This window comes from Malaclemys terrapin, chromosome 8 (assembly GCF_027887155.1).
Source record: "Malaclemys terrapin pileata isolate rMalTer1 chromosome 8, rMalTer1.hap1, whole genome shotgun sequence".
In the NCBI taxonomy this organism is placed as follows: Eukaryota; Metazoa; Chordata; order Testudines; family Emydidae; genus Malaclemys; species Malaclemys terrapin.
In genome coordinates, this window is record NC_071512.1 from 80,395,514 (window position 1) to 80,456,136 (window position 60,623).

The 60,623-nt window shown below is 44.5% G+C and overlaps 1 protein-coding gene across 3 annotated transcripts; it reads right to left on the minus strand.

Annotated features, from left to right (window-relative positions):
* Nucleotides 1-486: 486 nt before the first annotated feature.
* Nucleotides 487-38,259, minus strand: SH3GLB1 (SH3 domain containing GRB2 like, endophilin B1). 3 transcript variants are annotated; one of them, XM_054037579.1, is made up of 11 exons: nt 38,098-38,259; nt 29,322-29,463; nt 22,801-22,929; nt 20,092-20,225; nt 19,548-19,640; nt 17,498-17,536; nt 15,268-15,291; nt 10,405-10,494; nt 9,575-9,675; nt 4,880-5,111; nt 487-967 (listed from the first exon to the last, which is right to left on the minus strand). In XM_054037579.1, the coding sequence occupies exons 1-11, from the start codon at nt 38,167-38,169 to the stop codon at nt 860-862; spliced, it is 1,164 nt and encodes a 387-aa protein (XP_053893554.1). In that variant the 5' UTR covers nt 38,170-38,259; the 3' UTR covers nt 487-859. The 3 variants fall into 3 exon arrangements, with proteins under 3 accessions (XP_053893554.1, XP_053893553.1, XP_053893555.1); XM_054037578.1 differs by having other exon boundaries at nt 17,450-17,536; XM_054037580.1 differs by lacking the exons at nt 15,268-15,291; nt 17,498-17,536.
* Nucleotides 38,260-60,623: the final 22,364 nt, after the last annotated feature.

Consider the following 60,623-nt stretch of genomic DNA (forward strand, 5'->3'; position numbering starts at 1 on the left):
CTTACGTATAGTGAATGCAAACAGATGAATGCAAGTAAATTTGCAAACATTTATGATGCTTTCTGTGACATTTATATTTAATGGAATGAATATCTAGAATTTTCCTGGTGTTTAGCTGTTTATTTGAGTAGACTGCAGTAAGCCAGTTTGAAATTTTGGGTTGGTTCATGTGTTTGCTTTATTAAAGCTCTGGCACGAGGGGAAAAACAAAAACACCAAGCAGGGTTCTCTAGAAGTGTTACTTTAAAACAAAAACATAAATATACATAAAAAAATCAAAAATTGGGTTTTCAACTAGGAACTCAATTTATTTGAAAAGGATTAAAATGCATGCATCATTCAATTGTTAACCACAAATGTCAACAAGTTCATATTTGATATACCATATTGGAGAACCAGAGACAAATATAGTTTAATTTTTAAAGTGTTAACACCGGTTTTTTGGCTATTCACTATGCTGAGCAAATAACTGGAGTCAGACTGATATCAATTCACAATAATTTTATTTTATGTGAGGAAAGAAGCTTGCCATTAATGAAAAATTCAGTAGAAAACAGTGCCCTCCTGCTTTCGGTCTAGATTACTCAAAAGTAGAAGCTTGGTATTAGTGAAAACTTCAGTAGAAACAATTCTGTAGGAAACATTCTTGGCACATGAAATAAAAGCTTTAAACTCAAATTAAATCTGAACAGAGTATTTACCATGCAACAATACTGGCAGAAGAGCCGGTTTCTGATGACTGGTATTCTTCTCCCTTAAGACAATAAACATGGAAGACACTTAAACCTGCTTTATATAAACTTAATTGTATATAAATATGGTGTCGCCGTAAGTGGCAGTCTTTATTCAGGCCAGCCATTTAGTTTAGCAGTTCTAAGTAAGTAATAGGCACTTTGCCCTTCTGATTTCCCCTTTCACCCATCAACCAGTCTGAATCCATACCAGGGACACTGTACACTGTGATGACCTAAAAACAAAAATACACCATTAACATTTGATCCTAGAATAAATATTCCTGGCAATAAACAACCTATTTCCAAAGGCTCGGATTTCTGATATTAGCTACATGCATATTTTTAAAGGGCATATTTGACATGAACTTCCATAGAGCAGCAAGCAAATGTTTGCAGAAACTATTACTCATGATCAGTAGGAGAGAGCTTGACAAAGTAGAAAGTATTTAAAAGGACTGAGTTAGAAAGAGTCCCTTTTCGTATTTAGATGAAACCTTTACCTTGTTATTGCTTTTATACATGTTGACTTTACATATAAATCCTCCATACAGCAGTTTCCCTTAATACTGATAGTTCCTTGGCAACTTAAACTTCTGCAATTTAAAGTTCCTTCAATCATAGAAATGTAGGACTGAAAGGGTCCTCGATATGTTATCTAGTCCAGTCCCATGCATTGAGGTAGGACTAAATATTACCTAGACCATCCCTGACAGGTGTTCTTAAAACCCTCTAATGACAGAGATGCCACAACCTCCCTAGTAATTTGTTCCAGTGTTTAACTACCTTTTCAGTTAGAAAGCTTTTCCTAATGTCTAGCTTAAATCTTCCTTGCTGCAATTTAAGACCATTGCTTCTTGTCTTATCCTCAGAGGTTAAGAATAATCTCTCTCCCTCCTCCTTGTAACAGCCTTTTATGCACTTGAAAACTTATGTCCCGTCTTCTCTTTTCCAGACTAAACCAACCCAATTTTTTTCCTCCAATCTTTCCTCATAGGTCATGTTTTCTAAACCTTTAATCATTTTTGTTATTCTTGGGACTTCCTACAATTTGTCCATATCCTTCCTTAAAATGTGACACCCAGAACTGAACAATATTCCAGTTGAGGCCTTATCAGTGCTAAGTAGAGTGGTAGAATTATTTATCATGCATCCTTACAACAATTCTGCTAATACATCCCGGAATGATGTTTGCTTTTTTTTTTTGCGCTTTGAATTAGTCCTTACTGAATTTCATCCTATACACTTCAGACCATTCCTCCAGTTTGTCCAGATCATTTTGAATTCTAATCTGGTCATCCAAGGTGCTTGCAACCCCTCTCTGCTTCAAATTTATACGTGTACGCTCTCTGTCATTATCCAAATATTTTATGAAGATATTCCACAGAACTGGACCCAAAACAGATTCCTGTGGGAATCCTCTCGATAGGCCCTTCCAGCTCGACTCTGAGCCATTGATAACTACTCTGAGTATGGTTTTCCAGCCAGTTGTGCACCTACTTATAGCACAGAGGAGGGCAAACTACACCCTGCAGGCTGGATCTCGCCCATCAGGGCTTTCAATCTGTCCCAAGGGATTGCCAGCTCCGTGGCGCAGTAGGGATAAGGCAGGCCCCCTGCCTGCCCTGGCCCCATGCCACTCCCAGAAGCGGCCGGCACCATGTCCCTGTGGCCCCTAGGGGGGAGAGGGAAGGGCGGGCAGAGGGCTTTGTGCCGGGAAACTGTGTCCAATGGGAGCTTCGGGGGTCATGCCCACAGGTGAGGACAGCGCACAGCAGAGCCGCCTGCCCCACCCCACCCCCAGGAGCCACTGCCAGATATGCTGGCCACTTCTGGGAGTGGTGCGGGGCCAGGGCAGGTAGGGAGCCTGCCTTAGCCCCGCTGCACACCGCTGCCTCCCGGGAGCCGCTCGAGGTAAGTGGTGCCGGGCTGGAGTCCACACCCCACATCCCTCCTGCACCCCAACCCCCTACCCTGAGCCCCCTCCCGCATTCCCTCCTGTACCCCAACCCCTTTCAATCTGACCCACAGGATTGCCAGCCCCGAGATGCAGTGGGGATAAGGCAGGCTCCCTTCCCTACCCTGGCCCTGCTCCCAGAAGCGGCCGGCACCATGTCCCTGCGGCCCCTGGGGGGAGGGGAGGGCAGAGGGCTCCTGCACCCCAACCCCTTGCCCTGAGCTCCTTCCTGCACACCGCACCCCCTCTGACACCCCAACCTCCGGTCCCAGCCCTATATTCATGGCCCTGCATACAATTTCCCCACCCAGCTGTGACTCTCAGGCCAAAAAGTTTGCCCACCCCTGTTATAGCAGTTTCATGTAGGCTATATTTCTCTAGCTTATGAGATGATTATGTGAGACAGTATCAAAAGATTTACTAAAGTAGATACGACATCTACCATCTCCCCCATCCACAAAGCTTATTACCCTGTCAAAAGGAGGATATTAGGTTGATTTGACATTATTTGTTCTTGACAAATCCATGTTGACTGTTTATTACCTTATTTTATTATAGGTGCTTGCAAATTGTTTGATTATTTGCTCCATTATCTTTCTGTGTACTGAAGTTAAACTGACTGGTCTGTAATCCCCTGGGTTGTCCTTATTCCCCTTTTAATACATAGGTACTATATTTGCCCTTATCCAGTCCTCTGGATCTCTCCCATCCTTCACAAGTTCTCAAAGATAATAGCTAATGGCTCAGAGATCTCTTCAGCTAGTTCCTTAAGTATTCTAGGTTGTATTTCATCAGGCCCTGCTGACTTGAAGACTTAACTTGTCTAATGGCACATCTACACTTAAAATGCTGCATCGGTGCAGCTACATCAACCCTGCTACACTGCTCTAGCACTTTAATGAAGTCACTACGCCAATGGGAGAGAGCTCTCCCATCAGCATAGTTAGTCCACTTCCCCGAGAGCAGCTCTCCTGCCTCTCCGCAGACTTGTTTCCCCCCTTTGAATTTTACCTACCAATTCTGAGTTTGATAAAGTCCATTGTCTTTATTCTGCTGTTCCCCTCCCCCCTTTACCATTCCCTAGAATCATGAATTATCGTTTCATGACCACTTTCACCCAAGTGGTCTTCCGCCTTCAGATTCTCAATTAATTACTCCGTTTGTCAGAATCGAATCCATAATAGCCTCCCCTAGTTCCATTCTCCACCTTCTGTAATAAAACGTTATCTCCAATGCCTTCCAAGAAGTTGTTGGATAATCTGTGCCCTACTGTATTTTCCCAGTCTATAATGCTAATTAGCACTTTCAGCACTTTCTAATAGATTTTAATGTCAAATAAAAGCCCAATTGTGCCACTTCCTTCCAAGTTCTCTGTTGAAATCAAGTTTCTGTGCTTATGCACTCATCCCTGAGTGTAACCTAAGCAGAATTTAACGACTCAGTCATTATAATGGTAACATCAATGGGTTCTACTGGAGGGAGGTACTATAACATGAAAAAGGGTGGCAGAATTGAACCCCAACAGCTTAACTCATAAGATAACACTTACTGTGCCTGCCTCACAGAAGTTATCCCCATTTTATGATATTAGGATAAGCAAGTACTGGGCACTTCAGTGACTCGCAAACAGTGGCAGTAAAATTCTGATACATTAGGTCAGTGGTTCTCAACCAGGGGTACATATTACAACTCATCTAGATATTTGCCTAGTTTTACAACAGGCTACAGAAAAAGCACTAGTGAAGTCAGTACAAGCTAAAATTTCACACATAATGACTTGTTTATACTGCTCTATATACTATACACGGGAATATAAATATTGTACTTTCATTTCAACCGATTTATTTTATAATTGTATGGTAAAAATGAGACAATAAGCATTTTTCAGTAATAGTGTACCGTGACACTTTTATAGTTGTGTGTCTGATTTTGTAAGCAAGTAGATTTTAAGTGAGGTGAAACCTGGGATATGCAAGACAAATCAGACTCCTGAGAGGATACAGTAGTCTAGAAAGGTGGTGAGCTACTGCATTATGTTACACAGAGGTTTCTAGCCTCCACTCCAGAATACTTAAGTCACTATTTCTATGTTGAACACAAGTTTCCTAAAATAGTATTTAAGACATTTAAACTTGTTAGTCATGAGTATGCTGGTTTTAAATTACAATGCTATTTAGAAAAAGCCTCTTACCTCATCTGCAAGAAGTGATAGTTCACTGCTGTTTGCAGCATCATAATCATAGAGAACTCTGGCTTTTCTGCTGCCACTTGATGCTTTCAGTTCACTGAAGCCTGAAGTAACTACTGAATTGCTTACTGAAGGCAATGAAGCAGAGGCAGAAGCCAAGACTGAGGAAGCAGAAACACTTGGCACTGGGGTCGAGGAAGACTGATTATTGTTAGAGCGGAAGGTAGATGGAAAGCTGTGGAAAAACAAGATGACCACTGACTGAATTATTTCAACACACATGGAAACAAGCCTTCATCACTATAGTAAGAGTTTCAATTATATGACCCTGTGACCTTTCCTACCAACTGTGTAACAGGCACTACACGTTGTGACAGCAAAGTGTATTACCTTCCTTGAAGTCTGAAGTGTAGTTCTCTTCATGCCAGTTGCATCTGTCAACACCCCAAATGGGAATCACCTTTGATTCATGGATTTCACAAGCAGAACCATTATAGCTGACAGAGCTAGCTACTAAGCATTATTAATGAATGATAGTATTTGTGAAACTGATAAAACCTATCGAACATGAATAGGAATACAATACTTACAACTCAGGCGATTTCCCTGACAAGAGAATATATTGCCCATTAAAATTCACACTCCCCACCCACCCACGGAAGCCATTGTTGCAAATTCCATTTCACTCTGCCCCACACCCTCTCATACCCTCCATCTAACCACCATCCTGTACAGTCTATATACAAAAAGTGTTCTGGCCACTCTAGCTCAGACATCATCTTGCTGCAGATCTCCAGTTTCTCCCATCAGCCCTCCTACACAGGCTGGAAACCCCACAGGTGCTACCCCTTTCACACTCTTGATGTGGGGAAGAGACTTCACCCTTACTCTGCCTACTTTATGTTACCACTGAAAGCATTCATGGGATTTCAAACAAAATTAAGAGCTGGAGTCTTACCCTGAGCATCTCAGAATCCAAGTTGGAACTTGCATATACTGGCTGCAAACCCCAGAGTAACTACATACCCTAACAACAACATAATTTCATCTCCTCAATCAGACAGAAAACTAAGCTAGGATGTCTGCCCTCCTTGCTTGGCAGCCTGCTTCTAGTCTGGCTGTTGTCTATATCGGACAGCACCAGCGGTCAGTCAGCTAGTACACAAGCCCAGTGGTCTACATAGCCTCTTCATCCTCCTATTCTGAGCAATCAGCAGCTATGCCCCATCTATTTACAAATTTAGGACCCTATCCAGTGTGAAAAGTGGAACTCAAGAAACTGTCCTGTCACGCTCCATGACTAATACAGTGGAGACTTCCTTGTCCAAGATATATGGCAGGAAGGACAGGAATTGGTTTAACCACCACTATAGTTTTAAGCTAAGTAGATTACTCCTGAGGGAATTCTGTGCCAAAAAATTAAAAATTCTACAATTTTTATTTATCAATAAATAAATGTGGTTCCAGCATGGTAGTGAGGAGCACAGACCACTGGCTGCACTGAGGTGAGAGATCACCCTGAAGCCCCCACCTCCCCTGGTACTGGGACTCAGCAGTGAGGCTGCACCTGACCCTGACACAGTGCAAAGGCTAGGCCTGCCTCAGAAACACCCCGGGACCCTGCCCCTCTGCACCAGGTGTGGGTGGGCAGGTTTAGCCCACCAGGATCCAAGTGTGGAGGGCTTAGTGCGGAGGGATCCAGGTGTGGGGTGAGAGGTTTCTGTGTGGGACAATCTGGGTGCAGGTGACTCAGTGGGAAATCTGGATGTACAGGGGCTCAGGCGGGGGGGAAGGGGGGGATTCTGGTTGAAGGAGCAAAGGGATTCTGCAGGGGACCCAGGTGAAGGTGGTTGGGGATCAGCAGGGGGGTTTGGGTGAGGGGAAATGGGGCTCAATGGGGTGGGAGTCCAGGTGTAGGGGGAAGGACTTGTCAGGGTGAGGGTTCAATGGGCCTGCTTAACGGGGGAGTCCCAGCTGCTGCTGAGGGGATGCCGCATGCCAGCCTCCCGTTTCCCCCTGAGATTCCCCTATCCCCTTTTTTCCTCCCTCTCTTTCCCTTCACTCCCACATTCCTCTCCCCCTGCCCTATTCCATCCCCTCTTCCTTCCCCACTGCTTCTTCACCTCACCCCCCGTTCCCTCATTTCCCCCACCCTCCCCTTACCCAGCCCCACCATGGGCATTCATTGTTGCACAGAAAACAGGAAGGCTCCTAGCACACAGAAGGGAATCACAACTGACACTAGGACCCAGGAAGCGGCATTCAGCCCCAAAAAACTGCACCCATGGTAGTCCATTCCCCCTTCTCGGTGGCATCCCTTTGCTTCACTGCCATTTTCTGCAGGGAAGCACAGGAATTCTGCAGAGGGGGGCAGTTTTCTGTGGGCGCGCAGTCCCACAGAATCCCCCTTGGAGTAATAGATGCAAGTTTCATATGGCAGTTTGAGACTTTCCAGCCCATAGACTGAGCATCAGCAAGATTATGGAGATAGGGTTAAGACCAGATTGACATATTTCCATGAACATTGGCAGTTTGTATGAGCATGCTAAAATAAAAGCACTGTACATGCCTAGGCAAAGAAAATTAGTTAAGAGGAACAATCTTCTTTAGGTTAAAACTATTATGCTTAAAGCAAATCCTATTTGCTTTCTATAGATTATCAACCTAGTTCTTGAAGTCTGTACTCTTGCCATTTGCTGTTACTCAGAACAGTCTTCCAAAAACACTTCATTTGACTCATCATAAAAATTTAAGTGATCCAAAAATCTGCCCTTATTCTCACGTAGCTTCTCTTCAACTTTTGATTCTGCGGTATGTGTTGTATACAAGTTACTTAATTTATAGTGTGCCATCGTTCATGGAGGCTCTCAATGTGTTTTTACAGATATTAAACCTCTTTAACTTGTTCATAGCTAGCACAAGCACTTTTTTAGTGGAAGAAATGAGGCATAGGGCTTAAGTGACAAGTCAAGAAAAGACACAGGTGTATTAGCTTTTTCCTGCTATAGCTATTACACTCTCCCTCTCATTAAGGCAAAGTTTATGCATTCCTTATCTATGTAGAGAAATAGAAAGCCTCATAGTAGAACCTCAGAGTTATGAATACCTCAGGAATGTCGGCTGTTCGTAACTCTGAACAAACGTTATGGTTGTTCTTTCAAAAGTTTACAACTGTACATTGACTTAAAACAGTTTTGAAACTTTACTATGCAGAAAAAAAATGCTGCTTTTAACATCTTAATTTAACTGAAACAAGCACAGAAAGTTTCCTTACCTTGTCAAATCTTTAACTTTCACTTAAAAAAAGTTTACATTTAACACAGTACTGTACTGTATTTGCTTTTTTGTGTCTGCTGCTGCTGCCTGATTGCATACTTCCAATTCCAAATGAGATGTGTGGTTGACCAGTCAGTTCGTAACTCTGAGATTCTACTGTATGTATGTTTTGGGCTTGTCGTTTTAGCAGCCCCCATACAACATAACAAAAGTTGTAAATGAGTTAGTGCAAATTATAATACAGCATCAAATTTTAAACATACTCGTTTCAAATGCCAGTTATTTCTAAGTTTGTTTTGAGAAGGCAAGTTAGTGGTAAAATTCAGTTACCACCATCACAAAAAGAAAGAGTCCAGCCACTGAGTATGTGTTAGAATGTGTTTCATCAGGTCTGCTAGAGTTCTAGTTAAAGCAGCTTGCCATTTACAAGTGGCTGCAAAAGAGAACCTTTTCTTCTAGTAAAGAAAAGGTTGTTAACAGGGAACTTATCCAATTAGGGCTTGTCTACACCTTGAAATATACCAAAATAGCTATTCCTGGATAATTATTTGGGAATAGCTATTTTGGAATAAACCCCCATGTGGACACTGATTCCAGAAAGCTTGCTCTCCGTTGAATAAAGTGGTCTGGCATACACCATAGTTTCAGAAAAATTCTGATTGGGACAAAGGGTTTGAAATAGGGAGCTGTATGAAATGTGTAGACTACAATTTGTATAGAATACAAATGTATCAGCATACAATTCTTTAAAGCATTTTAGAATTTAGGCAATAGATGGTTTCTTTCACTTGCTTTAAAAAAAAAAAAAAACTTAAGCTATCCAGACACTAGGCAAGTAGTTTACCTACTCAGTTGCTACCATTAATTTCCCCACCAACCTTCTCATATTATGAAATGTATTTCTCCCCATAGTAATTTGCTTTACTGGTAGCCTGCTCTAAATTCTGGAGAACACACCTGTGTTCTCAAATCAGTTTAAGGTCTTGCATGTCAACATTTAACTTGCTAATGGATCTACAAGTAGTACAATGGCCTCCACTGCATTTGACAGCCGTTTGCTAGAATGGATCACCACCAACACAGTACAATAATTAGAAGTATTCTGCTAGGAATCCTCTAGATCTCTACCAGAAGTGGTCATACATGCTCCCCATCCCTCATTATAGACTCCGCAAAGTCTCCGTCTCACTTTATGCTTCACAGCACTGGCTCTATCTACAGGTTTGGGATTTTTTGCTCCATGGGTGTAACTATAACAATGTAGTTACATTGTACAAACCCTGTTTTGCACAAGTGCAGCACATGTGCATTAGAGGTTTGTAGAACTATATTAATGTAGTTACAACAGTGCAAGTTTTCCTACCTCAAACAAGTCCTTACACAAAGCTGTAACTATAAAAAAAGCTTTTGCAGTTTTATTACCTTCCAAGTTGTTTTTGGAGGTCCAACATATATTGGTAACATTGTGCATAATAGGTCATCTGAGCTTCAACAAAATCAGTCAGACAGCGAAGATGATGTGCCTATAATATAGTGAAGAGTTCAAGTTTTTAGTGCATATGAAGAATACTATACCTGCATTAAAAAGGCTGGCTTGGTAGATTAGCATCAGTGGCAACCCTGAATTGGGGGGGGTGGAAAAAGAGAAAGAGGAGACGGATGGGGGAAAACAAATTCATGACCCAGACTCAAAAGGTAATTGGGATGTTAGTGCTATAGAAAATATTTTCAGGCCTGAGAGATATGATGCTTGCATGATGCCCACCATTCTTAATTCTCTGCCCAATTGAAGAGTTACTGTAGTATGCAGTAATTTTGTAATTTGTAGCCTCAACACAGAGTGGGTCTGGTGGGGATCTCAGAAGCTTAGAAGAAAGGCACCCAAAGGGTCTTCTTACTAGGGCCCTGAGGAGACCAGAGTTAAATTAGCTGGACAGTAACTACAGCTTAGAAGGTTTCAGGATAGCAGCCGTGTTAGTCTGTATCCTCAAAAAGAACAGGAGTACTTGTGGCACCTTAGAGACTAACAAATTTATTAGAGCATAAGCTTTCGTGGGCTACAACGTACTGAAGCCACAAGTACTCCTGTTCTTTTTACAGCTTAGAAGTTGAGATTCAAATGGGTATGTATTGTGTAACACATTTTAAGGTGTTAAGGAAAAATTAGCATTTTAAAAGTATTTCCAAGCAACTTCCTGTAGTTATTTTAGAGAGTCTCAATTTTATTCATTTTCTTCAATTTAGATACTCACATGTGTACTGCTGATGCCTTCCAGCAGCAGTCTGGTAATCTCTGCTTGACGGTCAAATTCACTCTGAGTTATTCGTACTTCCTGTTCAGACTGAAGAGTATAAACTTATTAGAAGTTTGTACAACACAGCTTAAAACACTGCTTACTAACACCGTTACAGTTCCTACTTGAAGGCCTTGATCCTACAGACAGGTGCTTAACTTTATGCATCTAAAGTGGTTCCACGGACTTCAATGGGACCATTCACATGCATGCAGTAAAGCATATGTTTAGGTGTTTGCAGGATTAGGGCCCAATTTTGTTTTCATGCTCTACAATACTGAATAGATTACAGCTATTTAGTGTTTTCAGACAGTTTCAAATAGCCATATATGAGCCTTTTTGCCAAAAATTTAACAGAATGTTTTATTAGTCACCAGGTTTTATGTCTGATAGATCTGCATAGGCAGATCAATGGGTGCCTCAAAATTAAGATCTCTAAGGAGAAAATGAAATTTAGATTTAGTCCCAGTCTGATGTTTTAACTTCTCTGCTACACTAGAAAATGAATTAGGTCACCAACAGTAGAACTTCAAGACTTCATATATAACATTAATATTTATTTTTAAAACTCTTTCAAATTCATGGATTACTCTAATGCTGCTAGTTAGCCTACAGTTCTTAGCAATTTTAGAACAAGTCTAAAATGATCTAGTAACATTAGAGGGTCTCATTTAAACACAAGAGCAAGTCATTCTGAATTCCACACTGTTCTGAGCAACCAATGCCACCCAAATTGCACATGACTATATAATCAGAGTTGCAGTATCCAAGATTCACTGTTCTGAGGTCTCCGGTGGGAAGTATGCAGTCCTGGTATCTAGATTCCTCTCTCAGTGCTTTTAAAATTGACCATTTAGTGTCTGGTTTCTGTATGGGATAATTCAGCAGGCAGAAGTCTGTCTTTGTCTGAGGTGCAGCAGTTAACTACTCTTACAATAAGGGAAATGAATTTACAAGACCTATTGAAGTGGCACAACTTTTTTTCTTGCATGTCATTTTACCTGAGACTATATTTCTGCTTATCCTACTATGAATAGTTCCATGGGAACACAGAAGTGACTCAAAGGAATATGCACAGAAGAATTATGGAACTAAAATATTTCAGGGTTAAGATTTTACAGCCACTTTTGAAATTGCTTAAAAGACAGTGAAGAAGCTGTGGAGAATGAAGTATACAGTTGGTATTTAGTAGTGAGATGACCTATAAATTTAACACAAGTTAATTCATATTAACTTTCCAAACTTTGTGCAGTGTCCCAAATGGACAGCATGGGTCCATTAGAACTTGTTCTGTCAGAAGTCTTTCAGGACAAGCTAGCTTACTCCTCCCTCTCCCCCCAGAAAAGCAGTCGTACTTTTAGAGAAAACAGCAGAGACATTTACTATAAATGTTTATGCCTGAAGCGTTGACGCGTATTGCTTCAGAAGTCAGGATTTCACCAGCACAATGAACTCATGGCTGGCCATTCGGAAAGAGCTTTGTAAGAACAGGAAGGAAAATAGGAGGGTTTGTGTGTGTTTTGTTTTGGTGTTTGTTGTTTTGCAGGGGAGAAGTGGGAAGCTTGAAAAAAAGGAAGAGTTGAATTTCCTGCTTTTGCACTCCACACAGCTTCCCAATGGATGGGAAAACTAGTTAATTGTCTTGAGTTTTACAAAAGTAAATCTTTTTTGGTACTTCCCCTGAAATGTACTGCAATTTGATTGTTTTTAAACACATGCAGATATGAAGTTGTAACAAGGCTGATACTTTAATGAAAACAGGGCAGAGGGCATATTATCCACTTTAATGATAGAGAAAATAAAGCAGATTCCTTCCCTTATCAAGTTCATAATGACAAAAGAAGTTATACAACTGTGTGTTAAACAGGCGCACACTGAATTAGTTTACCAGACAGAAGGGCCTTTGGAAGCATCACTGCTCAAGCTTAATCGCTATATGCGGAGCATTACTTGAACTGGAGGTTGCGATGGCATGCTCCAAGATCTCTAGTTTCTTCATCTTCCCATGCATTGCCTCATCCCCTTTTTCACTGCTGCTGATTGAAGTGAAGTGTATACCTTATGGTATACCGATTTATATCATTGGGGTAAAATAGTATACATGCACAACTGACATTCTGAGCTCATGGAACTTGTAACCTTATCACCCCTGAGAAGGGTTAAGGATAGAGCCTTGAACTGTAAATCTAGGCTACCCTGCCCTCAGTGTATAACTGCAACCACAGTCCGTGAAACCTCCTGTTTTAATAGGAAGTAGCAGATGACTGTCACTGTCTTGCCATGAAGGGCCCTTGACGTGATACCCGCTCTCCACCTCAGTTCAGACCAGGGATTTGTAAGCCTTCTGAGCTGAAAAGCTTATTGATAGATAACCAGTTGACCCGGAGTATAGTGCGTCCAGTTCAGACAGCCCTTCAAAAAGTTAATTGGAAAGGGTGCAGAAGAGATGCAAGACTAATTCAAGGTCTGGAAATCATGCCTTGCAGTAAGAGACTGAAGAAGCTCAGTCTATTTAAAGTTCACTGAAGAGAAAGTTAAGGGGTGACAATCATCTACAGGTGCCTACCTATATGGGAAAGATTTGATAGACTAAGCTAGCAGAAGCAGGCGTTACTAAAGCTAGAACAATTCAAACTAAAAAAAAAAACAAAAAAACAAAAAACTCTGCTTTATTTCAACAGTGAAGGCAATTACATCCATAAGATTAGTTGTTCTAGTGGTTAAGTGATTCTTCATCACCTAGTCTCTTAAAAGCAACACTGGAGATATATTTCTAGTGATAAGCTATTTCAAACAGAAGTTACGGTTTGATTCAGAGAGTAGTTTATGAATCAGACTCCCTTCTCTCCCTGGGCTTTCAATAAAGGGGAAGGCAGATCAACATAAATGCATTTACATCAGTTACTGGGCCTTTGGAAGGAGGCGTGAGCTATAGGTTGGAGGATTTGACTGGGTGGTCTCTGGTTTTATTACTTTTTCATTTTTTAAACTCTACAGCACTTACAGCAACAGAGAGGTACTTTATAAAGTACTAAGAAATTCAGAGTGTCTAGCCTCTCTTCGTTAAGATTTGAAAACAAATAAGCCAATAGCTAGCATTGAAAAGTTGCCACTGGATTTTTTCCTTAGATGCACATAACTCAGTCCCCCAGAATTGGCTTTTGGGATACGAGACAGCTCTCCAGACCACTTCTCTGCTAGTTGGGTGATGGAATGCCATTCAGGCTGCTGCCAACTGCACCATGACTAGTCTCCAGCTCCCCCCAGCAATCTGTTTGTGGCAGTCTGTGTAACCTCGTCACAGAATGGTAGCTCAATAGTATGGAACAGCATGATTCGGCAATGAGCTCTGATGTTTTACTCCCAGCTCTCAGACTCCTTAAGGCTTTTCTTCTTAGCCCTGGTCTACACTTGGGGGGTGGGATATCGATTTAAGTTATGCAACTTCAGCGACGTGAAAAATGTAGCTGGAGTTGATGTACTTAGATCGACTTACTGTGGTGTCTTCACTGTGGTGAGTTGACTGCTGCTGCTCCCCCTGTGCCTCTCGTGGCGCTGGAGTACAGGAGTTGACAGGAGAGGGTTCGGGGATCAATTCATTGCGTCTAGACTAGACACGAGAAATCGATCCCTGCTGGATCGATCGCTGCCCGCTGATCCGGCGGGTAGTGTAGACATACCCCTAGTTTTGCCATATGGAAAGAAAGGGGAACCAGTTTGATAGTGTTTATTAAAGCACTGTATGTGTGCTAAAATCCAACAGAAGGCACACAGAAGCCTCTAGTAAGTCAAGTGAAGTCTCAAAGTATCATCTTGCCAACCTATGGTTTGTGTCTTGCACTCCATTACATTGCAGGCAATTAGTTGTTTTGCAGGCCAACTCAAGAGTGCTAAGGCTAGCACTGCTTCTCCTTTTTTCATCCTCCTTCAGATGAGTTTGCTACTTCCACAGTATCAGTTCCCCATTTGAGTACTAGGAGGCCAACAGCTGAATGTCTGTTTCTTAATTGGCAGTTCAGAGAACTACCACACAATCCTTCAGGAAAAAAAAATACATAATCTACAAAGAAATGTATTACTGTGATTTGTTTGTAATAAGATACTGTCCTAAGAAATTAACTTTTGTAAGAGAAGCCCTACTGTCTTGTTACTTGCAGGCTTACCGGTTTTTCATATTATATTTTGCTACAAGAATGTCACATAGTGGCAGTAGTTACCCAGAAACAGTATTTCTTCAAATTCCAAGTTTATTCCTAAGCACGATGTACATCACTTAGGGTGACCAGACGTCCTGATAAAATCGGGACTGTCCCGATGTTTGGATATTTCGCAGTACTCATTTTTTTTTTCCCCTCTCCTTTATGCTCCACCGGCGGTAGTCCACTTTTTTTTTTGGGCACTCCGCCGGTGACCCCTCCTCCCCCCCATGTGTTCCGATATTTTCTTCCTCTCATCTGGTCACCCTAACCTCACTTCACTACTGGAATCTGAAATTCTCTGTAAGGGGCTAAATAGTTGATGCAATACAGCAGAATAGCTGCCAGCAATGTATTAACTACACCTCTATCCCAATAGAACGCTGTCGGGAGCAAAAAAAAAAAAAAAAAATTCTTACTACATTATAGGTGAAACCCCGTTATATCGAACTTGCTTTGATCCGCCAGAGTGCACAGCGCCCCCCCCACCCCAGAGCATTGCTTTACCGCATCATGTCACGTTATATCGGGGTAGAGGTGTGCAAGAACATGGAACACCCTTTATTACACGGTACCAAACAAGTAATTGTTTCATAATGCTGCAGTTTCTGAACTGTTTACTTACTTTTGTCACTTCCTCTGCCCAAATCTTGTCAGCATTAAGAGTTAAGACAGACATTTAGAATAGCAGAGTGGTTTTAACATAGTAAGCCATACTTGTGTGTTCTTTAATAATACCTCCTTCCCCCTCGCCCGAAGATGTAAAGAGTGGACAACTGTGACTCACTGCACCCATATGAAGGCCTTTGCTATGAACTATGTTCAGTCAAGAAAACGTAATGCATTCTTTAAACACAAAGAATTCCAGCTTAAACTGCACATCTATAGCACTATATTACGTTCATTATGTGATGTTATGGAGCTATTATAAAAAAACTTAAGTGGATACTCTACAGAGCAAAAAAGTGATAAAAACAAAATTCTGTAAAATGGGATACTTGTCCGTAAAACATGAAGCTCTTACAATGTAAAATATGTAACTACTTGGAAAATGGATACAAACTGGACAGTCTAAATTACTTATTGCAAGTTATAAATAAATGATTTTTAATTTAGTTATGGATACTTTAAGGTTTGTAAGTTTGAAATATTGATCAACTGAAAGATATGCTCACCCTTCACAAGAGCCCACTAGACAAAACTATGTTAAATATAAAACAAATTGAGAGAAGCGATTTCTCTTGCCATCTTAATTCCATTATTGGTTGCTGCCTCCACAAGGACTTGCAATAAATTGGATAAATTTCAGTGAACTGAAACAATTGATTAAAAATTCTATTGTGACATCTCAATAATAACTTAATACAGCTAAAACAGGAGTCTTCCTAACAATGCAGCTTTCCTTTAGTTTATTATGTTGAAATTAGAAGTTTTTTGTCAAAGTTGTGGTTAAAATATGCAATTATGACCCAAGACTTCATTAGTTTTATAACTAGAGGCAAGATTCTTTGGTTTAATGATTCACTGTCCATCAACAATGGAACCTTTAACACTTCAGTGTTTATTTGTATTACAGGCCACACTGAAAATCAATGCTGTATTGTACCAGGTGCTGTACAGACCAAGGACAACACCAGATTGAGGAACCATCAAAATATCGTGTATGTTCTACAGAAGTAATTTTGACTAGTGTGCCAACACTCTGGTCTAAAAACAGTGTGTAAATATTTTCCAGGCTGAGAAAGAATCAGCAAATCTTTGCAACAAGTATCTTACAATTGTTATTTCTAGATTAGCCCAATAATCATATTGCAATATTCATAGTTTCAATTGTTTGTACAATTAGTTTGATATCAAAGACAAGAAAGAGTCCCTAATATATTTAGATCCACAGTTTATTCCAACTGTGATAGATATGAGACCCTGATAGCATGGAAACTACAAAGATTATGATGTTGAGATTATTTATTAATACAATAATTCAAACAACATTTTGAGTCTAGTCAAATGCTATGGGCACATAGATATAACCATTTATGAGCAACCTATCTATCTATGTGTGTGTTCCTGGCTCATCGGGTGGGTTTACTGTGAAATCTGGAATCATTAGAAGGTAATTAATGCAAATCCATAGAAATACGACACAGACAATTATATATACTGGCTTGGACTGGGTTTAAGAGGTGAGCAAACAAATATCCCTTACCCCACAAAAAACTGCATGAAAGGTCAACCTACACTGACTGCGGATGAAACTCTGAACCAACACATGTACAGACCCACCAGATGATGGGTAATCCCTGGTAAATTTAACTTGTGTTTATGACACTATTTTATGACATGTTCTCTGTAATGCTTTTGACTGGTTTTGGGGTGCCCTCAAGGACACCATAAAGCAGTGTGGGGTGCAGTTCCCCTGAAATGGTCCTGTACAAAATACTATGGGGAAAGTCAAATAATGCATTTCAGTTGTTTTCCCAGAATTGCACTTACTATTGAAAAATTATTTTTTTTTTTAAATTGGCACATTAAGCTTTCTGACATCAATAAAGTTGTGGAAACAAGGCTATAGTATTGCACACTTTAGATTATTGGATGCAGTCTGACAGGGACAATTTAACAATATAGAGCCATGAGTCATTTATCTAGTACTTTTTTTGTATTATTAAAGTAAGGACTCCAAGAAATTGGAATATCGATTCAGTTCTCCATTCCAAATATTGGATATGACAATTAAGGCCACTAGAGTTGGATAGCAAGAGGAAACACTTTGTAAAGGAATGTATGAACACAGGAGGCCAACAAACCTTTAGCCATTTTACATGCAGCAAGTTGAGCATGTAAGAGACATTTACCATAATGTTATTTTCTTCAGGCTGAGACGTGTTTAGTTGCTTTAGTGCATAGACAGAGACAAAACCAGGTTACACTGTTATTACTGCAGGTGAACAATATGTTACAGAACACAGAATAGTTAAACACTGCAAGATTGAACTGAGCAAGTGGTGAAGCATACCTAGAAATCCAAACAGTTGCTGGTTTAGTTCAAGTAGTTTTATTCAGCCATTTTAAATACGGCTCTGGACTACTTAATTTAGCTATTGAACATAACGGTGCATGACTTATGAAGAGATTAAAGTTACATGTTACTCCATCTGCATTTGTTTCATTTTCTTTTATAGAACAGAGAAAACATTTGAAACAAGACCTGAGGCTATCACAAAGACGAGCGTTAAAACCCTCAATGAAAGTGTGTGTTACTGACTCAGACATTCACTACAGCTAGCAAGCCAGGCAAACCTCCTTTAGAAATCAAGAAAGATCCATGGCAACCTGAACCAATCCCTCCACACTTCTTCACCCCCTCTTGATCTTCTGACTTCTACTCTGAACATTCACTACCAACTGCAAGGTAAGGCTTTATAGGCCCTTTTGAGTATACCCTCTGGAAGCTTGAAACCCAGGGTTCAAGAGGCAGAAAAGCATTAAAATATTGTTAGTTTGAGTTATCAACTACTAAAGGGGTTTGGGATTGAAGTATAGGCAAGCAAGATGGTAATGTAGATGTACTTTTAATTACGTCACAAATGGAGGTGTACTTTATAAAACGCAGGTAGGCATACCCGTACTAGCTTTAGCATGGAAGACGTGATGGCATGAGTTTCAGTGCAAACTAGCTACCCCAGTTTAAGTACACCTCCCAGTGGAAGTGGATATGTATTCTGGTTGCTAGCCCACACCAGGGTCTGTGCACCACATCTTCACTGCTATTGTTACCCATGCTAGCTAAATTAAAGCTAATTACAGGTATTACACCTTAATTTGCAATGTAGATGTACCCTGAGAGGTAGAAAGTCTCATGATCTACCACCAGTGAAACACTGACATAAATGTTTACAGGACAAGTATTTTTCTTATTACTAGTCCTGTAGTAATGATCAGCAAGTAATTTGTTCCTCTGAATGAAGTCAGCAGATTAATTCCCTCCCGCAACTAACAAAAATCTAATAACGCATGTAAGCAAATCACAACATAACTTGAGAGAAAACTAAGATTAATGAGGCCACTTAAATGTTTTGGAAATGGTTGTTCCTGGGATTTTTATGTTGAGTAAAATGGTTATCTGCTATACTGGACCTTGCAAGCTAATATCTAAGGTAACAGGACTTGGAGCTGCTGATATGTAAAAAGGTATAAAGATGTGATAAATTCCTTGAAATTACGTAAAATGTGTGACAAACCATTCCAAAGAAAGAGACAAGAATATTGAAGCAAAAAGTAATTTAGCATAGGACAAGGTTAAGCCTTCAGAAGACTCCCAACTGTTCCACTTATGCTCCCACATGTCTAGTAAAAACAAACAAACAAACAAACAAGAGCAACTCTTACTTAATGTTTGGCACACCCCACTTTAAAAATTACTATGTGAAAAAGTTCCTCCACATTTTGAAGTATTAGTGATTAGAAGTTAACACAAACTGTGTGACTTATTACGGCTCAAGAATTGTCATTATGACAAAGGTTCATGTAGGATAGAAGAGGAGCAGCATAAAAATTTGCTATGCCTACATTTAAAAATAGTATTAATTTAAAGAAGTCAAGAAACCCAACACAAAGTAAGCAATGTGCCATTTTCTCTTAGATTCCACCTAGGCATTTCTTATTCAGTTTGACATAGAAATATTTGCTGAAGTAATAGATTCATAGATTATAGGACTGGAAGGGACCTCGAGAGGTCATCGAGTCCAGTCCCCTGCCCGCATGGGGGACAATAATATTAATGTCTGGCTTCTAGTATAAGTAATTACAATTTGCATAGGGCCAGAACTGTCTACATTTGAGACCCAAATGGGGAGAGTTATAGTGAACTTCTTGTTTTTTTAAAGAAAAGATTATTCTACTTACTGCAGCTCTAGCTTCTGCAACTTTTGCCTTCTTCAGTCTAGTTTTTGCTGCATCCAAATCTAGTCTTTTATTTTGCAATAGTTTGCGTTCTTTCTGGAAGTTTAGGAAAATCAATTAGTTTAAAAGGATCATGAAATAAAATGTGGGCTTGTACTACATAAAGATAATCTACAGTAATAAGTGAGTGATATTTGTAACATACTGTATACAAGCTGCCTCCTAAAACTGAAACTGCAGGCATAATTAGATGCAGAATTAGATCCAGATCATTATTTTAACTCCTATCCAAGATAGGACACTTACTAAAAAGTGGCAGATTCAAGAACATTTTCTTGAACCAGACTCCTCCCTTCCCCCCCCCCCCCCCCCCCATCTCTCCTCTCTAAAAACACGACAGGCATTACTTAAGACAAAAGTCAAAGTCTCAACTGCTTTTTCCTTCTTGGGAGTTTTCTTTAAACTCCATGTGATTTATCTATCCCTTTACTTAAATGTTTATATTTAGAACTATTTACAAGTGTTTACAATACATTTGTCAACTTACAGTAATTGTTTTATAATCTCCTTCTATAAAATTTCTTAGAGGAGTGAGGAAGTTTATAGCAGATGTTTGAATTAGTTCTCTATCTGCTGTTCCAATTCGCTTTTGTGTTTCTCCACATTTAATTAGTGCATTTCCTGTAAAGGAGAAGAGATGGTTGTTAAACAGTGATCCCTGTAGGTGGTTATGCAAATTTCTACAAGCACAAGAATTTAGGCCAACATTTTGAAGAATTACCAAATGCTAAACAAATAGCTTTTAAAGAAAAAGTTAGAACCAAGGCTGTTTTAATGAGAGTCACTAACTGGAAGTTATGAAGTAACGAACATTCAGTGTTAGATCTTAATCTATCTGAATAGTTACAGCATTGTGGTAGTGGTACTACCTATGACAATTCCATTTCGCATTTGCTAATGAAAGTTCCAATTGTTAGTATTAATCCAGAAACAATTTCCCCCTTTTGACAGTTTGAATCACTCATCTGAGGTTTTTGCTAAATAGAAAAATTTTAACTGTTGAGAATGCTTTTTGCATTTAATGTAAACTCTGAAAGTCTACTTTTGAACACACAGGTAGGATTTGTACTTTAATACAAAATGTTAGTAAATTTGATTCTGAAGAAAAGTGTTATGAAAACAACTTCAGATAGACACCATCACACATTTCACTGTTCTTGGAATTTTTATTTAATTAAAAAAAGAGGAAAGGGACTGGGGACCTTATCATTCAAAGTTTGTTTTGTATGCCCTTGAGGTATGGAACTTTTCAGTGCAAGTGCTGATCAATACCAATTTCCTACCAAAATTCATCCTTGCTCAACATATTAAGCATCATTCAAATGGTGTCATTGCAAGCTAATAGTGTAACGTTTATTTTTGCATCCTAGAATGAATTAAACAAGTTGCAATGGCTGTATACTTATAAGAAGTTACACACATATTGGTCTGAATAAGCTGAGTTTCATTTAGCTTGTTTTAAATAAAGACGAGCAAGCTTCAGGCCTGGTTAATACTTGGACAGCAAGCCACTGATGTTTTCAAGTATCTTGTCGCTTCTCTGATTGTAAAGGTTGCCACTACTAAAGTTATATCCATACACTTTCTTTCTGTGAAAATCTATACTTTGGATGCTTCCAACAAAAAGAGTAGGTTATCTTCTACTTCAACAGAAAATCCTATTACTTCTAGATGCAAAGATCTTTGATTAAATTCCTTGTGGAAGTTAATCTCACAAAACAACTTTTTTTTATTTACTTGCGGAGCTACCTTGTGTTCTGAAATGAAAACTATCAGGCTTTGTAATATGTATTTTGACAACAATATACCTACACATTAACGGTTGGTTAATTTTAACTGTTACCTATATTAAACTGATGGGTAGGTTTAAGAGAATATGAGAACTGGACTTCATGTTAAGACCCAGTCTCTAAAATTTTCCTGGAAAATGCCAGAGATGCCATTATAGAGGAGTAGGTTTTTGAGGGAGTAAGAGAAAGAAAGGTATCCATGAATAAGTCTACTATAACTCTAATAATCCCTTGTAGAAAGTACCGTATATACTTGATCATAAGACAGTTCGTTTATAAGCCAATCCCCCCTCCCGCCAAGATGGATAAGTAAAAATGGAAATTCAGGGGTCAGCAAACTTTGGCTCCCGGGCCATCAGGATAAGCTGCTGGTGGGCCGAGATGATTTGTTTACCTTGAGCATCCGCAGGCACGGAGGTGAACCTAAGTAAACTAAGTGTCCTGGTGCACCAGCTGCTAATCCTGATGGGCCGGCACAGCAATTGGTGGGGAAATTTTTTTTTTTGGGGGGGGGGGGGGGGGGAGGAGAAGGGGGAGAGAGAAGAAGCTGGGAGTCAGGCGAGTAACCCTGACCACCCCCCACATGACCCCACACCTAGCCTGGGACCCCCACACTCTCCCCATCCCATTCCTTCCCACCGTATCTGGGGAGGCCCAGGGGAGGATGTCTCTGACCTGGCTGCAGCCTGCTCTGGGGGTGGGGCCGAGCAGCAGGGCTGCAGCCTGCCAACCCCAGAGCTGCAGCTGCTTCGAAGGCTGGGGGGGGGGGGGGGGGGGGAGAGGAGGAGGAGGAGGAGGAAGAGAGAAGAGCAGCATGGCCAGAAGCGGAGAGACTCTGGCCCCACCTCTTCCCTTCTGGCTCTGCTGCCTCTCCTTGCTCCCTCTGTTGGGAGGGGCTGTGTCCCACCTCTCCCTCTCTATACCTGTTCATAAACCGACCCCCTTCTCTGGTGCTTCCCTTTTTTACTAAAAAAATCTGGCTTATGAACAAGTATATACGGTAGTTAAAAAGGGAGTCAGGACTATGAAACTGCACTGAGATTTTAAACAAGAATTTAGTTGTTTCCAACAGCAATTTCTACTCTGCACACAGTACATATGTATTTCTTATTTTTTTTTTCAAAAAAATAACCGTATTCAAAAGACAGGAACTGCATTTTTCCCTTGTGACTAGACATTCATAGGGAAACAAAATGTGAGCTATCTATTCAGGTAGTAAAGTTATGCATTCACTGGGGGGGGGGGGGTAGAGTTAGGGTTCCAACCGCAGCTATAACTAATGCTACCCTCATCTTCATTTTGGATTAAGGCTTCAGAGCTTTAATATTCTCAAAGATGTACACTGAATACATAAATTTGTGCAGTCATTTTTTGAAATTCGAGTCATCTTCTTAGCTCAAACTTACCGTATGCTGTTCCTGGGCCAAACTCATTCCCTGCATCAATCATATACTGGCCTAGTAGTTCTGGATTATTCATACGACTTGGTGCTTTGCGGTCCAGCTTCTCGTAGACAAATTCTTCTATTCTAGCATCTAAAAAAAGTGTTGTTTGCTAATTTGAAGTGCAATTACTGTAAATCAAAGCAGTATTTAAAAAAAAAAAATGTTCACTCATAGAAAAGCAACTTACTAATTCATTCACAGAATATCAAAGTATTAGGTAATTGAGGAAATCGGATAAAGTGATTGTCACCAACGTGATAGGTTAGTCTAAATATCCATCTGCTCTGTTTACAAGTATTTCTACTATTTTCCATAAAAATTCAATATAGGCTCGTGTAATAAAGCTAATTCATACCTTCTTACACAGCACCAGTATTAGAGGTTGTGCAGGCCACATTATCCCTCAGTAACACTTGAGCCACAGTGTCATTGAATTGTCATTAAATGCAGTTGCAGTTTCGACTAATTTCATCTGTAAACTAGCGTAGACATAGCCTAGCACTTTATAACTTATGTTGCTCAGGGGTGTGAAAAAACACCCTTAAGTGACAAATTACACCAACAGAAGCACTGGTGTGGATAGCACTATGTTGGTGGGAGATGCTCTCCTTCAGACATAGCTATTACCACTCGTTGGGGGTGGTTTAATTATATCGATGGGAGAGCTCTCTCCCATCAGCACAGAGCTACTACATGGGAGATCTTACAGCGGCGCATCTGCATAAGTACAGCTGTGCTGGTGTAAGCTCTCTAAGGTAGACATGGCCTCAGTAAGCAGTTCTGAATTCACCAGGAACAGAACACAGCCTTCTTCTCTATAGCCACACTGATGTCTGTTTCCAAGAATACTTAGTAAAAACTCTGCCTCTAGAGTCAGTAGTAGATATGACTACAGGCAGGGAGTATATATGTTGAGTATGAAGGACTTTTTTTTTTTTTTATTAAGAGACACGAAGTCTAGAAGCCACACAAGTTATGCTCTCTTCAGCTTTCATTTCTTTAATATTTCAATCTCTTTAATGTTCTAGAGATCAGTTTGACACTGAGCCTTGGATGTGAATACACCTCAAACTTTGACTTGGCTAGCGTCACGATCTGAGTTTTGTAACTTTGGCCCATCTCTAATTTCATAAAAGAGCACTTATGCTTACCACTGAAATGGTCAGGCACTTGTCATACATCTGCCACAAGTTTCTGGTGAGCTAGATTAGCATTTTGGGGTAAGGACTACTGTATAGCACCAAGTACACTTTCCCCACGTTAGTGGTTGCTTGTACCCTTTAACTGTAGCATAAACAAATCCGTTCACCCTGTTTACATATCTATTAATACTACTTAGAATCCAGCATTCTTCTATAGCAGAGCTTTTAGTTCCATTACTCACAAGAAAAAATGGCTGTGCTTGGATGGTGGAGAGAGGATATAAATGTCTTAAAGGTACCAAATAAAGCATTTATGCAGAAAGCATTAAAAGAACTTAATCTACTGTTTTAGAGAAAGGCAGATTAAGCTGAAGAGGGATAGCTAATATGAACGGAGTATTTTCAGATTAGATCAAAACTGAATACAATTCAGAGAGCTGAAAATAAGGTTTTGCCAGCATAATTGAGATATTGCCATCCATTCATTATTTACACCCAGCCTGTAGTTAATGACTCAGATTTCTCTTTAAATGTTTAGTGAGACATTTTATGGGCTGTTTACTTTACTTTTCTCTCTTTTAAAACCAGAAACCCAAATTATGTAAGTGTTTAACTTTATTTCCTGTATTGTTTCAGGACAGAGGCTCAAAGCACTGTAATTGTATTATTTACAGTCTGAGTGAATCAGAGAGTTTAGATTTTAAGTGGTTAGACACATGTTTCAGGCCTTAAGTTTGCTGATCAAGAGAGATCAGATACTGCATTGGAACCTAGACTTGAAATCCTAGACTTAAAGTCAAGCCAGTCTCCCATAGCACTCCTGCCAAATAGATGGCCCATCTGAGCTCAGAAGGGGAACCTGAAGCTATTGCCTCCAGCATTACTGCTTCTCTGCTCCTAGCAGCAGTTCCAAGGACAAGGGAAAGAGACCAGCCTGTGGAATAAGGGCCCCACCTTCCGTCCGTCCGCATTAGAGTGAGGTTAACCACTGGTAAAGGATTTATGTGAGACCTGTCTCATTTCCAAGCATTGTGAATGCACAGCAACTCAATAGAAGGGGAAGTAAGGAAGTGTTGCTTACTTTTAGAGTAGGGGAACATTAGTTCCAGCTACCAACTGTGATAAATGTGACTTGTTGCCAAATACACTCAAACCCTCCCCTACATATCTGAATCCCTATCATTTCAAAGGGGGGAGGGAGGGAAAGAGGAAAAAAAGAGGGGAGAGAAGAGGGCGAAAGGGGAGGGAAAGTTACTCAGCTTGGGCAGTCACATCTTTTCCAATACCATTAGTTTATCAGCTGTTCATCTACAGGGGTCAAATTCCCTGCAACCATCCTATAGCTTTAGGAAGCAAAGAACTTAACCCTCTGCAGCATCTACTCCGCCTCTTCCCCAAAGAAGAGAATGCAGCTAGCATTTTTGTTATAGGCCATTCTATTCATGTGGTTTCATAGAATTTGGCTTTTAATTATATTTTTATTCAAGGCCTGTGTGGCCAGCTGCTGCAGAATTTACTCTGGAATCCACCTCTTGCAACAAGTATGCTCCATTTCAGCACCATTCACTTAAGAGAATTGTATCTATTTTTCGGGACTCGGGAAAACTTTGAAGATGTGAAGCAAGCTTAAGTTGGAGGTCTGAGCATATAAACAGCTTGAAACAATAGCTCCGAGAGGCATGAACTGATCACCTGTTGAGGTGAGTGTAAGACCGAAACCCGAAGATGACAGTTTGCATCAATATTGTCAACTATTTCACTGCTGCTCATTTTAGTATACTTATGCACTAATGTGCTTGTTCCACAAACCTAAACTGCCTTACTCCCTCCTGGATACCATGAGTCCCACTCACCTCTTTATGCAGCTGCCAAAACACTCAGCTTTACCTTTGATTTGTATTAAAGCATAGTTGCTTTCTAGAACCTAACTGGCATATCAAACTAAGTGTGGAACACCATAAAATTGATTTTTTTATCTGAACAGTACCAGTTGTAACACTTAATTTCATGCTGAATTAATCAAAAACACCCATCTTTTAAATTGAAGAGAATCTAACAGGATTTCCAGTTTGCCACACCAGAATGTCACAGAATCCAGGCATCTTGCAACAGTTTAGGTCCAGCTTCCCATGGAATACTGTGAAGATGTGGACAGCCTACAATTTAGGATTTCTATTAGGTACTATGAAGTTGTGAAAACTGCTGTATCACTGAATACCTCTGTGTAAAAATGGAATCCACCATGGGCGGACAGTTCTTGTGTACCCACCAAGCTAGGGAAAATGGAAAGCAGTTACCCTTAGTAACTGCATTTTGACCACACAACGGATATGTTGAGGTTGGCTGAAGTTGGGGAAAACCAGTTCTCCGAACTCCTCAACAGCGAGCTGGGATTTGGAACAGCTGAACAGAAACCAACATAGTGACGCTAACCTTTGAACCCTCTGAGGCTTTGTGGGTTGGGGAAGACTCTCAGCCACACAGGAAAAGATTGGGATGTTTTTGTAGCAGTGAGCCCTGGTACAGCTGCAGGACCAACCAAGGTTAAAGTGCTCCACCACTAGGAAAACAAGCCATGCACTGCAGGAAGAACATGGAAACCCACAGAGAACTCTGACCCTAGCCCAAAGAATGCTCTGGAGTGGTGAGCCAGGGAAATGCATGCAAGCTGTATTTTTGGACAGATCTGGGTACTTCCAATGCAATTAAAGAGAGTAAAGTCTGTGTTATGCCTATCACACTGAAGAGTTAACCCAAGCGTATAGAACAGTTTCCAGATGAACAGAGACTTTGACACAGCTTTTCTATTACTTTAAGATCAGCAGTTGCAGACTAAATCAAAGTTGAAAAAAATCAAGGGGTTCTTGCTATAATTATACGTGGTACTGTGCATTAAGATGGAACCTTAAGCAGGGTGGATAAAAATCAACTGTTTAAATAAAAAGAAATTTGATTTGTTCAATGCACTCCTTTAAAAAAAAAAAGTGTAGGTTGCCATAATTTCAAATATATTAAGGCCTAAACTCAGTATAATCTATTGCAATTATTTAAAGTAAGTAAAAATATTGAAGCAGTATACCACTTCTGCTGTGAAATTTTTGGAGTCACTGAACTGGTGGAAGTCACTGGCTGAGCACCTGGAACCAGAGTCTGTTAAAGTGCTAAGCCAGCTTTTGATGGCAGTAGCCACTTTTGTAGGTGCAGAGAGAATATTTTCTTTTCAATTTATTCAATTCAATGACTAGTTAATTCAGAGTTGAGAAGCCAACTGAAAATTGGGAAAAAAAAAAAAAAAAAAAAAAAGGCAGGAAAGTTTGCTTTCTATCCAATCTCTAAATAAAAATGAGGTGTGTGCAGATGAGATCTAGTAGTACTGAAGTTTGAAGAACAGTGACCATACACAACCAGTTCAATTCAGTAACTACGGATAATACTTACTTTGTTTGTTAGGCCAGTGTCAAATGAAAACAGGTTTGATAAACTTTGTCCAGCACATTTAAGATGTTTTTTGTTACATAAAACAGTTTTAAAATTGGTTTGTGCATTTTTAATCGAATTCCAATTTCTATCCAAATATAGCTCAATGTAAATGAGTAAAAGTTAATCTAGCAAATTAAGGCATTAGTCAATTGTAACTTAAAAATGTAAATGCTAAGATTATGAATAAATGTATGCAAAGCTATATAGTTGCTTAAATGTTTATAGATATTGTTTTCTCTGGTTAGGAAAGAGCATCAAATTTAGTATAAAGGCTATATTTAATTGAAAAAAAAAAAAATCAATGTTTTAATGGTTACCAACCAATGAGAATCAACCTGTCTTTAGGAAAATAACTGAAGAGTACAAATGTAAAGTAAGATAAAGATTAAGTATTTAAATCAAGGTTTCCTGCTTGATGATTAAATGATGATTTAACGAAAAAAAAAAAAAAAAAAAAAAAAAAAAAAACCACACACACACAGGTTTACATCAACCCACCCCAAAAGACATTAAAAACAGTTTATACATTTTAATACATGTTAGTTAATGAGAATCATATGACCCACTAATAAAAAAAATATCTAGAAGAGGAAATGAAGATTATAATCAATTGAAACTATAGGGGGAATTCAGATAGAATATAACTCAAGAAAATCATTCAAGTAGAAATTGGCCAGGATATTAGGTTTACAACTTGGAGTAAAGCCAGTAGTTTGCAATGAAAAGCTTAGTTGATGAATTTAGCCTTATTCTGTGAGCAGATTTGAATTTATTCACTTTAAGGATTTACTGCCAATATTTGACGTTTGAGCTCTGTTGCTTGTGTGTGACCAATCAGCTAAGGATCATGATCTTGTTTATTTTCCAACTGAATAAGAACACAAGCTCTTTTGGTTTCCACAAATACATATGAAAACTTGAAGTTTTGTGAACATTTCCCCAGTAAACCACCACTCAAATATTTGTGAAAAACAAACCAGAAGGGCAATTAGCATGGCCAGAACAGATGTGTTACAAAACTCAGAAGTATGCTGGCATTGTTCACCAAGGTCTAATCAAAACTCTTTTACAAAAAAGAGTCACTAAAGGGAACATGACAAGTGATCAGAACCTCAGTTCCTATTCTCAAAAAAAAAAAAAAAAAAATCAAGCAGCATCATGCCCCTAATACAATGATGGAGAAGCAACACAATACAAACTGAGGGAAAAGTGACACCTATTAAAACAATCAACATATCTTCCCTAGCATTTTGTTTTCCTTTGGGCTAGGAGAAATTCTCTCATCTTACCCTGTTTCCCCGAAAATAAGACAGTGTCTTATATTAATTTTGCTCCCAAAGATGCGCTAGGTCTTATTTTCAGGGGATGTCTTATTTTTCAGAAATGAAAAATGCCTTATTATCGGTGGATGCCTTATTATCGGGGAGGTCTTATTATCGGGGGGATGCCTTATATTACAACGAGAGGCAAAACTGTAAGTAGGCCTTATTTTCGGAGGATGTCTTATTTTCGGGGAAACAGGGTAGTACTGATGAAGACAGACCCTGCATAGCTTAAATAGGCTCTGATCCTGTCAGATCTCAAGATGTTTTGAGACAACCCACACGCAATCATTCTGTTATAGATTCCAGTTGCCATCTTATGCAGTCAAGTCTTTGCACTGGAATTAAGAGTTAATTTGTTTCATTGTATCAAAAAAGCATTGTACATCTTGTACATGTAAGAGAAGTTTTAAACAGGAACAACGAACAGCAGTGTGTATAAACATGCAGCAGTGACTCTGCCAAATACACACACACACACAAATAGACAAGCTTGTTGGCACTAAAGTATACATGAAAAACCAAACATGTTTCTTACTTGGGTTTGGCTGCAATAAAACTTCTGTCTGTTTCATAATTTTTTCTGTCCACAGTTTTGTACATTCTGCTTTGCTGAGGAGGTTCTCCAAGTGAGCATCCAGTTCAGTCTTCTCTGCTTGACCAAGTTTTTCTTCGGTAAACTATAGGTTAAAGAGAGCTAGATTAGCAATACTAGTCTGGTCAGCACAAACAGCCGCGTGTAATGTTAGCCTTTAACTAATTAGGTTTTATTTTATGTATAAGCTTTTTGACGACTGACACTTTACTCAGTCTTCAGCAACTAAGCCCTACTAATATCACCGAAAAATAGTTTTAAATGAAATGAAGATACCTTTGAAAGCTAGCAAATGTGCATTTGAATTTGTAAGTTCATAGTTTGAGATTTCAAATTCTTACTGAAATAAATTAAAACATACTATTCATTTCAACTGGTGTTTAAGTCACCATAATAAGATTTTAGTTTTAACATGGGGAAATTTCGTGCTCATAAAAGAGCACATAGCATCTTTGTCTGGATCTAGACAGAGGTACGCTTTCCCAAACAGCTTTATTATTACACCTCAGTCCTCACTTGCAAACCCGGTGCCCATCACAAGCAGATATTTAAGTCTAGGCAACCAGCAGCCATTTTAAGTTGAGTTTTAGTCTTCCAGTCAAAGAAAATTGCATACTAGTGGGTCTGGGTCTTGTTCTAACCCCTGAACTAATTTAGTGTTTTCACCTCCATCTCCAATGTTAGATTATGTACTCCTCTGACAACCCCGTTCAGGTTGGCCATTTTCAGGGAAGGAAACCTGGCTAGGCAATTAAATCCCTAGCAAGTTTACAAATTTAACATAACCAGACTAAAAGTACAGTAACTCCTCACTTAAAGTGGTCCCGGTTAACGTTGTTTTGTTGCTGATCAATTAGGGAACATGCTCGTTTAAATAGGGTTACCATATTCAAACATTTAAAAAAGAGGACACTCCCCGGGGCCCCGGGCCCGCCCCAACTCCGCCTCTTCCCCACCCCTGGTCCCACCCCAACCCCATCCCTTCTCCGCCCCCATTCCAACCCCTTCCCCAAAGTCCCTGCCCCGACTCTGCCCCCTCCTCTGAGCACCCTGCATTCCCCTCCTCCCTCCCGTTCTGATCTTGGTTGGGGGTTGCTAAGTGCTTCCCTGCTCCCCACTCGCCCCGCAGCCCCTATGCCCTTGCCTGCCCTGCTCCTCCTCACCCTGCAGCCTCTGCACCCCCCCGCCGCCTCTGTGCCCCCTGCTCCCCACTCGCCCTGCCGCCTCTGCACCCCCCCGCCCCTGCAGCCTCTGTGCCCCCTCCTCCCTACTCGCCCTGCCGCCTCTGCACCCCCCCGCCCCTGCAGCCTCTGTGCCCCCTGCTCCCCACTCGCCCTGCAGCCTCTGCACACACACACACACACCCCGCCGCCTGCCCTGCTCACCCAGCAGAGGGTGAAATGCAGGCTCCACGTGGAATCAAACACAGCCCCGCTGCTCTGTGGGGAAGGAGGCAGCGGGGGAGGGACTCTGGCTACTAGAGGCCCTAGTGGCTGCGAGCGGCTTTCAATCAGGCCAGGCGTCCAATCAGCCGCGCCGCACGAGGGGAAGGGGGAAATCCCAGACATTTCTACTTGATTAGAAATCCCTCCCACCCCCCGGACGGCCATTTAACACTGAAAAAGCCGGACATGTCCGGGGAAAGCCAGACGGATGGTAACCCTAGTTTAAAGTTGTGCAATGCTCCTTCTAATGTCGTTTGGCAGCCACCTGCTTTGTCCACTGCTTGCAGGAAGAACAGCCCGTTGCAGCTAGCTGGTGGGGGCTTGGAACCAGGGCGGACCGGCAGCCCCCCGCTCTCCTAAGTTCCCTGTGCTGCAATCACCCAGCAGGCTATCAACGGGTTATCAATCGGCAGTTCAGCTGTCCCTCCCCCCACTGCCATGTGCTGCTCCTGCCTTCTGCCTTGGAGCTGCTCCCAGAGACTCCTGCTTGCTGTGCAAGAGGGAGGGCCCACGGGGGGGGCTAATGTCAGGGTGTCCCCCTCCCCCTTGCTCCTGCACCCCACTTACCCCTTCTCCATATAGAGCAGGGAGGGGACACGGAGGGAGAGAGACAGAGAGCTTGGGGCAGCAGCTGCTGCCTCAACTTCCTGATCCACGTAAAAAGACAATGCACTTAAGAGTGGGTCATCTTACTTAAAGGGGCAGTGTGCATCTCTCTCCCCCACACACAAGGTGTGGGTCTGTCTTTGTCTGCTATGCTGTCTCTCCTCCCTCCAGTTTGTGCTGCCTTGATTAGAGGCTACATTAACAATGTGTTAACCCTTGAGGGCTCAGCCCAGTGCTAGTTCATCATTTAGCAGCAAGACATTCCCTGGGAAATATCCCTCCCTCTTCCACCCTCTAACTTCACCATCTCAACCAATCATCATAGCTGTGAACAGTATTAAATTGTTTGTTTAAAATGTATACTATGTGTATATCTATATAATATATAGCTTTTTTGTCTGGTGAAAAAAATTTCCCTGGAACCTAATCCTCCTCCACCCCCCATTTACATTAATTCTTATGGGGAAATTGGATTCGCTTAAAGTCGCATTTTTCAGGAACGTAACTACAATGTTAAGCGAGGAGTTACTGTATTCTGACTGCAAAGCTTCATTTGTAGTAACCTCAACATTCTCTGCAGTAAGCTGTACATGATAACCAAAAGCAAAACTAACTGGAAAAGGAATCGGATTGAACAATCTTGTTTCTCTTTCCATTATGCAGAGTGAAAAAAGGTAACTTGGTAGTGCCTCCTTTTCAAGACTGGACATATGTTCAGCTTCCCTGGGGTTCCACATCAATGCAAGGAGCTGCACAAACATTGTCTGTGGTCTTATTTTATAGGCATATTAATATTGTTCTGCTTTCTAATGTTCATAAAAATAATTTCAAAACTGTTACATTGTTTTATGTTTGCTAAAATTAATGTTTGATTAAATGAAGTTTGATTAAACCATGTTTTCCACAACAGAAATAAAGTAAGGCGGATAGCAAAAGAATAAGGAGTTACTCTTCCTATTAACAGCATGCACTGTTCCTTTTAATGGTGAAAACTGGAATATAGATGGAGACCCCAAATTTGCCAATCAACACAGTTCCTTATTGAATCAGTTCAAAAAGCAGATCCTCATCCATCAAGCAGATGGAAGTTTATAAAAACATTAAGGTTTGGCTTATAAAACATGTAGCTCTTGGTTATGAACTAAGGCCAAATCTACCCTACAAACTGTTGCCAGCATAGCTATGTAGGTCAGAAGTGTGATTTGTGATCAACATACCTGTGCTGGCAAAGCAGTCCTAGTATGGAAACTGCTTTTGCTGGTAGAGTTTATTAGCCTAGATTAGCTATACCATCAAAAGTACAGTTTATACTGACCGTAGTATCTGGGTGAGACTGGTGCAGAGCTAACTGGCTAAAACTAATCCAAATAAGGTTGAGGTGAAATTACCTGGCTGGAAGAAGCAACCCAAAGGACTGCAAGAATATTGGCTTGTTTAACTGAGTGTGCATCTCCACCATTTGTTTGTCAGATTCACAACACAGGGGTCCGTTTAGACTTCCAGCTGATACCAGAAGATGTGGCTTGCTCAGCTTTTATTATTTACATAAAGCTAGGAGGCTGCAACCATTCATTTTGTATGCAAACCTCACAACTATCATCCCTGCCTTTGTCACCTCAAGATAAAACTACTCCAATGCATTCTGTGGGGCAACATTTTAGAAGTTTCCAGAAACTGAGGCTAGTGAAGAATGCAGCTGCCCGTTTGGTAGTTGGGATGTCTTGCCACGATTCTCAGTGGTTGTCTGTGGGTTTCCAATTTACAATATTGGTTTTGACCAACAAAGTCCAGAATGGCAGAGAACCAACGGGAGAGAGTGCCATACCACAGAGCATTAAAACTGCTCAAGATTAAGTGCCCACTAGCATAAGAAAGAAGACATTGCTGGCTAGGCATTCTCCATGAGGGACACTTCCCTCTCCCTGATCTGTAAGAACCCAAATATCTGAAGGGCATCCTGCCAAGTCAACCTGCCACCATCACAGCAGCATCTGAGAGGGGAACTTAAAAAGTGTGGAACTGCTGGAGCAAGGATATTTGAGTTTCTAATTGCTGCATGGTGGGTGCTGTACATTAATTATGTTTAGCTATCCATTTTGCTGTATTTTTAAGTATGGTCAAGGGTGCATAGAACATATGGATATATTAGTGTTTTAAACAAATGCAATACTTCCATATTTTAAATAATTAAACTCAGTTTCTTTTTCATCATTTGTGTTTACTTTTTCATCATACTCAAACTGGAATAAGATTGGTTAGTTTCTCTTTCTAGTTCATAACCTTTAGTGTAAAGAACGTTAGGGTACAGAAACTGAAGTTTTATAGACATTAAGACATTTCTAGTTCTGTTGCGTTCTTAGATTGAAAGCTCCTGAGGTAGGGAAAGTGCCTTTACAAGCACCATAACTTGTGTGATGACTAAGTGACATTCACCACAGTTTACTTTTTAGGGTTAACTAATTTCAATAAGTTACACTGTCATTTTTGATACAGCATCCTCTAAGTCATTCGTCTTATGAATGAAGAACTTTTCTGTTGTCCTAATGATGTCTGTATGAGCCTTCCAAGTAACAGAGAAGCTGATTGGACAATTTTACTATTCACCATTTTGTGTAAATGCAGGGTATCAAGTACAGTTTCAATTGAGAGAAAAGACTTAAGCACATTAATTTTGAACGTTATTTGCAATGTAGTAACAACATTTTTAGACAGAAATGATTGTTGTATTGATGTTCCCCAAAGTAAATGCCATACTACTGCCACTCTAGTTCTCCCCAAAGTGGCGAAAGCTACCTTAAACTCTAAATTGGAAATGGCTTTGTTTCACACCCTCTTCATGATTTATGTATTTAATATTCAAAACTGAAAAGGTAAAGGAGGCAGTGTCCTGCACCCTGAAGATTTGCCTTAAAATTTTAAGGGACAGCTAGCACATGGCTGCTCCAAAAAAGGCAGATGCTGTTACATTTTAATAAAAAGATAGATAAGATTTTTGTAGAGCTCTGTTCAGAGTAGAAAATTAGACTGCTTTCTAGGACACAGTAACATAGGCATTGCCATATTGAATCATACCAGTGCGGGATCTAGTCCAGTAGCCTATTAAACCAAACAACAAAAGCAGCTTGTTTTTAATATGGACAATTTATTTAAGGGAAAAATTGGCTTTTTCCACATGGGAACAAATCAGTCTACCCTTCTGCATACCTTGGTGTTATAGAGCTGTTCAGAGGCAAAAGGCCATGTTAGTGAGGTCCTGAAACACAGCCACTACTACCTCCCCCAACTCCAACAGAGGCCACGCAACAAGAGGTACAGCTTCTGCTGTATGGCCCCAGGAGGAGGGGAAGACTGATCCATTCTTGCCTGGCTTTTGATAGAGAGCATATTAAATTGTGGGAGCTGGTTGGGAGAAAGGTCTCCGGAATCTTCCCCACCGTTGCTGTTCAGGTTAGTTTGAGATTCCATTTTCCCCCGAAGACCAGGGACATCTAGACACCTTCCTTCTTGCTACATGAAGGACAATCAAGATGAGGATCAGAAAACTCTTCCACTCCACAAAACTTCCTTTTGTTCCCAGAAAGGAAAACAAGGGTGATAACTAGGAAGCTTCACTTTTATGAAGTTGTCCTTTTAAGGGTCCTCCCCACCCAGAGAGAGACAACCTCCTTCTAAGCTTCTATGGAGGCAACAGCTTCCCTCTAAGTCATTCCATAGAATAATAGCAGGGAAGTGGAGTGGGCAGTGATGGGCAAGATGAGCACTGGGCCACTACATCTGCTGAAGATGAAGCAGCCTCCACTGAATGTAAATGCAAGGTACAAATTTTCAAAAGCACCCAATTGAATAGGGCTTGGTCCTCTTGAAAATGTTATGCACCTCCAGCAACTTCCTCAGAAACACTAAGCTAGAGCAAGCACTTAGAAGTTATTTTCCTACAACTATATTATATTGCTTCACATTGTGTTTTGAAAATCTTGTTTTGAAATAAAGATGTTTTACATTTAGAGACAATTTCTACGGCTTCTTATACTCCAAACTACCAAGCTGTCTGAACATTAGAGCACAAGAAGAGTTTAACACAAATCACAGAGCAGTGCTAGTTATTTGCTGCCAGACACAGGAGTATAGCACTGTATTTGCAGTTCCTACGTAGATTCATAGATTCTAGGACTGGAAGGGACCTCGAGAGGTCATCGAATCCAGTTCCCTGCCTGCAAAGCAGGACCAAATACTGTCTAGACCATCCCTGATAGACATTTATCTAACCTACTCTTAAATATCTCCAGAGACGGAGATTCCACAAACTCCCTAGGCAATTTATTCCAGTGTTTAACCACCCTGACAGTTAGGAACTTTTTCCTAATGTCCAACCTAGACCTCCCTTGCTGTAGTTTAAGCCCATTGCTTCTTGTTCTATCCTTAGAGGTTAAGGTGAACAAGTTTTCTCCCTCCTCCTTATGACACCCTTTTAGATACCTGAAAACTGCTATCATGTCCCCTCTCAGTCTTCTCTTTTCCAAACTAAACAAACCCAATCCTTTCAGCCTTCCTTCATAGGTCATGTTCTCAAGACCTTTAATCATTCTTGTTGCTCTTCTCTGGACTCTCTCCAATTTCTCCACATCTTTCTTGAAATGCGGTGCCCAGAACACAATACTCCAGCTGAGGCCTAACCAGAGCAGAGTAGAGCGGAAGAAGATAGTGGCTTATAGAATTTAAAATCTAGAGAGAAAAGATGGGGGGGGGGGGGAGTAGTAGTGGTATACAACATACAAGCAGTGTGACACAGGCAAAAAGAACCTGCTTTTTTGTATTAAGCTTATTGTATTCTTTGGGCAGCAGTTGATGTAGCAACACACACTTGCACATTTCCTCTGAGGCTGGTCTACATTACCGTTTTAACCTCTGATGTAGCTACACTGGTGAAAACCAATAATGTAGATAGCAGTGCACTGGTTGTAAGCCATGACTCTCAGCAGTGCAGCTTTACCCCTACTTTAACCCAGGGTTGATGGCAAAAGATCTACAGTAGGCTTAAGTGTTGAGTTGATTTACATGCAAAAAAAGGAATCAAGATATTAAAAAAAGTCACAAGATTTACATCACAAGTTCTTACAATGCAAGGAAAACTGTGCCTCTTTTTTCCCCGTTCACTGAGGAAAGACAGAAGAAGCCACTACATAATCAAGGGGATGTAAAAAAAAAAAAAAGTCTGGGAAGTATGGAGACACCCCAAAGACCTGGAAGAGTATAGAAAAGAGAAAGAAATGTGCTAGAAGAGCCCACAAAGAAGCCATACCAGCTTTAAGCTTGCTTTAATGGCACCGATTGTTCACTAAGCTGGGTCTTCTGTTATGTTTCTATCTCACCTCTACAAACCACCCCTCTGATCCACACGGTTCCTTCTATAATGTGAAGATTTAGAACAGTACTATTTTCTCAGGCTCATGGCTAGATTCTGGCCAGATATTAAAGTATTCTTTTTAGCATCATAAAATTTTAAGTCCAAAACCTGATTGTGACTCACCAAAACATTATGACACCCACAAAATGAGTTTTCCTTGGGAGTCTGATACCTGAAAAGTTTTGCTGTGGGAGTGATTACATAACACAAGCTCAGAGGCATATGCCCCCCCCACAGGGCTAAGGAACAGGAGCCAGTTTCATTTTTTTTAATGCTAAGAGTAGTTTGGAGACAGACAGAAGACTGCTAAGAGAGTTTTTTGACATAATATCAAAATCCACCAGCATCTCCTTAGCAAGAGGCTGAATGGTTAAAAAAAGATGTATAGACAGGTTCATACGCCAGGCCAGTTGCTTAAGGTACATCACCCAAGTTCATTTGCTTCAGATGACTATTTATTTTTTTACTCACTAAAGGGAATTTATCTTCATATTTCAGACCCCCAAACGGTTAACAGATCCTGTGTCGATGCATTGTACACACTGTTGTAAGACCCAGCTGCACTATCTAGCTGGAGTACTTACTGTACATGCCCTGCCCCATGCCCACAGCATCCGAACTCCGCAACCCGCAGGCATGGGAGGGGAGGGGAGAGGAGGGAAGGAGGTTTCCCGTCTCCCCTTCGCAAGGCCCTGTAGCGCCGAAGGGCGCGGCGTGAACACACATGGAAGAAGAAAGGGCTCACACCTGAGGCGGGAGGGGAAGGAAGGAGGAGCGGGTTTTTAAACAGGGCGGCTCGATCTGTAGCCGGAGCGGATGGCACCGGCCCTGCTGGAGAACTGGCATGAGCCGCGGCTTATTGTACTACCTGGGAGGCGAGACACGAGACGCCGTCGCCTCCCACCCCCGTTCTCCCCACAGCTCGGGGCGCCCGGTCCGCGCTCACAGCCCGGCTCAGACGCCGTCAGCGCCCCGCCCCCCAGCAGGGACAGGGGCGCACAGCCCGGGTTACAGTGAGTGGCCCGGGCCGGCCTGGGACACACCCCGCCGCTAACGGCCGCCCCGGCGGGCGGGGACTGGCCTAGGGCCCGGCTCAGGAGCCAGGCGCCGACCGAGCGCGGACCAACGCCCCAGCCGCCGGGCCCCACCGCGGCCACCCAGCACCAGGCCGCAGCCTCCAGCGCCGCCGCCACAGCCGCTGCCCGGGCCCGACCCGCTGCCCGTGCCGCGGCGGATGGACTCGGCTCCCGCCGGCTCCCGGTACCTGCACGGCGCGGCTCAGGAAGGTGCCCGCATCGGCAGCGAACTTCTTCACGTTGAAGTCCATGATGTTCATCCCCTGGGGGCTGAGTCAGCCCCGACACCAGCTGCCGCTGCCGTTCCTCGGGGGAGGCGTCGGGCGCGGCCTGCCCCGGCCCGGCTCTGAGGAACCCGGCAGCCGATTGGGCGGAGCGCGCGGCGTCAGGGCTAGCGCGCCGCCCGCGTTACCGCCCCCTGCCCTGAGGCGCTGGCACCGACAGCGGCCTTAAAGGGGCCCGCGCAGCCCGCCCCGCCTCAGGGGGTCCGGGTAGGGGCGGGGATCTGTCCCGGGATCCACCTCGGGCGATCGGGGGCAGAGGGTGATGGGGGATCCGCCCTGGGATCATCCTCAGCGGGCCTGGGGCTAGGAAGATGTATACGTGGAGAATAAGGATTATACGCAATCCTGATTGGAGAATCTGGTTGTTTGGAGGGTCACAGGTGGAGTTTGTTTCAGTTTCATCCCCATCACCTCTCAGAGATCATCCAGATCTCACCCGTTCAGATGGCTTGCAGTGCGCTAAAATGTGCTATACCTAAGGTGAGAGGCAAAGTGGGTGACTTAATATTGTTTATTGGACCAACTTCTGTTGATGAAAGAGACAAGCTTTTGAGCTCCGCAATAGGCATATCCTCTCTGAATGGGAGAGATAAACTCCCCACTTTGCAAAATCCACTGTTTTATATTGGTCAAATCCTGTTGTTTGTCTTCCAAGTGAGTAGTATCAGGATAATTCATGACAAGGTAAATTGGGAAAGGCCAAGAAAAAGACTACAGAGAACAGTCCCATTTGTATACATAATGCAAATTATTTATTTACATACCTATAAATCTCCATACACTCTAAGTGCCTTTAATGTAACTTAAAATACATTGATATCCAAATATAACTAAAGTGCAGGCATTAATATAATCTAAATATAACTCACTAACAACAAACCAAAAAAGTACAAGCTCAAATTATTCTCCCATTTAAATCATTTCCAACTATTAAAATCCCTCCCCCCACCACCTTCTGACAATTTATAAATGCTGGGGAAACAAATATGAGATTTGCTCATATAGGTTAGTTTGGTGTTGACCATTACAGGATGTGACATGTTGCATAAACAACAAATTGTTATTTTTAGTTGGAAAATAATCTGGGAAATATGTTTCACGTAAGCCACACCACAGCAGCAGTAATTACTGGCTAAACTTAGTAAAACTGTTTTGCCTATGGACAGGGAGATTCTAGGGTACTATGATAGGAAGTAAATTCCAGGAAGAGGAAGTAACCAAAACAATCAACTCAATCTAGTTTACATTCTTCTACAATGGGATTCTAGGAAGGGGCGGAGGAAAAAAAAAACCCCAACAAACTTTCAGCAAAGTTGCCATTGTGCAAAACAGTTCTTGATAAAGACAGGGCCTGAAAGCTGCTGAGTATGTATGCACTTACTCTGCTTGAGGGCATTTTACCATCACCTTTCACTTTAGCAAATGTATGTATCTTTGCTGATTGAACGCTGCTTTCAAGCCCTTTTTCTACTGTTGATTTATCTCCATTTTGCTGAAACTATTTTTTGTAATATAACGTGTCATTGTTTTTCAAACCTCAGCGGAGGCAGCATGTTCCTGTAGAGACTATAGTGTAGTGAGAGTGAGAGGAGCAGGGTTTTATTCCTAGTGCTGTGACTCTGAGACTTTCTGAAAGCCTAAGACTTTCAGTTAGGCTAAAGTTCTCAAAGTTGAGTACATAGATAAAAGTGGTCCTACTTTCAGGAGTTGAGTCCCTATAGCTGCCATTGATCAAATGGGAGTTGTGGTTGCTCATTGCCTCTACAGATCAGGCCACTTATGTCTCTAAATATGAATTTAATAGCTAATTTTAAGTAACAGTCAGTGTTTAAAAGTAGGGTTGCCATCTTTCTAATCCCTGAAACATGAACACCCCTGCCCCACCTCTTCCCCCCAAAACCCCAGATCTTCCTCTGAGGTCCCACCCCTGCCCCACCTGTCCACTCCACCCCCCCGTTGCTCACTCCCCCATCCGCCTGTAGAACTGGGCTGGGAGAAGCCTGCACCTCTGCCCCATCAGGGCACAGTGGGGCATGGCAGGGGTCAGTCCCTGGAGTGAGGGGGTGATGGTTTCCATCATATCCAGGGTTTACAGTTTGATTCAATGGCTCTCAGCACCCCCACTATACAAATTGTTCCAGCATCCCTGCCGGTACCTACTTTGATGACTCCGGGAGCCAGCCAGTTCTCTCCATCAGGCTGGGGGATGGGAAGTGCGGCAGCTGCTAAGCAGGGCTGCTCCTCCAGGCTCCAGCAGCAGCTGCTGCTCTTCCCACACCCCCACCCCATTGCGGAGGCCAGTTACTACAGGTAACCAGACTTTAAGCCCTGGTCTATGAGTTTTTCGAATTTAGCAGCATTAGATCGATTTAACCCTGCACCCGTCCACACGACAAAGCTATTTTTGTCGATTTAAAGGTCTCTTAAAATCGATTTCTGTACTCCTCCCCGATGAGGGGATTAGCGCTAAAATCGACCCTGCTGGGTCGAATTCGGGGTAGTGTGGATGCAATTCGACAGTATTGGCCTCTGGGAGCTATCCCAGAGTGCTCCATTGTGACCGCTCTGGACAGCACTCTCAGCACAGATGCACTGGCCAGGTAGACAGGAAAAGCCCTGCAAACTTTTGAATTTCATTTCCTGTTTGGCCAGCGTAGCGAGCCGATCAGCACAGATGACTGTGCAGAGCTCATCAGCACAGGTGACCATGGAGTCCCAGAATCGCAAAAGAACTCCAGCATAGACCGAACGGGAGGTACTGCATCTGATCGCTGTATGGGGACGAATCCATGCTATCCGAACTCCGTTCCAAAAGACAAAATGCCGGAATATTTGAAAAAATCTCCAAGGCATGAAGGACAGAGGTTATAACAGGGACCCGCAGCTGTGTCGTGTGAAGCCTACCAAAGAACCAGAGAGGTAAACGGCTGCTCTGGGTCAGAGCCCCAGACATGCTGCTTCTATGATGAGCTGCATGCTATTCTAGGGGGTGCCCCTACAACTATCCCACCCCTGTGCTTCCCTCCTCTCCCACCCCTCCTGGGCTACCGTGGCAGTTAGTACCCCATTTGTGTGACGAATTAATAAAGAATGCATGAATTTGAAACAACACTGACTTTATTGCCTCTGCAAGCGGAGATCAAAGTGGGGAAGGGAGGGTGGTTGGCTTACAGGGAAGTAGAGTGAACCAAGGGAGCGGGTTTTCATCCAGGAGAAACAAACAGAACTTTCACACCGTAGCCTGGCCAGTCATTAAATTGGTTTTCAAAGCTTCTCTGATGCACAGCGCACCCTGCTGTGCTCTTCTAACCACCCTGGTGTCTGGCTGTGCATAATCAGCGGCCAGGCGATTTGCCTTAACCTCCCACCCTGCCATAAACTTCTCCCCCTTACTCTCACAGATACTGTGGAGCGCACAGCAATAACGATGGGAATACTGGTTTTGCTGAGGTCTAACCGAGTCAGTAAACTGTGCCAGCGAGCTTTTAAACATCCAGAGGCACATTCTACCACCATTGTGCACTTGCTCAGCCTATAGCTGAACTGCTCTTTACTACTGGCCAGGCTTCATGAGCCATGGAAGCAAGGGGTAGGCTGGGGTAGGTGTGATCGTATGGTGCTGCCGAGTGGGAGAGCAGCCTGAGGCAGAAGCCTCCAGCTGGTATGATATTCCAGGCAGGACTGAATCTCCCTTAGATGAAACTTAAAGAAGAGAATGACCTGGAGTCATCCCCATTTTTGTCCAGGCGCCCCCGACCAACCTAACTGAGGTTGGCCATGAGCACCCAAGGGAGGACGATGACGGCTAGCAGTTGTATTGTACTGTCTGCCATCTGCAAGGCAAGGCAAGGGGATGCTGCTGTGTAGCACTGCAGTACCGCGTCTGCCAGCAGCACTGAGGAGACATACAGTGACAGTGAGCTGAGCGGGCTCCATGCTTGCTGTGGTATGTCGTCTGCATGGGTAACCCAGAAAAAAAGGCGAGAAACAATTTTTTGCTGTTGCTTTCACAGAGGGAGGGGGGGCCTGATGACATGTACCCAGAACTATCCACGACAATGTTTTTGCCCCATCAGGCATTGGGAGCTCAACCCAGAATTCCAATGGGCTGCAGACACTGCAGGAACTGTGGGATAGCTACCACAGTGCAATACTCCAAAAGTCGACGCTAGCCTCGATACTGTGGATGCACACCCCTGACTTAATGCGCTAAGTGGGGGGACACACAATCGACTGTATCAAATCGATTTCTAAAAAATCGACTTCTGTTAAATCAACCTAATTTGGTAGTGTAGACATATCCTTAGTGTCTACCAGTTTCCCTTTTCAATCTGACACTCTGGTCGAAATCCGGACATCTGGCAACCCTGTTTGAAAAACTGGGCTTTAAATGCTCAGAAAAATGGGGGTTGAAAGTAACTAACTAAGCTCTATGGATGGAAATCAGTACAGATTAAAGCTAGTCCCTTGTTATCAGCACAGTATTCGAGTCCTCCTTTTTCACTACTCCCTGCACTTAACTTCTCCAAGAAGAAACTGATCTTCCTGAAATTTTGCATTTCTTGTCTCATCCCAGAAGAGAGTTTGTCTGATTTTTTTTTTTTAATCAAACTTCCCAGAAAAACAGTTTTAAAGCTATGGTATTTTGAAAACTTCCCTAACATTCACTTTTCAAAACTTTTTTGTCCACATGCAAAATGGCTTGGCAGATAAGCTCAAAATTTGTTTTGTTGGCCTTGGTCAGGAGAGGTGCCTTTTAGTTTTGGGAGAAGCATGAGGGATGCAAAGATATATAAACAGTTGTTTTTGAGTATTTTGACAGAGACAGACCAGTGGGGTACAGGAGTCTGATAGAGGGTAAATATACTGGTCACTGGATGAGTAGTTTTCTGTTCCCTGAGTGACCAGACCTATTGGGATCCAAGAAGTGGGCGGGCAAAGCCCCCACTGAGGGATCCCCCCCAGCCTAAGGGGGGGTCTACAGGACCTGGAGACCAAAAAATTACAGGGGACAACTAATAAAAGAACAGGGACAGGAGTGAGGTCAAAGGGTCAAACGAAGCGAACCAGACGGGGACACCGAGCAGAGAACCCCGGACAGTGCCCACTGCTCCTCGAAGGCGTCACGGGAGCCAGTGGACGCCGCCCAGAGGAACTCTGCCCGGATACGTGAAAGAATGGAGGACCTGAAATATGCCCCACAGTCACAGGAAACTCCATCGGCTAACCTCCTCACTCTGGTTTTATAGATGGCCAGTTTAGCTAGGGCCAGAAGGAGGTTGACCAGGAGGTCCTGCGACTTTGTGGGGCGACGGATAGGGAGTGCGTAAATAAAAAGGTGAGGAGAAAAGTGCAACCAAAATCTTAACAAAACATCCGTGAGGAGCCAGAATAGGGGCTGCAGCCTGGCGCTCTCCAGGTAAACATGCGCCAGGGTCTCCCTCACGCCGCAAAAGGGGCAGGTGTCTGGGATAGGGGTAAACCGCGCCAAGTACACGCCCGTGCTCACGGCTCTGTGAAGGAGCCGCCAACTGATGTCCCCGGTGGGCTTTGGGATCAGAGCAGAATAAAGGCTGGCCCACCGGGGCTCCTGACCCTCCAGAGGTGGCAAAAGGTCCCGCCACTTCGTATCGGGGTGGGACGCGAGGGTGAGGACATGAAGAACATGGAGCACAAGCGTGTATAGATGTTTCCTTGGCGCGGTCTGGAACAGAACCGGCTGCAGATGGTGCAGCCGGCTCATGGCGAATGGACGGGGAGGGGGCTGGTTGGGTCCACGGGGTAGAGGCCCGATGAAAAAGTCTGGAGGGCTTGGAGTGGAGGGTGGGCGGGGTGTGCCCTATCGCAGGACCTGGTCGAGATAGTCCCGAGCAGCGGGTGGCAAAGCGGCCCTCACCTCCTGAAGTACGCACCGGGGAGTACGAGGTCTGGAGAGTCCCATGCGCTGAGCGAGCGTCAGGGGATCCAGCCAGTCTCCCCGGTCGTAGTCCAGGAGGTCTCCGACTTTGGTGACTTCTGCTAGGACCAACCTCTGGTGCACCATGGGGGACTCCGCCACCTGCACACGAAGCTGGGGGTTGTGTAGCAGGGGCTCCGCGAGGAGATCTGCCTCCACAGTGGCCGCCACGGACCTGGTCACTGAAAACAGTTTCCAGGTCCGGAGGAGGTCCTGGTAGAAGACCAGCAGCTCGGAGAGGCCTCGCGGAAGACCTCTCGGATGGAGACAAAGGAGCTGCCGGTCATATCGGAGCCCTCGGAAGCGGCGCAGGAAGGCGTGTGCCAATACGCTCCATGCCGGACTACCTGCACCATAAAGGAGCCTCTGCAGGGCCTGGAGGCGGAAGACGTGGACCTGAGCATGCAGACACTTCAGGCCCTGCCCTCCCTCCTCCAGGGGTAGATGGAGAACCCCCGCAGAGACCCAGTGCAGTCCTGACCAAAAGAACTCCAGAATCAACATCTGAAGGGTGGTCAGGAAGCCGGGGGCCGGGACCAGGGTGTTGAGCCGGTACCAGAGCATGGACAGGACTAGTTGATTGAGCATCAGTGCTCTCCCTCGAAGGGAGAGACACCGGAGCAGTCCTGTCCATTTCCGGAGCCGCTCCAACACTCTGCCCTCTAAACCTAGCCAGTTCTCCGGCGGAGACGGATGCGTGGCAGAAAGGTAAACGCCGAGATAGAGCAGCGGACCCGTGCTCCACCGGATGGCCTGAAGCGCGGGTGGGAGGGAGCTCACCTGCCACCCGTCCCCTACCACCAGGCCAGAGCTCTTGACCCAGTTGACCTGGGCAGAGGAGGCCACCGAATAGATGGTCTGGCAAGCCTCCACCCGCACCAAGTCGCCCGGGTCCTGGACCACGAGGAGCACGTCGTCGGCGTACGCCGACAGGACCAGCCGCAGCTCCGGCTCCCGCAGCACCAACCCTGCCAACCTCCTACGGAGGAGACAGAGGAAGGGCTCGATCGCCAGAGCATAGAGCTGGCCCGAGAGGGGGCACCCTTGGCGTACTCCTCGCCCAAAGCTGACCGGTTCGGTCAGGGTCCAGTTGAGCCTGACCAAACACTCTGCGGAGGCGTACAGCACCTGGAGAAAACCCACAAACTGGGGCCCGAAGCCAAAAGCTCGCAGAGTGCCCAGGAGATACCCGTGGTCTACCCTGTCGAACGCCTTCTCCTGATCCAGGGACAGGAGGGCGAACGACAGACCATCCCTACACCCGAGTTCCAAGAGGTCCCGGACCAGATACAAGTTGTCGAAGATGGTGCGGCCCGGGACGGTTTAGGTCTGGTCTGGGTGGATCACGTCCGCCAGCACGGACCCTAGCCGCAGCGAGATGGCCTTCGATACGATTTTATAGTCTGTGCTGAGGAGCGAGATGGGACGCCAATTCCGTAAATCGCGGAGGTCCCCCTTCTTCGGCAATAAGGTGAGCACAGCTCGCCTGCATGAAAGAGGGAGGACCCCGCCCTGCAAGGACTTGGCCCAGACGGTGACAAGGTCCGGGCCGAGGACATCCCAAAACACGCGGTAGAACTCACGGTCAGCCCGTCCATGCCCGGAGATTTATTGGTGGGCATGCGGCGGAGGGCTTCCGAGAACTTGGCCAGAGTGAGAGGCAGCTCCAGCCGGTCTTGGTCGCCCGCGCTGACCGTCGGGAGTTCATCCCAGAGCATTCTGCAAGCGTTAGGATCGGTCGGATCCAGGGAGAAAAGGCCTGCGTAGAAGGCGCTGGCCCTCCCGCACATTTCCGCCAGATCCGTGAGGGGGGTGCCGCCCTGTGCTAGAAGGCAGGTGATGTGCTTCTTAGCCCCCCTCTTTTTCTCCAGGACGTAGAAGAAGCGGGAACCGCGATCCATCTCCCGAAGGAGGCGGATGCGGGATCGAACAAAGGCACCTCGGGCCCGATGGTCCTCGAGGGTCCGCAGCTCTTCCCGCTTCTCCCGGCACGCTCTGCAGAGGGATGGATCACCGGGGCTGGCAGCCAGACGCCTCTCCAGCTCTAAGACCTCCGGTTCCAACTGCCCTATCGCCGCATCCCTCCGTCGGCTGGCGCCCCGGATGTAATCATGGCAGAAGACCCGGGCGCGCACCTTCCCCAGGTCCCACCACCGCCGCGCCGAGGGAAAGGCATGCCGCTGCCCTCGCCAGCCCAGCCAGAACTCCCGGAAGGACACCACGAAGCCCACATCCTCCAACAAGCTATTATTAAAGTGCCAATAGGCCGGCCCCGGCCTCTCCGCGCAGAGAGAGGCTGTCACGGTGGCTAGATGGTGATCTGAAAAAGGGGCCGGCCGGACGCTGGAGGAGTGGGCCCGGGAAAGATGGAAGCGTGACATATAGATGCAGTCCAACCAGGAGTGGTACGACCGATGGACCTCCACCCGGACAAAAGTGAATGTCGAAACGTCATCCGGGTGGTGGTCGCGCCAGACGTCCACCAGGGAGTGATGTTCGACGATCTCCCGGAGGACATCCGCGGTGGCCGGGTGCTGCTCGGTCCCCGAGCGGTCCCGTTCCTCAAGGGTGGCATTAAAGTCCCCGCCCAGGACGAGGCACTCGCGAGGATCCAAGGTGCCGAGGAAGGCGGACGCCTGCTGATAAAAACACAACCTCTCCGGGCCCAATGTCGGGGCGTAAACGTTGACGAGATTAACCACAAGCCCCTCCATGCGGACCCGGAGGTGCAGCAGGTGGCCCGGCACAGCCTCGGCGATCCCCAGCACCTCGGGCCGTAGGTCGGGAGAGAACAGGGTCGCCACTCCAGCCGTACGAACTGTGAGGTGGCTAAAATAGACCCTGTCCCCCCACTCCAGCCACCAGCTAGCTTCAGCGGCCGGATCCGTATGGGTCTCCTGCAGGAAAATCACAGAGTACCCCCCCTCCCAAAGGAAGGAGAGCACCTGGCTCCTGCGGAGACCCATCCTACAGCCCTGGGTGTTTAATGTTGCGAAGATGATCGGTGCCATGAGGAGGGCTGGGGGGGATCCTCGCTAGCAGAGACACCCACGGCCTCCGTCGGGCCGCGCAACAATCCGTGACCTACCCCATAGGCGATTAAGGAGTCACGGAAGAGGCGGACCCGTTGGTAGGCCGCGGCAGCCTGCCTCCCGGTCCTCTTACCCTCCCCCATGAGAGCCCTCGCGGCCCGGAGGATCTGATGGAAATCCCCCCCATCACTGGAGTGCAAGCTGTACCTTGTTGCGGGAGCCACGGACGTCCTCAAGGAACTCTCGTAGCTCCTCTCTCAGCATATGGGGGGGTGGGGTGGGGTTATCTATCTAGGGCTATTCCCCAGTGGGGCCCCTGTCTCAGCCCCGTGGCCCTCCGAGACGGGCAAGCAGGGGGCAGACCCTCGAAGTGGCATCCGATGGGCTGGCGCCACGTGGCCCGTTTCAGACCCTTGCTCAATGGGGGGCGGCGGAGGGAAAATAGCAGCCCCTGGTGGGTCGGGACAGGGAAAAACAAAGGCCGCTCCTTGGGGGTCATCCTCTGGGATATGGAAGGTGACAACCCCAGGGGCGGCAATAGCATCATGGGAAATGGAGGGAACAGGGACGGGGTCGGTGTCAGGGGCTGGGTCGGAGTCAGGAATAGGGACAGGGGAAGGGGCGATAGTGGGATCGGGGGCCTCAGCAGCCAGGCCACTGGGTGGGGGGGGTGGCACCCCACAAAGGGGCTCAGGGATTTGCAGGGAGGGAGGTGGGCCCTCGGCGATGCCGGACTCGTGCTCCAAGGCAGATGGTAAGGCCACGGCATCCGTAGGTGGAGAATCAACGATGGGGCCCCCACCCGGAAAGGAGGTCGGCTGTCCCTCAGCCATGAGGGAGTCCCCTGGCAACTCGGGTCCCGGTTGCGTGGCACTGGCTGTCGCTTCAAGGGGTTCGGCGGCCGCTAGCGGGGTGCCATCTGCAGCTGGGATGGTGGAAGAGTCCAGGGGCTCCTCGGAGGCGGGAGAGGAAGCAGTGGGTAAGGGGACGGAATACGGGGAAAGGAGGGCCGAGGCGAGGTCGCTCAGATCGAGGCCCACTGGCAGAGGGTCGTCCTCCCCCTGGGTAACGGGGTCAGACCCAGGGCCTCGATCTCCTCATAAATGGAAGGGAGATCACCTTCCACCACCCCAGGGCTCTCCCCTCCTGCACCCGAAGCGACGCTCGCCTTGGTGTGTGCAGGGGCTTCAGATTGTAAGGGGGCGAGAGGGAATCCAGCAGGGGTTTCCATAGGAAGGGACACCGGAGGAGGGGTAGTGATTTCCTCCGATGCTGCCACGTCTTCCCTAGCCGGCAATGGTGGACAAAACCCACCGGGGGGCAAAGCGGAAGGCTCAGCATCGGTTCCCCCCTTCCTGGTCTTCCGGGGGGCTACCGCATCAGATGGAAGGAGCGGAGCTCGAGCCTTCTGCTTGCCCCGCTTCCCCTGCACTAAGGACCAGCCCTCCATGGCATCATCCGGGGGCTGGCTAACAGGAGTTGGGTCAGGGAGGAAGAGCGAAGGCTTAGGGACTCAGGGAGGCAATGGTGGGGCAGCATGTAGGAGGGAGGATTCTCTCTGGGGCATGCCCTCTTCTATGCCTGGCGATATCCCTACCTCACCCTCCTCCACAGGCCCCGCCAGATCGCAGGCGGCAGAGGCGGGGCCCTCTTGCTCGTCTAGGCGCACTGGGGGAGATACCCCTTGGGCCCGAGCGGGAGTGTTGGTGGGCCGGGTTTTTCCAAAGGGGAAGGTCTCTGGGCTTTTCCCCAACCCACATGGTGAATCTCTGAGTCAAGAAAATCCACCAATAAGCGCAGGACCCACCAAGATAGAGGAGGAACTTTGTCACACTGGTGTCAGAAGTGGGATCTTGGGGTGCACAGTGCGGCGGAAGAAGGAGGGTGATTTAACAAAACAAAACAAGGGAGAGGGTTTATTTTTTTCACCACAATGGATGACGTAGTGCAGGCACTGATACAAGCTATGGCGGCCCAGCAGGAGGCTACCCGCATCCAGGCAGCTGCCCAACAGGAGGCAGTGCGGCTGTAGCAAGAGACTAACTGTCTGCTGATGGACCAGGCTGCTTAAGACCGAGCTATGTTGTGGGAACTGGTAAACCAGGTAAAGACCCTTACAGAGCTGAATCGCAGCCATGATGGGACACGGTCATACGGGCCAGCCATTGGCTGCAGAAAATGACATGAGAGGATGATGTAGAGACGTACCTTCTGGTCTTTGAGAGGACAGCCCTACGGGAGACCTGGCCTCGAGATCAGTAGTCTGGCATCCTTGCCTCCTGTGTGGGGAGGCCCAGGAGGCCTACCATGATCGGCCTGAAGAGGCTGCGGCAGACTACCCTCAGCTGAAAGCAGAGGTCCTGGCCAGATCCTGGCCAGATGCTGTCATCATGGTTGGAGGTACCAGGAAGACAAAACCCCACGGTCCCAAATGTATGGCCTCGTCCATCTTGCACAAAGTGGTTGCAAACAGAGTCCCGGAGTCCGGAAGAGATACTAGTGGTTCTGGTCATCAACCAATACATGGGGGGAACACCACCAGACTTTCATGCCTGGGTAAGCCAGAACTAACCCTCCACCTATGACGAGGTTGTCGCCCTGGTAGAGAGGTGAAGGTCAGCGAGGGAGCTGACCCGACCAGTTAAGGAAGATGCACCCCAGGTTAAACTAGCACCAAACCCTAAAGTTCGGGTGACTGGGCCACCAGGAGGGCCCAGGTGGAAAAAGAGAGAGGCTGAAGGTCCATCAGAGGCCACAAAGAGTCGGAGCACTGAGGGAGAAGAGGATCGTGATGTTAGACTGCCCAAACCAAGAGACGGGGGAACGCCTAGGGCTCCATACAGATGTTATGCCTGTGGGGAGTGGGGTCACATAGCTACACAGTGTCCCAATGCTGAGGAGCCTATGCAGTGTAACCTGAGGAACTGGGCAGATCCATGCTCCCTAATCCACCTTGTGGAGGTCTCACTAACCCCACATATGTATACCAGACCAGTGAAACTAAATGGGGCAGGGACCATGGCACTGGTTGATTCGGGGAGTGCTATCATGCTTATCTCAGGGAAGCTCGTGAAGCGTAGTCAGCTGCTGCAGGCTAAACGTACGGGGATAACATGTGTCCATGGGACAGTTAGTTACTACCCCACCATCCCAGTAAAAATCGAGATCCAAGGGAACACTACTGAGATAGGAGCAGGTGTAGTCCCTAAACTCCCATACCCGGTTCTCATAGGGAGGGACTTCCCAGGGTTTGGAAACTTACTCCCAGTAGGGGGATTGGAGAAAGATGGGGACCCTAAAATTGGTAAGGCATCCACAGCAGACTGTCAACCCCCAATCTTCTCTGAAATAGCCCCAGATTTGTTCTCCACTCCCAGACAGGGTAGAAAGACAAAAAGGGAAAGAAGGGCAGCTAAGGCCTTGGGAACCCGAATACTAACCCAAAGCCAGAGGGTCGCTCTTGTAGGTGGGCGGACCCACGCAGCTGAAAAGGAGGCCACACAGGAGGGAGAAGCACCTGAGTCTGACCCCCACCGTAATGCTTCTGAACCAGTAGAGGCAACAGAGACTGGGCCACTAGATCTTGGGCAGATTTGCCCCGGGAGAGGAAATTTTGGACAGAACCAGGTAGAAGACCCAAGGTATGACATTAGGAAGGAGGTGACTGAAATAGAGGGGGTCCCTGTGGAAGGGAAAACCCAGGGACCAGGATCCTACTTCATAAGTAGGATTGCATCAGTACAGGGGCAGAAGGTACAGCAGATCCTAGTACCTCAAAAACACCAGAACATTGTATTAAGTCTTGCTCATAGTCATCTTTTTGGGGGGCATTTGGGGGTAGAGGAGACCCTGGCACAAGTCCTATGATGGTTCTTCTGGCCCGGAGTACATGAAGAAGTGCGGAGGTACTGTGCCTCCTGCCCGGAGTGTCAGCTGCACAGTCCCCGTCCCCACTTGAGGGCACATTTAGTGCCCCTTCCCATCATAGAGTTACCCTTCGAGCGAATAGCCATGGACCTAGTGGGAGCCCTGGAGAAGATGGCTCAGGGCCACCAATATATACTTGTTGTTTTGGACTATGCTATTCGCTACCCAGAAGCCGTCCCCCTGCGGAACACGGCCTCTAAAACTATAGCCAAAGAGCTGGTGGGGATCTTTGCCCGAATGGGGCTACCAGAGGAGATATTAACCGACCAAGGAACCCCATTTATGTCGAAGGACCTAAACAAAGCTAATGAAGGACCTCCGTACGCTGCTCCATATACATACCCTGAGAACTTCAGTCTACCATCCGCAGACTGATGGGTTGGTAGAGAGGTTTAACCGAACCCTCAAGGCTATGATAAGGAAGATGGTAAGTTGGGACGGGAAGGATTGGGACACCCTACTACCCTACCTTATGTTCGCTATCCGGGAGGTACCTCAGGCCTCAATTGGGTTTTCCCCCTTTGAGTTATTATACGGGCGTCACCCCCCTGGCATACTAGATATCGCCAAAGAGATCTGGGAAGAGAAACCCAATGAGGGGAGAAATATAATAGAGCATGTAATGCAGATGCGAGACCGGATAGCCCGGGTAACCCCTATTGTACAGGAACATTTGGAGAAGGCACTGGAGGCCCAGCGATCCCATTACAATCGCCAGGCAAAAGTGCGACAGTTCCAACCAGGGGATCGGGTTATGGTGTTGGTACCCATGGCAGAAAGCAAGCTTCTGTCCCAATGGCAGGGGCCTTGTGAAGTGGTTGAACCCGTGGGGGAAGTAACCTACAAGGTGCGGCAGCCAGGACGCAGAAAACAAGAACAGATTTATCACGTTAACCTTCTGAAACCCTGGCATGCACAACGGTCCAAAAAGACCTAACCCAGGAAAACAAGCCTTCCAAACAGGTGAGAGTGTCTCCCGATTTAACACCAGACCAGAAGAATGAGGTGTCTGAGATGATCTTCCAGAACCAAGATGTGTTCTCGACAAAACCGGGTCGAACAACCGAGACATATCACCACATCGTCACGAACCCTGGGGCCAGAGTACCAATGAGGCCCTATCGGGGCAAAAAGGGAGGAAATAAAAGCAGAAGTAAAAAAAAAAAATGCTGGAGTTGGGGATCATTGAAGAATCCCACAGTCAGTGGTCCAGCCCAATCGTGCTGGTGCCCAAACCTGATGGCACCACGAGATTTACAATGACTTCCGATGACTAAACGAAGTATCCCAGTTCGACGGGTACCCCATACCTCGCATAGATGAGCTAGTGGACCGCCTGGGTAATGCCCGGTACTTGACTACCCTAGATTTGACAAAGGGGTATTGGCAGATTCCCCTTGCAGAAGACGTAAAGGAAAAGACTGCCTTCTCTACAGCAGAGGGTCTTTTTCAATATATGTTATACCAATAGAATAAAAACCACCAAAATGTTATACCAATAGAATAAAAACCGGCAGGATCTTATTAAGAGGGATAAGGCAAAGATGCCACATTTATTGTAAATATACTGATAAAGCAAAAGATAAAAGTAAACAACGTTGTTTGACTACTTATTTCTTATATGAATGAGAGAGAGAGAGAGGTTCATTCCCACAATCATTCATTCAAGTTCTGTATAGGTGTTTTAGTTACCAGCCTAGAAGTTGCTCATGCCAAGTTACTGGCCAGGTGTCTTGGTCATGAGGATGGAGTAGAGTCTGTGTCAGGTGCACCTGATGCTCCTGGAGGCTGGCAGCAGAACCAGAGACTCAAAGTCATCAGTCTTTAGAGTCCATTCCTATGTTAGTCTATGGGAGCTGTTTCATCCTGCTGTTGCTGACTCAATCAGCAGATGGCACATTCCTGTCCAAAGTGGCACATTCCTGGTGGCTCCACACTGTCCAAAGTTTGTGTTTCTCATCCTTCCAGGTGATGGGGTGGATCCCAGTTTACCCTCCGGGGGTTTTCTGGTCATCCACTTGACACATTCTTCGGCTGATGGATACTCCCTTTCTAGGCTGGCACCTCCCTAACCATTCATGTATATCAAGCATTCATCAACATACATTCCATATCTTAACCATATTTTAATTTACTGTCTCCACCACTTTCAGGGTGTGTGCTAATTCATTTGAGACTCCCGGCCCTTTAATCACAGAGGGTGGGGGTCTGTCCTAGGAGCCGTTGAATGAAGTGAAAGTCACTTAACGGCTTATAGTGTTTGTTTACCTTGTATCAATTACTTCAAGAACAAAGTCAGTTAACTTGTTTGTAAGTTTTACATAGTAGTAAAGTATCTTTCACAGGATAGATATAATACAGGATAGATATAATCAATGGTTTCTACAGACAGTAGCTTACAAGTTTTAACAGAAGACCCAAGAGATTTTTGTATTTGGTGAAACTGTTGGATTTTAAAGCATGGGGGACAAATTATGAGGGGGTCACTGTCACTTGGGGGAATCACTGCTAGTACCTTCTTTAATATCCCTACATATACTGTCCTCCCTTTTGGACTACATGGGCCCCCAGCTACCTTTCAGCGCCTCATGGACAAGCTATTATGCCCGCATAACAGTTATGCTGCTGCCTACTTGGATGATGTGGTCATTCATACCCCAGACTGGGAAACCCACCTGGAGAAGGTGGACAGCTGCAGTCCACAGGGCTGGAACCTGGAGTAGAGGGTGGGCCCGGGTTCCCCCCAAACCTCCCAATTGACCTGGAGTGTGGGTTCTTCCAGAGGGGAAGGTCTCTGGGCTGTTCCCCCAACCCACATGGTGAATCTCTGAGGCAAGAAAATCCACCAATAAGCGCAGGACCCACCAAGATAGAGGAGGAACTTTGTCACAGTGTATAGGTCACCATCCATTAAAGTCTATGGGAGTGTGTCCAGAGTCCTTCCATTAACCTCAGTGTGTGTTGGATCTGGCACATAAAAAGCAACATTCATCAAATAATAATTATAAACATCTATACTATAAGTATTTCATAACTTAAATGTTTATAAATATAAGCAGCCCTTCTTCTGACTCCAGCCCCTGACTGTGTGAGAAGTGGGGGCATGACCTGAAGAGCAGGAGGCCATGAGACTCAAGGCTTTTACAACAGCTAAGACCATTAGATTCAGCTTAATTTTAATTGAAACAGATTTAAAAAACAAAACTTTCTGCAGTGTTTGTAACCCTAGCATTGTACTAGCACAGGGGTTCTCACATTCTTTATAGTGTGGAACACATTTCCTGCCATGTGTGCCTCCTCTCCCCATCCATGATCACATAACATTCTGGTAGCAACTACAGCAATTGCTTACATGAAAGACCTATTGAGAAAGTTTTTATGTATTAGTATTTTTTAAAGGTAGTTTAGCAGCTGGAGATGAGAGGAAGAGCCAGCCATCCGTTCAGACTGCCAGTCAGCACTCTGTAGAATAGAAGTTGACCATGGACCAGGGTTTGAGAGTTGCTATGCATGAAAATATGAAGGTTAATTTGATTAAAAATGGACTAGTTTATTTTCATTGTCCTCGCTGAGAGAAATACAAAAACTGAACAAGCAGCATGAGCAGTGTAAAAATAAAACAGATATTTAAAATTCTTTGTGTTTTAATGATCAAAGTTATTAGTCATGAAGGTCAGGCCATTTGTTTCTATAGATATATAAAAATGCACAGGGCTATATTTTCCCCTTTGCCAAAATGAACAGATGGGGCTCTAACCTGGGGGTAACAAGGTGAGAAGCCATAAAAGATGTAGGGCCAGCTCCATTACATACTCCCTATTCCCATACTCCATTGTATGAGCTTTGTGCAGTTAATGCTCCATGGAAATTTGGGGACAGGAGAGGACAGAGCCAGGCAACAGTTCTTCCCTACAACGTACTTCCATCCAGAAACCATGTGTGATGCCATCCCCAGGGTGTAGCCTGGGCCTTTGGGACCGCTGTGCCCCCTTAACTCTCCAGCCTGGACTGCCTCTCACAATGCTTTGCTAGTGAGAAGTAGCAAACCCCTCCAGGTGCTGTTATCACACAGCACAACCACATGTGAAGCCCCACACCCAGCTGGATTGCATGAATGCTCCCAGAGCCACTCATAAATCACACAGAGAAAGGCACCAGTTGAATCTCTGCAGCTCCCAACCTCAAGACAAAGCAGTACAAGTTTATTAATTGATTCACCACTTCATCAATGGAAAGTGGATATACACCAGCCTTTGTAAACCTGAGCAGATTTACCAAACACTTCAGGCAAACTCACTGGTAAAGATAAACAGTAAAACAAGTTTATTGACTACAAAAGATAGATTTTAAGTGATTATAAGTGATAGGCAAAATGTCAGAGTGGTTACCAAGATCAAATAAAATATAAGCACGCAGTCTAAACTCTCAACCCTATTAGACTGGGCAACATCTAAATTAAGCAGTTTTTTCCACCCCACTGAATATTGCAGTTCATAGTACACAGATTTCACCCTTGGAACCTTGGCCAGTCTCCTCTGTTGGAGTCTTCAGTCTTCTGAATGACCTCATTGATTGAAGAATAGGTGGGGGGAGGAAAAAAGGCCAAGCATGGGGTCACTGTGTTCTGTTTTATACTTTTAGTCCATGTGCTTGGAGAACACAAGTCCAGGCATGTCTAGGGGGCATTGCTAAGTCCCCAGGCAAGGGTTGAGAAATTCGCTTGGTGTGGCCTTATGCAGGTGAGTCATTGAATTGTAACTCCCTTGCTGGAGAATGGCTGTTGATGGTTTGACACCCTCCTGGACGTTGGTTACTTTCCTTGCTGTTGTCTCTGGGGAGCCAATTCCCCAGCTTACAGCATGTTTTACTCACAACTATAAAACACAATCTCATAACTTCATATGCACTAATGATATATATATTTAGATAGAATAATGACTTTCAGCAGATCATAACCTTTCCCCGATACCTTACATGGCATGCTTTATGGGCAAGATCACAATTATATATAAATGAGGAATATGGGGGTTATTGTGCGCTCCCCTGAAGTATAGAATGCTACATCATGGATATCTGAGTAGGAATTAATGTTACTTCTTGCAGCATAAACTTCTACTGGCCCCCACTGTAGTTGCAAGTGTTCCAGCTACTGTTCTCCAATAGGAGTTGTACTGGTAAAGGGAAGAGGAACATGAGAGCTGTGTGGAAGGATTGTTACCCACACAAAATTCTCTGTTCCTTGCACACTCTCGGGGCATCCACCTTTACCCCGTTCCTAGGGCTTATGGCATAACCTTATGCTCTAGAGCACCCACCTTTACCCTTGTGTGGGCTCAAAGCATACGCCTATTAATTTAGGCACCCACCCTTACCCTTCCGTGGGCTCAGGGCGTAACCTTACACTCTGAGGGTTTGCAGGGTCTTTTACCAATGAAAGAGCCTTATACAGTAATATCCTACTTAACCTCTCTTTATTAACAATCACCAAAACTGAATGCACACGCTAAGCATACAGTGCTCACCACTCCCAATAAGGCAGATGGACTTTTCTTGATGGCCAGTCAGGATCAGGTCATCTGGGGGACTCCAGCTTCTGCACTGCATGGTGTGATTGGCAGGGTGTTTAGGTCTGGCAGCTCTGATCTTCGGGCTGTTTCCTGGAGTTGGTTCCCAAGAACTTCCTTGTGGACTCAAGTTTATATGGTGAAACTTGAGTCCTGCTTAGCTATACCTTAACCAATCATTTTACTAAATGTTACTAAACAATTTTCTAACCAATGCTAACATATTGTAAAACAATTATTTAACCAATCATACCCCACCACCGTCATTGATTTACACGTAGAAAAATTAGTTATGCAACAGACAGAAATAATCAAACAGGCAGAGACCACACAGATAAATAATGGAGAAGTGGGGACCATAAAGGCAAAACAATAGAAGTATAGATTTTACAGTCACAACTGTTGATAAGTGTTTTTTTGTCAGACCGAATGCTATCAGACGAAGTTTTCTTTAAACATCTTAAGATCTATATGTTTATCTGGTGATGGTGGATACTGTTAGGACAGGATCGCCTTCTTAATAGCCTGATATTACATTGTTTTAATGCAATTTACATAGAATGTGGGATGTGACGTTCTGCTTTTTAGCTCATGGCTGCTGTTCTCCTAATATGGCTGCAGACAAAGGCCTCAGACCTTACAATATGGCTACAGGAAAAGGCCTTATCCTTACAGGATTGAGAAATGTACTGTAGGCAGCAATCCTGACTTCACAGGGAGATGGACTGGATGAACACGCACTGTTGTTATTATAACTCCTGTCCTTCCACTCCCCATCTTCCCTTTTTGTCCTTCTATGACCATCACTTGTTGGCATGTCAAATTTAGACTGTAAGCACTCTGGGGCAGGACTATGCTTTTGTGTCTGGGGCACCTAGCGCTGTGCTGGGCACTTGAAAATAATAGTGATGATGATGGCAATGATCTAATAGGTCTTTTCCATCTCACATTTCTATTATATTATAATACAGCATGCAAATGAAAACTTATCCATGAAACAGTAAAGATACGAGATCAATTGATAGATGCAAAATCAAACTCACATTCTTTATAGTGTGGAACTTAGCATATTAGTATACACTTAGTATATTAGTATAGGCCTTGATTCTGCAATAATCTCCATATAAGTGGATCTCTGCACATTTATGAAGCCCTGTTGAAATCAGTGGTGCTCTGAATGGGCCTGGGATCCACCTGCATAGAGTTCATTGCAGGCTCAATCTCATATGCAATACAAAGGGTACGTCTACACTTCCTGCTGGATCGGCGGGTAGTGATCGATCTATCAGGCATCGATTTATCAAGTCTACAGATAAATCGATCCCTGATTGCTCTGGTGTCGACTACTGTACTCCACCGTGGCGAGAGGCGGAAGCGGAATCGACGGGGAACAGCGGCAGTCGACCCCGTGCCATGAGGACGCAAGGTCAGTCAACCTAAGATATGTCGACTTCAGCTACGCTATTCTCGTTGCTGAAATTGTGTATCTTAGGTCGATCCTCCCAGTGTAGACCAGGCCAAAGATTCAGACAAGAACAAATCACATAAGATTATTATGCATATTAGTGTAAAGTAAACTGATTCCCAGCATAACTGGAGAGTAGTAGGGGGAACCTTTTGAGACTTCTACAAAATTAAAGTAATGACATTTGTTTAAAGTTTGTGTGAAAAACACAAAGGACTAGATTAAAAATCTGACACTTCTAGAAACAGATTTACTTGCTGTGAGCATGGTTGGTAGAGGGGCCACACTGAGAATGCTCAATGAGGGCAAACTGCAAAGAATGGGGTGGACAATCCCCCAAACTGGTGGTTTATTCTAATACTTAGATTCACCAAGCCAGCAATATCTTACTGGTTACCAAGAAGCCCAAAAATACAGTTTCCCTTAAGCAATCCAGCCCTGGGCTCCCACCCAAACAGCCAAGTCAAATATGGTGAGGATTACATATGTAAAGTTCTATCAATCCTAAAATATTGGACACATTACCCACCAGGTCAATGTATATTTCAGATCTTACCTAAATCCACACTTACAACCAATTCTTATTAACTATCTAAGAGAGAGAGTAATGTGATTAAAGATCATTATATATAGAGATATGTATAAATAAAGTTCTTGGGTCAGTTTCATAGCAGAGATGGTGAGCTGCTGAGTTGTATAATATCCTTCCAGAATCAGTTCATTAGGTTATAGTCCAAACTGGCAATCCATGTGCAGAGTCTGTTTAAATTCTTCCATGAAAAATAGCAGGGTAATTCAGACTGGAGCTGGAGACCCCTGATGAAGTTCAAGCAGATCAGGCCCTAGAGTTCTTTTATAGATCTCTGGCAGGCTACAATAGCCTCTTGACAGCTGATAATACAGTAGGCATTCCTTGGATGAAGACTAGGTAATATACATTGTTGCTTTGAAGTAAACCTCCTATTTCCTATGTATACATAGGTAAACTAGTAGTATTAATTAACATAAGGCAATTATGCATTCAAACTATCAAAGCATTCCATTATGGAACAGACAATTTAAGATGAAGACAATGTAAATAATATTATTTCCTGCAATATCTTATATCTTTGATATTAAGGTTAACTGAACCATCTGCATGCATATTATATTGTAATTAAGACATGGAAGGGAATTAGCATCCATAAACTAATCTGGTTACATTGTTAACATCTAATAAGATACAGATAAACACAAACAAATACAATTAGTATTTCCCTCTAATTCTCTAACAATACAGAAATCTCATCCATTTAACATGGGTTGGATAACTATCTACAAGGAATGGCCCTGTTTACCACTTCAATACTTCCCTAATATGTCCTTAAAGGTTGATTTTGAGTTACTTAGCCTGCTGGTTGTCTACCCCTTGCTGCTTCAGTATCACACTTGCATTTAAAAGAACAGTGTCATGTAGGGTTGCCAATTTTGGTTGGATGTATTCCTGGAGGTTTCATCACATGATATAACATTTAACTAAAGATTAATTTTACTCCTGGAGACTCCAGGACAATCCTGAAGGGTTGGCAGCCCTAGTGTCATGGTTGCAGACTGAAAATGTTACTTGCTTTAAGGGCTACATTTTGGTGTTTGAAAGCCAGTGGAGCAGTGATAAACGTGTGCATGAGGGGTCAAGCGCTAGTAGTGCACCAAAGGATGTGCATTGAGGTGTAAGATTTTTGCATAATGCTTGGTGTGTGTTCTAGTGGTTAGAGCATTGGACTGGGGCCTCAGGAGACCTGCGTTCTATTCCTGGTTCTGCCACTGGCCTGCTGGGGAAATCACTTCATCTTTCTGTTCCTCAGTTTCCCAATCTGTAAAATGGGGATACTGATACTGACTTCCCTTGTAAAGTACATTGAGAGCTATTGATGAAAAGAATTGTATAAAATCTAGGTATTAATTTATTATTATTACAAGGGTCTGTGGGGACCATGTTTAGTAGCACTGTCTACTATACAAAACGTGTAGCTTTCACTCCGCCCCATGCTGCCCTTGTAGCTAACCAGTGCTAACTGTTGTGTGGTAGTACTGGTGGGTAGTCATGGTCCCACCCCACATTTCCTTTGGAACGTACAGCACTGCTAACATGAGCCTGAACCAAAGCTCATTGAAATCAGTGGATCAAGCCCACTGTTAACAATCTCTCCTCTTGCACTCAGGAAGCATAAGCAGCCAAATTATGGCTGCCTTCTTTACAGATGTGTTGGAGGTGAAGTGACTCATTACATTATATAGGCTGTGAGCTCTTTGGGGCAAGATTGTCATTCACACTATGTGTGAAAAGCAGCCAAAGCAATGAAGCCCCAGTTGTAGTTGGGTCCTCTAGGTCAGAGGTGGGCAAACTATGGCCCGCGGGCCCCTCCTGCCTGGCCCCTGAGCTCCTGGCCTGGGAGGCAAGCCCCCAGCCCCTCCCCTGCTGTTCCTCCTCCCCCGCAGCCTCAGCT

Coding starts and splice junctions, on each gene's coding strand:
- SH3GLB1 (XM_054037578.1), bottom strand. CDS start 38,169: ATGAACATCATGGACTTCAACGTGAAGAAGTTCGCTGCCGATGCGGGC. Junction 19,641..20,091: donor GAGATTATAAAACAATTACT/GTAAGTTGACAA, acceptor CTAAACTTCCAG/AAAGAACGCAAACTATTGCA. Junction 968..4,879: donor TATCACTTCTTGCAGATGAG/GTAAGAGGCTTT, acceptor TTTTGTTTTTAG/GTCATCACAGTGTACAGTGT.